Consider the following 72,089-nt stretch of genomic DNA (forward strand, 5'->3'; position numbering starts at 1 on the left):
GACATGATGCCATTTGGGTAATTATTGACCGGCTCACCAAATCTTCCCACTTCTTAGCCATCAAGATGACCGACCCCTTGGACAAGTTAGCAAGAATGTATATCCAGAAAATAGTCAGGTTACATGGAATGTCAATAACAGTAGTATCCGACAAGGACCCTAGGTTCACTTTTTGGTTCTGGTCTAGTTTTCAACAAGACATGAAAACGAAACTATCCCTTAGTACTGCATTCCACCTTTAGTACCGCATTCAATCCTCAGACCGATGGAAAATCAGAAAGGACGATCCGCACACTAGAGGATATGCTCTGAGCTTGTGTTCTTGACTTCGGGGGCCATTTGGATGATCATTTATTCTGAATAGAGTTTGCCTATAATAACAGCTACCAAGCAAGTATCGGCATGACTCTATATGAGGCGTTACATGGCCACCCATGCAGATTGTCGATCTGTTGGAAAGAGGTGGGTGATAAGAAATTATTCGGCCCAAATCTTTTGGAGGAGACTACAGCCAAAATAGTTAAGATCAAAAAGAACATCCAGACAGCTCAGAGCAGGCAGAAGAGTTATGTGGACATCCGAAGGAGGGATTTGGAATTTGAAAAAGGTGATTGAATGTTCCTTAAGATCACTAATTTCAAGAGAATCAGTATGTTTGGCAAGAGGGAAAAACTAAATTCTAGGTTTATTAGGCCATTTGAAATCTTAGACAGAATTGGTACCACCGCCTACAGACTAGCACTATCTTCAGAACTATCCAGTGTCCATAATGTGTTTCATGTGTTCATGCTACGCAAGTACAACTCGGACCTCTCTCACGTCTTGGCCCACGAGCCCCTTTCACTATAGGAGGATCTGTCCTATGAGGAGGTACTGGTGGGTATTGTGAACCGAAAGAGCAAAGTACTCCGCAACCAAAAAATTCCCTTCGTTAAGGTCCTATGCCAGAATCACACACACAGAGAGACCACATGGGAGCTAGAATCAGACTTCAGAGCCTAGTATCCCCAACTGTTTGATTAAGTGAGAGAGAGATAAATTTGAGAGACCAATTTCTTTTAAGGGGGGGAGACTTGTAATACCCGGGCCCGAAATTTGGCCCAAGATTAATTTTAAAATTAAAAAAAATATATAAAAATATAAATTTTAAATTTATAAATATTTATTTAATGTAAAATTAGGAAAAAATAGGTGGAGGCTGAAATTGAAAATAATTTTGAAAAAAATTGGTAAAAATTTGGGTTCGGGTGTATTTTAAAAAGAAAAATTGAAAACTGGGAGTCAAAATACAATTAAAAAAAATTGTGCCACGTAGGATTGCCCAGTCAGCAGTTCCGACGAATCAGAGTGGGTCGCGTGGCAAGGCTCGCTGACTCGGTGCCACGCAGGAGACCACGTTGGCAATCCACATGCCCGCGATCGGACAGCCCGGATACATTCCCGCGTGCGTTGACAGTCCGGATCTGCTCCCTCCTCATACGCGATTGGACGGTCACGATTAAATGTGATTAATAATTCATATTCGTTCCCTCTTTATACGTAATTGTACTGTCCAGATCAAATCGCGATAAACGGTCCAGATTCATTTTTTCTTTAAATGCGATTGGACGATTGAGATTAAACGCAATGAATGGTTCAGATTTAAGGGAGACGGTATAAATATCTCACTTCACATCGAATCCAAACTCTAGCCGCCAGCCCCAGGCAGGAGAAGAAGAACCAGTCGCCAGAGAAGGAAGCCGACCGCCACCTGTCGCCGCGCTGGAGCCACCTCTAATTGCCAAAAAAGCTAAAAATTCTCCTATTCGCTTGAAATTTGATTTTGAATACCCTCATGCCAAATCAGAGCAAAAAGAACAACGGATAAGCCAAAAATCATGGGTAAAGCCTGACGGCCTTGCCACAAGAAAAACCATAATCGCCTTCGATGAACCCCTTTCTGTTTTCTGTTTCGTGCAATTTTTCCACCATTGTGTTCATCATTCTGTTTTCTACAGGTTGACCGAAGAAAAATGCCTAACTACAAAGGTGAGCTAGCAGAGCTACTGTACTAGAAAATCCCACCATCGGTAAGTTTTTGTTTTTCGACTTCTTTGGGCCAACCGAGACTCCTTAACGTATTTTCTCACAGGGATAGGTATAAAACAGACAGAAATTGGCAGAACCTAGCCAAAAAGGGCCAGTCCGAGCTAAACCACTTCCGTGGGCGGCGGTACCATCACTGGAGCACGATGGTGCTGCCTTGTCAAATTTTTAAAATTGGCCGAAAAAGGTTTTTAAAATTGACTTTGGATTTTTTGGGGTATTTTTAGGTATGTGAAGCATGTTTTTACCTCTGCAGGAAAATTTAGGATACCAAGGGACTGCCAGTAGGTGTAGCTGAAAGTTTAGTATTTCGGACACTAATTCGAGTAAGAATCCATCACCTTATTCCCTGTTATGGAATTGAAGTTTAATTATCAATAATACGGTATTTTGCGTAATTTAAAAAACTTTGAGAATTAATTATAGGTTACTAATGGAGGCAGAACCGGTTATTTATTATTGTTGTCCTGTTTAACTGATTGTTTGATTTTACAGCTTTAAATGCATGATAATATACTAGAATAGGTAAAATAATTCAGCTTTGTTTCCTTAATGCATGTATTGTTTATCTTGTATTGATTTACGGTTAAATTATGAAACTGAAAATTAAATGTAAACAGAAAATTAATTGGTTAAGTGAATGAATAAATAATAGCTTTACTAGATATCTTGGGAGATGGTGGACAGACCGAATACATAGAAAATCCTACCGTGAACGTCGCCTCATACCGGATGGGGTATCGAGGATTGGTATTTTTGGCGCACATACCAGACAGAATATTGAGGGATGGTATTTTTGGTGCTCATACCGAACGGGAGTATGGGGACGGCCGGTTAGTTGACAAGGTTGGATGTTGGTTCACGCGTAGTGGGACATCCTTATGGACCCCCATGGATACCAGTAGGCAAATAAAAAAGAAAAGTTGTTATTCTTGCTTACTTAAATATGAGATTATGATGTTGTTGAGCTATTGTCTCTATAGGTCAATTTTGAAAATCTCACAACAGTAAGTATGCAATAAATGGTTTTACTTATGATAAATGAATTTACTTAAATTAATAGCTTCATTGGTTGTTTTTTATGATTTTTACCAACCTTCAGTTTTTGTATCAGTGAGTAGTATGATATTCTTACTGGGGTAGCACAGCTCACCCCTTCATTAACTATTTCAAATCAAGAGGACCAAGATCCAGATCCCGATTAACAAGGGGGTTGTGAATAGTTCACCACCCAGACTCTTTCAAAAGCTAGTGAAAGTTGTCCTACGATGCTCAATTGTTTACTTTTTGTTTATTTCTTTGATTTTCGTTTGTTATTTTAGAAGGGACATTCTCGTAGCCCTATTGGGTATTTTAAACTATTGTGTAAGGAATGTAAATCTTAACTCTATTGTTCCGCTTTCGCATTCAATTAATGTTTTTATTTCTTTTTAAGTTCCGGGCTGCTACATCTGGGGGCATGGAAAGAGTGAGTTTCATATGCTTAGTAAAGAAAACAGTATTTAGATAACATCGTAATATTTAAAAGATAATAATTATATCATAAACACTTACCATTAAGTCATGTCGGAGTCCTATCCTACCTTATAAAAATAATTTATTTGTTAAGGAAACATCATGTCATAGTCACATCAATAAAAAACAAACAACATACTTGACAATAGAAAAAATCAAATAAATTATGAAATACTCAGATTTTCATATCATGCTTTGCGAAATCATTCTGAATTTCGTCTCTGAGGGTAACTACAAATTTCCAACTACCCATATGGAATGACCAGATCATATACAAATAACGACAATTTACTTAGGCATATTTTCGGCTGGCCAAACCATGGTACAATCTATGACCATGGCCATACCGAACATAGTGGTCCTATAAGATATTCTGTAGTCATGATAGTACTTAGCCAAAGGTGACCTCTAATAGATATTTACGTCACCGCTCTCGTCAGAGGGTACATCGTCATCCACAGGGAGTGGTCCTCTCACATATTTTAAGATCAGATCAGGGAAGGAAATTAGATACCCCTCAAAGATAAAAAGCCTAACGATACACTTGATGCATTATGCATGTCAATACAGATACATACTTTGGACCTTTCAGGCTTCATTTTATTTTTATTTTTATTTTTATTTTCCATATAACCTTACCGGTTTCATATTATTTTATTTACATGCAAATTATCAAGTACCTATAAATTACATAGCATGCTTGAAATCAAGAACAATTGATTTTATTAAAAATTACTGAACATAGAACATGCATATCACACAAAATCACATATTCATTATTTTAATTTTCTAGAAATACTCATTAAGACATTTAAAGAAATACCAGATTTCTTACCAAAATCTCGAAATTTATCCTACACTGTTGTTCTCCTCCTCCTCTCATTCTCTCTTTAGATAATTTCCTCTTTCTCTCTCTGAACTCTTGGAAGATGGAAGAACGGAAATGATGAGAAAATGGGAAGAAGGGCCCCTATTTATAGAAAATAGAGGTCGTCGAATTTGCATCAAGTGTAGAAATCTAGTGAAGAGAGAGTGTTGAAAATAAAAGAGATGCTTAATTTGACGCGACACAAAAAATGGAGGAGAATTTTCCTCCACTGACGGCAACACACCCCATGCAGTGGCACGCTGCCCAAGGTGGGTGATGGCACACTACTTGAGGCGACAGTGTGCCTAACCCACCTGGTGCGCGCTGCAGGCCTAGCCTGTAGGCATCGGGCTACCCTAGCACATGCAAGAGCTAGCCTGCACATATGTCTGCTGCGCAGATGGCACGCTTATAGGGTGCGGCGCCAGCCCTGTCCGCTCGTGATGTGACGCGTGCAGATGGGCCTGTCAGCGTGTGACAAGACGCGCGTGCAGGTCTGACCCCGTGCCTCGCTCTCTCCTGCGTGCACAGTACGCTATGCCCGCGTGGACAATCCTTCTCCCGCGGGTGTTTTCCTACGAGATTTTTCCTCATTTTTCTGTTTTCTCCTGAAAATTGTTTGTTTTTTAAAATAATAAATAAAAATAAAATAAAATAAAATATTAAAATCAGTATAATTTACTAATTATGATATAAAGCTATGAAATAAATAGGATTTTTCAAATACAATTTATCACAGTGGTGAGTAGGGTGTTGCAATGTCGTAGTTTAGCAAGCTGTAAATGTGTTGTTGGTTTAGCAAACTGCAAATTGCTGTGATAAATAAAATAAATTGGTCATTCCACATGGGTAGTCGGAAATCCGTATTGCCTTGAGTAGATGGAAGTTGGAACGACTTCGCTCAAAGAAATAAAATGAAAGACAGTGCATATCATGATTTGTTTAATTTTTTTAATTTTCAGCATGATCGATTCGATTGACATGATATGACTATGACGCGATAGATTTGATGTTTTCTTTAATCAAATAAATTGTTTTTATAATTTAATAAAGAACCTTGACATGAATTTTGATGGTAAGTAATGATGGTACTTTTAATTACCTTTAAAATCTTATGATATTATTTAAATACTACTTTTGTTACTGAGTATATAGAACTCACCATTTTCATGCCCCCACCAGATAAGGAAGATGGTGAGGAACCGTTTGCTGACCTACCCCTTAAAGTCTTTGAGGACCCTGTGGATCCATAAACTTTTATGAGTGCATGACTTGTCCTGCACTCTAATGAGTCCATTTACATAATGATAGAAGTTGCATTCTTTTGTATTTTGTCGCCACTTCTAGCCTCAGTTTTATATGTAATTGGAAACTCATATATTTTGTAAGGAATTTGTAATTAATTGTTCCGCTGCATACATTTATCTACTATACACTTGTAATCTATTTCTAAGTCTAGCACACTTATGCCTTAATTAGTATTTGGGATGTCACAAATGTTATCGGAGTAGTTATGCGGAACAATCCCTTACAACTAAGGTTGTAGGTAGGCAAAAACCCTTCTAAGATACTTAGGAAATATGTCATCTTTCAAAAACTAGACTACCAACTCGTGTCTTCCTTTTCTTTTGTAGGAATGACGTGAGGAAGACCTTCTGTATAGCACGCTAAAAAACCTAAGGCCCAAGATCATCTGACTAGGGTCGAGTTTACCGAACTCTTCTAAGGCATCAAGGGTCTAACCGTAGCTGTAGAATAAAACCAAGCCAACCCTTGCCAACATCCTCCTGCCCCTGAATACCGACCAGCTAAAATATCTATCTCCTACAACATAGCAGAATCTAGGAAACTTAACCCACCCTATTTTGAAGGAGGCCCCGACCCCTTAGTAGTTAAAGCCTGGATCTTGTAAATAGAGAAACTTTTCTTTGTCTTAAACCAAACTGAGGAGTAAAAAGTCCCCCTAGCAGCCTTCATGTTAACCAGTGAAGCCGAACATTAATGGCGACTTAAAAAAGAAGTCCTATCTACCCTTACCATTTGGGAGGTTTTTATGGACACATTATTTGAGAATTTTTTCTCAGTCTATGTCTTAGAGAAGGAGGAAGAATTTCAGAACCTTCACTAGGGAATCTTGATGGTTGTCTAATATGCATTCCAATTTATCCAGCTATCTAGGTTTGCCCCATTAGTGGTCACCCTTGAGAGTCGCAAAGATAGAAAATTTCTGAAAGGCTTTTGTACTGATATCTACGACCGAGTTGTGATGTTGAGACCTAGCTTATCTATCGAGGTGTTAGAACATGCCTAGTTGGTCGAATACCTTATCTCGGCCAAGCACCAAGGCATCGCCCGAGTTCGTACTTAACAACAATAACACCAATCCCAACAACCCAAAAGAAGACTACCTGACCCAGTTACCAGCCATCCTAATAAACGACCTTGAATTGTCCCTCTCCCTACTTTATCTCCACCTACTGAACAAACTGCCCGACCTTCCCAACCATACCAGCATTGTGGTCGCTTGCATGGTAATCAACCTTGTCGGCGTTTGAACAACGCCTGCTATAAATGCGAAAACACTCAGCATTTTATGAAAGACTGCCCCCAGCGATCGAAGGATATGGCTAGACTAGTAGCCCAGGGTCGTGTGTATCACTTTGATGAACTCGGTGCCCTCACCACTCCTATCCTCATATAGGGTATGCTTTTTATCCATAATATTTCTACTAAAGCTCTAATTTATACAGGTGCTACCCACTCTTTCATTTCTTGTTCATTTACTTGTAAATTACATATTAGGCCTGAACCTTTAGGTGAAGTGTTAGCAATAGAAACTCCCTCTAAGGGTTTATTAGAAGCTCATTGTATATATAAAAATTGTAAAATAAAAGTTTTGGAAGTAGAATTATTAGTACACCTAATAATTTTAGATTTTTTAGGATTTGATATTATTTTAAGAATGGATTGGTTAGAAAAATATAAGGCAATTATTAACTGTGAAAGTAAGGTTGTAACCTTACGGTCACCAAAAATGAAATAAAAATCTAGTTTTGTTATTTCCTAACCTTTGAATAAATAGGAATATGGATGCTGATCCTGCTATATACACCATTCCTACTATTTGTAATTTCTCGAAGATCTACTTGGTCTGCCTCTTCCACAGAAGATAGAGTTTTCTATTGACTTGCTTCTTGGAACACAACCTATCTCAAAACATGCCTATCGCATGAGCCGTACTGAGCTCACAAAATTAGAAAACTAGCTTTTTGAACTTTTTGGTAAAAAGTTCATCCGCCCCACTCATTCCCCTTGGGGTGCCTCATTATTTCTTATAAAGAAGAAGGATGGCTCCCTCCGATTGTGCATATTACAAAGAACTCAACCGGGTAACAATGAAGAGTAAGTACCTTTTTACCTCGTATCGATGACCTCTTTAATTAGTTACAAGGAGTTCTAGTCTTTTTAAAGATCGATGTCAGATCAGGATACTACCAGTTGCGGGTCAAAGAAGAAGATATTCTGAAAACTGCCTTTCGATGCTGATATGGTTTGTATCAGTTCAAGATTATGTCTTTCGGACTAACTAATACCGCTACTACTTTTATGGATCTTATGAATAGGATTTTTTGATATGCACTGGCTCAGTACGTCATCATATTCATTGATGATATCCTGGTATATTCTAAGAGCCCGAAAGAACATGCAGTTCATTTATCTCATGTATTGGAGACCCTTCGTCGGAACTAGCTGCATACTAAGTTTAGCAAGTGCTCTTTTGATTGGATTGAGTCTCCTTCCTTCGCTATGTAATTTTGGACAAAGAAGTTTTTGTGGATCCATCTAAAGTTGAGTAAGTGATTAACTTGAACCAGCCAACCAATGTAGCTGAGATGCGTAGTTTCCTTGGTTTAGCAAATTATTACCAGTGATTCATCGATGGATTCTTCAAGATTACTGCTTCGTTGACCCGTCTCACCAGGAAAGTTGAACCTATTGTTTGGGACTATGAATGTGGTGAAAGTTTTACTGAATCAAAGTATCATCTCATCTCTACTCAGGTGTTGATCCTCTCCGATAATCTGAATGATTTTAGGTTTACTGTGATACATCTCACGTAGGTTTGGGTTGTGTTTTGATACAGTACAATCGGGTGGTTGCTTATGAATTCAGACAATTAAAACCCCATGATCACAACTACCCTACTCATGACTTGGAGTTTGTGGCCATAATCTTTGCCTTGAAGATATGGCACCATTATTTGTATAGTCAGATATTTGAAATTTATACTGACAACAAAAGTTTGAAATACATATTTTTATAGAGGGAACTAAACATGAGACAGAGACGTTGGATAGACCTCCTAAAAGGCTACGACTGTAAGATCATCTACCACCCCACTAGAGGTAATGTAGTTACAGATGTGCTGAGTTGGAAGGAGTCCACTTTGTTAGCCCAAACCATGGCCTCCAGTTGGAAATTAGTTGATACTATACAGGCATTTCGCCTTAACCACTATGGTAGTGATGTCTATCTAGCCCAGATCTGAGATTTACCTGATCTTTTCAAGAAAAGTTGGAAAACCCAGTCCACCAATCCAAAAATCACTAAAAATTTAAGTTTACTTTTGATGAGTTTCTTGATTTTAGGCCCACAAATGACAGATTGTGCAGATTCTGGGATCGTATTTGGGTCCCTATCACCATCAGGACGGATGTTCTCAAGGCTGCTCATGCCTTCAAACTGTCCATCCATCCCGGTAGTACCAAGATGTACCAGGACCTGAAGCATCAATACTGGTGGTCTGAAATGAAGAAGGACATTATTGACTATGTCTCCTGATGCATTACTTGCTAATGAGTTAAGATAGAATATCAGAGACCCGACAGTTTGTTGCAATACCTCCTTATTCCAGAATAGAAGTGGGAGCATGTGACCATGGACTTTGTCACCGATCTACCTAGGACCTATTCTGGTTGCAATATAATATAGATCATTATTGACAGATTGATCAAGACAACCCATTTCCTATTAATTAGAGCCACATATTTCATTAGCATATTAGCCTTTTTATATGTCGTTGAAATTGTTCGACTCCACCACGTCCCTTTATCCATTGTATCCAATAGAGATCCTTGGTTTACCTCCCATTTTTGGGATAAATTTCAAGAAGAACTTAGTTCAAAATTGTACTTCAGCACTATTTATCATCTCTAGTTCGATGAACAATTTAAACATACTATTTAAACACTAAAAGGCATGTTGCGCATTTGCGTCTTTGACTTTGGTAATAACTGGTATGAGTATCTTCCCCTGTGTGAATTTACTTATAATAATAATTATCATTCCAGTATCGACATAGCTCCATATGAAGCCCTGTATGGTAGGCCTTGCCATTCTCCCACTTGTTGGAATGAAGTTAGGAACCAGTGATGTTTAGAACCTGATTACATCCAAGAGACTATGAAGAAAGTTGTTATCATTTGAATGAACTTAGCCACCACTCAGAGTCGCTAGAAAAGTTACGCCAATAACCATAAAAGACCCTTGGAGTTTGCTATCGGCGATCAAGTCTTCCTTAAGATCTTCCCTTACAAGAAAAAATGCGATTCGGTAAGAAAAAAAAGCTTAGCCCCCATTATGTGGGACATTTTTAAATCATGGAACATATTGAACCCATGGCGTATCGCCTTACTCTACCCCGGGAACTTGCAGGTCTATATGATGTCTTTCATGTCTCCATACACAAAAGGTATCATTCTGACCTTTTTCAGATCATTACTCACCAAGAGATGCAAGTTCAAGCTGATATGACGTATGAGGAGCTTCTCACAAAAATCCTTGATTAGATTGACAAGATCTTGCGCAACAAAAGAATTCCTATGGTGAAGGTGTAGTGGCAACACTACGCTTAGGAAGAGGCAACGTGGGAATTGGTGAACAAGATGAGAGAAAAATTTATAGATCTATTCATGACAAATTTGGGGGATCAAATTTTTAAAGTGAGGGGAATATAACACCCCGAAAACTTTCATGCTTAATTTATAATGTGAACCCCTATTTATTCGGGTTCTAAGGCCATTTGAAACTTCTTAATATTTTGTATTTTTAATTTTTTGGGATGAATATTGTATTTCATATTTTAATTTTGTATTTTATTTGGTTAAATAATTCTTGAAATTTATTATTTTATTTTATCATGGAAAAATTATATTTTCTTTATTATTTAAATAGAAAATACTGCCCCCTTAGGTGCTTTGCACCGCTGGTTGGGTGGTAAGTCGCCACCGGCTTGGGTGGCGTGCTGCCGTCCCTTGGCAACGTCCCACTGATGTTTGGGTGGTGTGCCTCTGATTTTTGTGCTGCTGTCACATCACGTTGTCTATCCGTCAATCGTCACATCTTACCTTTCCCATTGTCTTTCTCTCTCCTCACCAGATTTTGCTACTTGACGCAAATCCAACGATCCTCATTTTCTATAAATCGGGACTCTCCCTTCACCATTTCCTCATCACTTCCATTTTCATTCTTCTATCCCCCAAGAGCTTTAGAGAGAGAGGGAGAGGAGGAGAAGAAGAAAAGGCGCAGAAAAAAATCAAGATTTCGATAAAGAATTTAATATTTACTTTTAAACATCGTAAAGATCATTTCTAAATAAAATTAATAAAGCTAAATTAATGATCGTATAGTTAAATTTTATGCCTAAATGAAGTAATTTTTCCTATTAATGCATGTTTTATGATCGTAAATGAACTTATTAATTTGCATTTGTAACTTAAATGATTTAATGCTTGAAATAAATATTGATATGTGATGCAATTGATGGAGAAAAAATGATTAAGCATGAAATAATATATAACATAAGAAATATGTATTAGTATTGGTTTGCATAATACATAAAATATCTCGTTGGGCTTTTTATCTCTGAGGAATTTTTGTTTCTCTCCCATCTGATCTGAAAAAACGTGAGATGATCGCTCCCTATGGATGATGGCGTACCTTCTGACGAAGTACGATTGTGGCCATAGTTAACATGTAAGACCAATGTGGTTGGCGCAGTCGTGGTCATAGATCGTGTCATGGTTTGCCAAATCATAAATGTGTTGTTGGTTTCACAAGCCACAAATTACTATGATAAAGGAAATCAATTAGTCATTCCACATGGGTAGTCAGGAATCCATATTGCCCTCAGTGGATGGAAGTCAGAATGACTTTGCACGAAGAAATAAAATGAAACATAATGCACATCATGATTTATTTGATTTTCTCTATTTTCAGCATAATCCATCCGATTGATATGATATTACTATGACATGATGGATTTGATATTTTTTTAATAAAATAAATTATTTTCATAATTTAATAAAGAACCCTGACATGACTCTTGATAGTAAGTAATGATGGTACTTTTACTTACCTTTAAAATCTTATGATATTATTTAAATATTATTTTTCTTACTGAGTATATAGAACTCACCCCTTTCTATGCCTCCCTCTATATGAGGAAGATAGTGAGGAACCGATCGCTGACTTACCCCTTGAAGTCTTTCAGGATCCCGTGGATCCATAACTTTTATGAGTGCATGACTTGTCCCGCACTCTGATGAGTCCATTTACATAATGATAGAAGTGGCCCTCTTTTGTATTTTGTCATTTTATATCTTGTTGTCATTTATAGCCTCAGTTATATATGTAATTGAGAACTCATATATTTTGTAAGAAATTTGTAATTAATTGTTCTGTTGCATATATTTATTTACTATGCGTGCATAATCATTTTTGTATCTGGCACCCTTATGCCTTAACTAGCATTTAGGATGTCACAAATTTATAGAGCCAAATCAAAAATTTCATGTTTAGTTTTCATAAGGTGAGTTTTATTCCAGTTGTGGACTCTACATAATTTTATAACCTCATGATATAAATTATGTTATATGTTGTCCAATAAATGAATAGCTTCTGTTATGTTCTTATTTTAAGCTTTTATGTTGCATTTTTTGGTTCAGTTGTGTTTGGGGCGTGGTTTTTCGTTGGAGAACGGCAAACTATCACAATATCTATCATATTTTAGAAAATAATTATTTTAATTGTTGAAAGTTTCCTATTCTATTTTAAATTTATTTTCCTATGTAATTTTGTAATTACTTTAGGAAATTATTCTTCTTATTATCCACAAGGCTTATACTATAATAGGCCATCAATTTACAGTTCTGTTGATTGAAGTTCGAGAATAATAAAATTATAAAGTTTTAGCTTTTAACTAGTGAGATTTTCTTCAACTTTCTTGTTGAATGGAGAATTGATGTTTACTTATTAAGGTAACTTGTGATATTTTTATTAATATCTTGTTTTGAATTGATTTTAACTTATTAAGATCTTCTTTATGACAATATAATCTGTAACAGCCCCGGAAATTCAAAAGAAAATACATATAATAATCTGAGTGAGGAAGCGAAATAAAATATTAAGGTTAACATCCCTTACACAATAACTTAAAAGTACTAAACAACATCACGGAATAAGTTCTCGAAAATAAATATGAAAAATGAGAAAAATAAAGAAAACTATAAAGCATCTAGCATCTACTTGCCGTCTTCTTGTGGATCGGGTTCGAGAACCAAGTCATCCTGATCTGAAATGGTTAAATAAGGAATGAGCTACACTAGCCCAGTAAGGACATCACACTATATCACCGTCACAGAAGTAAAGGTTAATAGAAAACCAAAAATAACCAATGGAGCACAAGTTTTAAAATAATACATTTATTTAAAATAAAACCATTTACCCTTTTTCTTACCATTGGAGAACCTGTGAAAACAACCTATAAAAACAATAACATTATACAGATCACAATTTCATGCATAATCAGTAACATAAAACATATCATGAATCCATATTCATTAACAATAACTGATTATCACCGTTTCTCGTTTTTACCAGCCTACTAGTATTCATGGGGATCCATAGGGGTGTCTTTGCTACACGTGAACCCTTTTCATTAACAATCTTAATTCCATGACCGTCTCCATACCCCGTCCGGTATGAGCGCCAAGACATTAAACCTCAATACCCCATCAGGTCTGAGGGTGAAGTGGGTCGTCCCTATACCCTGTCCAGTATGAGCACCAAATGACTAAGTCTCCATACCCCGTCCGGTATGAGACGATGTTCATGGTAGGGTTCCCTATGAACCCGGTCCGTCCACCATCTCCTAGGATATCTAGTGAGGCTGTCACCTTATCTGTTTTTCCTTAATCTCCGTTACCAAGTTGAACATAATCACATAAACAAAAAACATGCACCCGATAATACAATCAAATTGTAAATTCTAAAATCACACAGTGGTCAAGTAAGACAGTAATACATGCATTTAAAACTATAGAATAGATAAATCAGATACCATAATACATTTAAACAGTAAAATAAACCAAACAGGAATCGATAAAGAATAATGTCCGGTTCGGGCTCCATTAGCAACCTTAATTAATTATGCATATCTATTAATTTATACAAAATACAGTATTATCATTTATTCAAACTTCAATTCCATGATAGAAAATAAGGTGAAGGGTTCTTACTTGATTCGACGATGAAAACTAGATTGTTACTACGCCTACGGGCGATCCCTAGGTTCCCTGTATTTTTTTTCGGGAACTAAAACGCGCTTCCGGTATCTATACATGTCCTAAATAACCCAAAAATCAGGCCCAGGGCCTACTCGGCCAATTTTGGAATTCCAGCACGGCGGCTCTGGCGTGCTCTAGCGACGGCACCGCCGCCCACATCTACGATCCACCTCAGTACTGTTTTCAGCCGAATTAAGCCAAACTTGCATCGGTTCCTATGAGAAAATACACTTAGGGCCCTCGGTAGGCCGAAAAAACGTAGAAAATCAAAACTCACTAGCAGTGGGGCTCTCCGGTGCGGCGGCTCCTCCGGCTCACGTTGCGGTTGGGTGTTTTGCTCCGGTCAACCTGTAGAGGAGGAAACGATGATCACAACAGTGGAAAAATCACATCGAACGGGAATTAGGAAGGGCCTCATCGGAGGCAAAAATCGAAACTCTCTGCGACGGCGCCACTAAGCTTCGGCAGTATTTTTCGGCCAATTGGCTGGTTCGTTTACTCTGATTTGGTCATGGGTGGATTTGAAATAATATTTTGAGCAAAGGGTACAATTTTTACCTCGTTTGGCGGTCAAAAATTACTCTGGTAGGGCAGCGGGTGGCGGCAGTCGGCTCCCCGACAGTTGGGCTGTCTTCTCCGGGGAGGGGCTCTAGCAGCTAGGGTTAGGGTTTGGGTGTAGATGGGGTTATTTATACCCATCCGCTTTTGATCTGGGTCGTCCATCATTTTTAATCTGGACCGTCTGATCACGATTAAATTAAGAGTGAATCTGGACCGTTCATCGCGATTCAATCTGGACCGTCCGTGCGCGATGCAATCTGGGCAATCTGTTCGCATTTTTTATTTGGGCCGTCGATGTGTGTGGGAATGGATCTCAGCCGTTCGATCGCGTGCACGTGGATCACCCATGAGGCTCCCTCCTGCGTGGCCTCCCATCTTAGCATCTCTACCACCTAGCGCATTCTTGTTGGTCGGGGCTGCTGACCGGGCAGCTGACATGGTGTAACTTTTCTAAATTATGTTTTAACCTCCGGTTTCTAATTTATTCTTCAAAAATACCTCCAGAATCCAAATTTTATCCCTTTTTCACCAAATTGTTTTCAATTTCACCCCCCTCTATTTTCCTCCATTTTTACACAAAATAAATTAAAAAATTAATTTTATTAATTTTAAATTTTATTGTATTTTGGGTTGTTACAACTCTCCCCCTTAAAAGAAATTTAGTTCCTCAAATTTGTCTCTCACTCTCAATTGAACAGCTGGGGATACTAGCCTTCCTTGGTGTGTGGTTCTACCATATGACCTTTACAAAGGATATTTCTTGGTTGCGGAGTAATATGCTCTTTCGATCAGTAATGTCGACTGGTACTTTCTCGTAGGATAAGTCCTCCTGGAGTGGGAGAGGTTTGTGGACCAAGACATGAGAGGGGTCCGGATTGTACTTGCGTAGCATGGACACATGAAACACATTGTGGACCTTAGAAAGTTCTAGAGATAGTGCTAGTCTGTAGGCGGCGGTACCAATCCTGTCTAAGACTTTAAATGGTCCTATAAATCGGGGTTTCAGTTTTCCCCTCCTGCCGAACTTACTAATTCTCTTGAAAGGAGTGACCTTAAAGAACACCCATCACCTTTCTCAAATGCTAAATCTCTCCTCCAATTGTCCGCATAACTCTTCTACCTGCTCTGAGCCGTTTGAATGTTCTTCCTGATCTTAATTATTTTAGATGTAGTCTCCTCTACCAACTCCAGGCTGAACAATTTTCTATCGCCCACTTCTTCTCAACAAATCGGCGATCTGCATGGGCGCCTATATAACGCCTCATACGGAGCTATGCCAATACTCACTTGGTAGCTGTTGCTGTAGGCAAACTCTATCAGGGGTAGATGGTCGTCTCAATGGCCCCCGAAGTCAAGGACACAAGCTCGGAGCATATTCTCAAGTGTACGGATTATCCTTTCTGACTGTCCATTAGTCTGAGGGTGGAAGGCAGTACTAAGGGACAGCTTTGTTCCCATGGCTTACTGAAAGCTACTCCAAAACCGAGAAGTGAACTTGAGGTCCCTGTCGGACACCACTGTCACTGGGACTCCATGCAATCTGACTATTTTTCAGATATATGTTCTTACCAATTTGTCCAAGGGATCGACCATCCTAATGGCCAAGAAGTGGAAAGACTTGATAAACCGGTCAACAATTACCCAGATGACATCATGTCCTGAGCGTGCCTTAGGTAACCCTGTCACGAAGTCCATGGTGATATGTTCCCACTTCCATTCTAGGATCAGTAATGGCTGAAGTAACCCGCTTGGGCGCTAATGTTCTGCCTTGACCTGCTGACATACTAGGCACTTAGACACAACGTCAACTATATCTCTTTTCATCCCGTTCTACCAAAATTGGGAACGCATACTTTGGTACATTTTTGTGCTTCCGGGATGCATGGCAAACCTTGAGCTATGGGCCTCTATCATGATGTCTCTCTTTAACTCACTGTCCCCTGAAACACACACCCTGTCCTGGAATCGGAGTAACCCATCGGCAGAAACTCAGAATTCTAAGCTAACTCCCTGTTCTGCATCATTCTTGAGGGCTACTAGGGCGGGATCAGCTGATTGAGTTTTCCTTATTCTCTGGATTAACTCAGGCTGAACAGTTAGATGACCCAATCATGTGATTCTCCTGAAGCCGAACCTGTTGTGTGGCCCCAATCTGCGTGCATTCTGAAACCATCAAATGGGCTAATATACCTGCACTTTTTCTACTGAGTGTATCGGCTACCACGTTGCCCTTACCCGGATGATACAAGATGTCACAACCATAGTACTTAAGAAGTTCTATCCCCATTCTCTAACGCATGTTGAGATCCTTTTGAGTGAATATGTGTTTCAACTCTTATGATCGATATAGATCTGAAAGGTCTCTCCATATAAATAATAGTGCCAAGTCTTCAAGGCGTGTATGATTGCGGCAAACTCTAAGTCATGGGTGAGATAGTTTTTCTCATGACTCTTTAACTGTCTGGACCCATAGGCTATGACCTTCCCATGCTACATTAAAACACAACCCAGACCTAGATAGGAGGCATCACTGTAAATTGTATATCTCCCCGATCCACTCGGTAAGGCCAGCACAGGTGCAGTAGTCAGCCGCTTCTTTAGTTCTGAAAAACTTCTTTCACAGTCGTCATTCCACTCAAACTTGACATTCTTCTTTGTGAGTCGGGTCAGGGGAGTAACTAGACTAGAAAATTATTCAACAAACCTGCGGTAATAGCCCACAATTCCCAGAAAGCTACGGATCTCTTTAACTGATGTCAATTTCTCCTAGCCGAGCACCGCTTCAACCTTTTTAGGGTTCACTGATACTCCATCCTTTGATATGATGTGTCCCAAGAAGGTGGTCTGCTCAAGCCAAAATCTACATTTACTCAACTTTGCATACATTTTCTTTCCTCTGAGAACCTGCAAAACCTGAGCTAGATGGTTTGCATGTTCCTCTTTGCTTTTTGAATAAACTAGGATGTCATCGATAAACACGATAACAAATTGATCCAAGAATTTTTTGAAGACCCTGTTCATCAGATCCATGAATTTGGTTGGGGAGTTGGTTAGCTCAAATGGCATGACCAGGAACTCATAGTATCCATACTTGGTTCGAAAAGTTGTCTTGGGGATGTCTTCTGTCCTAATCTTCACCTACTGGTAACCTGAATGCAGGTCTATTTTGGAGAAGACCTGTGCACCCTACAACTGATCGAAAAGGTCGCCAATCCTAGGAATGGGATATTTGTTCTTGATTGTGACTCTGTTTAGACTTCTATAGTCGATACATAACCTCGAAGTCCCACATCTTTTTTCTTGCAAATGTGACTACAGTACTCAAAGGAGAGGCACGGTGTCGGATGGACCCATTGTCCGGTTGCTTATTGACCCATTTCCTCAACTCTTCCATTTCTATATAACTCCTTCAATAAGGAAAAACTAAGATAGACTACGTGCCAGACTGAAAACCTATGGTGAATTCGACTTCCTTATCTACTGGTAGTATAAAAAATTCATCCGAAGACATATCTAGGAGGTCTTGGACTACTGGGGTCTCGTGGATATAAATTTCTCTATTATATTTGCCTAGTTAGAGGAAACAATCGAGAAAAAGGATTATGCAGTAAGGAAATTACAATGAGGGGATAATATTTAAAACTTTTATTAGCTTGTAAATGACTCTTTGTTAGTAGGCTTAAATACAATTTTTCTTGCGAGAATAATCCACGGTGGCATGATACGTCACTAACCAGTTTATCCTTGGAAATACAACGGGGTCCCCCATTCCAACCTCTATCAGGCCCATCATGGTTGAAACTAAGTCTCGTGGAAGAGGGGCTAGATTGTGTTAGGGGTGGACCGAATGCCCCTGTGGTGGTAATGGATGACACAGGAGAGGCACCAGATTATATTGTGGTGGTGCTGGGTGATGCGGTTGGGGCACTGGACCATATTGTGAGATGTCGGATGATACGCCGGAGGTGCAGGGTTGCATCGAGGTAGTATTAAATCCTCTCGAAACGACCTGTCTCGGGTTGCCCTATTCAATAAGGGGCCTCATCACCTCGTGTCTCCGTACATTATGTTTCACAAAGAATGGTTGAGTGATAATTTATTATTTTCGATGCTTCCTAAGGGTTTTGTGTAAGGGACGGGTCCGAGGAACGCGACTCTGATACCAACTGTTACAGTCCTAGAAATTCAAAAGGAAATACATATAATAATCTAAGTGCGGAAGCGAAATAAAAGATTAAGGTTAACATCCCTTACACAATAACTTAAAAGTACTAAACAACATCACGGAATAAGTTCTCGAAAATAAATATGAAAAATGAGAAAAATAAAGGAAACTATAAAGCATCTAGCATCTACTTGCCGTCTTCTTGTGGATCGGGTTCGGGAACCAAGTCCTCCTGATCTGAAATGGTTAAATAAGGAATGAGCTATACTAGCCCAGTAAGGACATCACACTATATCACCGTCACAGAAGTAAAGGTTGATAGAAAACCAAAAATAACCAATAGAGCACAAGTTTTAAAATAATACATTTATTTAAAATAAAACCATTTACCATTTTTCTTACCATTGGATAACCAGTGAAAACAACCTATAAAAACAATAACATCATACAGATCACAATTTCATGCATAATCAGTAACATAAAATATATCATGAATCCATATTCATTAACAATAACTGATTATCACCGTTTCTCGTTTTCACCAGCCTACTAGTATTCATGGGGATCCATAAGGGTGTCTTTGCTACACGTGAACCATTTTCATTAACAATCTTAATTCCAGGACCGTCCCCATACCCCGTTCGGTATGAGCGTCAAGATATTAAACCTCAATACCCCATCCGGTATAAGGGTGAAGCGGGCCGTCCCCATACCCTGTCCGGTATAAGCACCAAATGACTAAGTCTCTATACCCCGTCCGGTATAAGACGACGTTCATGGTAGGGTTCCCTATGAACCCGGTCCGTCCACCATCTCCCAGGATATCTAGTGAGGCTGTCACCTTATCTGTTTTTCCTTAGTCTCCGTTACCAAGTTGAACATAATCACATAAACAAAAAACTTGCACCTGATAATACAATCAAATCGTAAATTTCAAAATCACACAGTGGTCAAGTAAGACAGTAATACATGCATTTAAAACTATAGAATAGATAAATCAGATACCATAATGCATTTAAACTGTAAAATAAACCAAACAGGAATCTATAGAGAATAATGTCCAGTTCGGGCTCCATTAGCAACCTTAATTAATTATGCATATCTATTAATTTACACAAAATACAGTATTATCATTTATTCAAAATACAGATTTTGTACAAAATCTGCCACCTGACGCGTTCTGGTTGGTCGGGACTGCTGACCGAGCAGCTGACATGGTGTAACTTTTCTAAATTACGTTTTGACCATCGGTTTCCGATTTCTTCTTCAAAAATACCCCCATAACCCAAATTTTTATCCTTTTTTCACCAAATTGTTTTCAATTTCACCCTCTATTTTCCTCCATTTTTACACAAAATAAATTAAAAAATTACTTTTATTAATTTTAAATTTTATTGTATTTTGGGGTGTTACATAATCAATTCATTTATTCCTATTATCTTAGTTTCATTCCCTATTGAGTGGGGGTCAAGTAGAGAAGGTTTATTCAAGGTTTTGAGTTTCTAGTTACTAATGTATCTATGGAGTTTTCAATCACATTAGTTGATCCTGGGTTCCACACTATTATATATAGATTTTTGAATCTATTGTTGATCCTCGGCTTTACATCAAAGTATCTCAATCCTTTGGTTGTAATAAGTTCAATTCAAATCAATAAAATTTCAAGTTTTTTTCAACCTTTAAATTTTGGCTATTGTGAGTGCTCTTAGGAAGTTTTCTTTAATCGTCTCATTAAGTGGAGAATTAGTTTAACTTATCAATGTAACTCTTATGGCGTTTTATCAATTATTATTCTTTTCCCATTTACCTTAATTTGCAATCATATATTGATTGGTGGTTAAATAATGAGAGTTTATTTAGGAACTAAGTTTTTACATGCTAAATTTTTTATGTGGATTTTGGATTACACTTGTTGATACCAAGATTCACATCAATATGGTAGCTATAAGGTTTCATACTTCCATGAAGTCATTAAGATATGAAAATGCAAAGGAGTTAGTCTTTACTAGTTTCACATATGGATGCTCCACAAGAAAATTCAATTATAAAGTGTATACATCAACATCTTTTAAAGTTTGTCGGAGGTTTTATTTCTAATCAAGTGTTCCTCTTATTAAAATGACTACATTCTTATTGTAACATTATCTCGTTAACAGGACTACTTTTAATTTCCTCAATAACTGTTTTCCTTATGAGTAATTGTACAAGCACAATGTTGACTACTTTTTCATAAGGGTTGTTTATTCTTCTAGTTTAGCTGCAAATAAAATAAATTTGATATTCAGTCTTGGCAAGTTTTTATTTCATGAACATATATTTCTTTTTAATTGTTTAATTCATGATAACTTTGTTGTTAATTCAATTCCTAATTCGGTTCTTCTCAAGTTAATAAATAATTATATGATTGTACCAATGAATTCCTCAGTCCTTAATTCATCAGTCACCTTTAGTTCACCATCATCAAAGCATTCCCCTCAATTGCCACAGGATCCTATTTCTATTTTGACTCCACAAGGACTGTAAAATTTTAACATATCTTCAAGATTTACATTATAATTTTATTGTCCCGTTATAACTAGTCCATAGTCTTGTACTTCTTATAAGAAATTTTATCATATGCAAAGTTGTCCCCATAATTACAACACTTTTGTTTTAGTTGTCTCTATATTAGACAGTATTATATTAACCTTGGAGAATCTTATGGCTAGTGAATTACAAGTTATGAAGGCCAACAAAGGTTAAAGAGTTATCTATGTTCTCCCTGTAAAACATGTTATTGGTTGGTGTTGGGTTTATAAAATTAAATGTAAATGTCATAGATCCATTAAATGCTACAAAGCTCGTCTAATTGCTAAGAGTTATATTCAGCAAAAATGAGTTGATTTTATAGAAAAATTTTCTCCTATCGCAAGCTTATCACTTTTAAGCTTTTGTTGGCCTAAGTTACAAGCCAAAACTAGCACTTGGCTTAGCTAGATGTGAATAATGTGTTCTTAAATGGAGATTTACATGAAGAAGTCTATATGGAACTCTCTCTCAATCACAATAAACTGGGGGAGTACTCTCATATATTAGACCAACTAGTTTGTCATCTCCACATATCTATTTATAGTCTTAAAACAAGTATCTAGATGATGGTATGATAAATTTACTCAAACATTGCTTCAATTTGGCTTTACTCAATCAAAGTCAAAGTACTCATTTTTTATCAAAGGTGTTGCTTCTTCCTTTAATGCTTATTAATTTATGTAGATGACACTGGTACTGTTGGCCCTTCTCTTTGAAGGATTTCTTAAATGCTCATTTTAAGTTGAAGGACTTGTGATCACTTAACTGTTTTTCTTGATTTAGAAGTTGTTCGTTCCTCTACGAGTATTGTTTTATCTTAAAGGCAAAATACATTATAATTCTTAGACTATGTTGGGTTATTAACCTTAAAGTTTGTCTTGATTCCTATGGATCCCAAGATTCTATTAAATAGTTATGACATGATTTATTACCTTATCCTTCTTGATATAGAAAATTTGTTAGGAGGCTTTTGTATCTTAGTCTCTGTTGATCATACATCCCTTTGTTATTACAGACTTAGATATTTTATATCCCAACCTCGAACTCCTTAATTACAAGGAGTTCAACATCTACTTCACGTTTAAAAGTCATTATAAGACAAAAGCTATTTTCCATTCTCATAAGTCTCTTTAACTTAATGTCTTTACTGATGCTAATTGATTGGCTTGTTCAGACTTCAAAAAGTCTATTATTGACTTTTGCATATTTTTTAATAACTCTATCAAATCTTGAAAAACCAAGAAACAATTCACTATATCTTGATTACTTTTTGAAGTTGAGTATCGTGTTATACCTTCTTCCACTAGTAGTAAATTATTATGAAAAAAACGACTATTTTATGATTTTTATTTCTCTAGTTCGTCTCCTACTTTAATTTTCAGTAAAGCCAAGCTACTATCCGTATTGCTTCAAATCCAGTATTTTATAAATGAACTAAACATATTGAAATAATTGCTATTTTATATAAAAGCATACCAACGAGTAGATTATTAGATTATTATCTATTCATACCAACATCAGCTTGATGATAATATTACCATATTTATCTGTTTTATTTTGCTGTTTCCAATATTGTCCATGTAGCCAATTAAAATGTCCATGGCTATCTTAAAAGAAAGTGTTAGAGCCATTAAAAATATCCATGGGTATCTTAAGGGAAAATATTAGAGTATAAAGTGGTGTAAGTGTTATTTTATTTTTTACTTTGCCTCGGGGCTATGTATAAATATTCCTTTTTGTTAATCAAATTGCAGCTTTTATTATATACGTGATAGAGAATATATATATAAACACACACACATCAGCTTTCACAGGCTTGCACAAATCGAATTCAAATCAGAACAACAATAACCCTCTGACAGTTCATTTTGCGCCAAAAGTGTCTACTTATTTTAATGAAGATTAAGGGTTCCGTACCAAGTGGCAGCATAAAATGGCCGGCCACATGTGTAGAACATTTTACGGTGAAGCAAGTATTCTGATGAAGCTTTGCATAGCATATACATATACATATACAAGTATACACATGTATACACACATACTAATAGAAGCAAGGTCATTAATTAATTAGTTGATGGTATATATATGTGGGTCAAACCTACATAAGTAGCTTAACACCGCGACAAACCTTACCTATCTGCAATCAAAAGGAACACGGAAAAAGAGGTGTGCATCAAATCCTTCTCCTCACTATGTATATTCTCTTTATCTATACATATGTATATATTTACATATATATATATATATGTATATATATATACCTTACTTCGCTTTCTTCCCCACCCATACCATCACTCTTCTCTCTCAACTAATTCAACATAAAAATTAGTCATGCAAACCCACCACCAAACTTGTAACCCATATCATTATCATCATGATTCTGATCAATCCTACTCCCCGTCTAATCTACCATCTCTGCCAACTCTCTCATCTCATCAAATTCATGATCGTGTTTATAACTCTAACCACGACTGTCTCATCACTCTAAAAGGTCAAACCAACTCCTACATTTCCTCACTAGCTCTTTCAGGAAATCTCCTGTTTAGTGGATCCTCCGACAAAGAAATCAGATCATGGAGGCTTGACACTCTTGACTTTCAGATGAGTCAAACTTCAACTTATAATAATAATAATAATAACGCCATAGCTGTGCAGGGTGAAGGTGCAGTGAAATCTCTCGTAGTCTTGGCTGATAAACTTTTCAGTGCACATCAAGATCATAAAATCAGGGTATGGAAAATCAACGACCCAAAATTCTCTGATCATCATCATCATCGTGAAAAGAATTATACACATTTAGCAACTTTACCAACTTTACGCGACCGTGTTCTGAAACTCTTGATGCCCAACAACCAAGTTCAAATTCGAAGACACAAGAAATCCACCTGGGTGCATCACGTCGACACCGTTTCAGCTCTAGCTCTAGCTAAAGACGAGTCACATCTTTATTCAGTTTCCTGGGATCGTACACTCAAAATCTGGAGAACAACCGATTTCAAATGCATCGAATCGGTTAGAAACGCTCACGACGACGCCATAAACGCCGTCGTATTATCTCACCACGGCGATGTGTACACAGGTTCAGCCGACAAGAAAATCAAGGTGTGGAGAAAAAACCCAGAAGAGAAAAAGCATTTCCTAGTTGCTACTCTTGAAAAACACAAAGCAGCAGTTAATGCATTAGCTGTAAACAATGATAGATCATGTGTTTTGTACTCTGGTGCGAGTGATAAGTCAATATTGGTGTGGGAGAAGGATGGAGAAGATGATATGGTAGTAGTGGGAGTTCTAAAAGGGCATACAAAGGCCATACTTTGTTTGGCTGTTGTTTCGGATTTGGTGTGCAGTGGATCTGCAGATAAGACGGTGAGAATCTGGAGAGGTGGTGATAGAAATTATAGCTGTTTGAGTGTTCTAGAAGGTCATAGAGGAGCTGTAAAGTGCTTAACGGCAGCGTTTTATCCGTTTAGTGGTAGTAATAGTCTCTGTAATACTAATTCGTGTATTGTTTACAGTGGAAGTCTCGACTGCGACATTAAGGTGTGGCGGATTGTCCTTCCTCTTCAATAGAACATCTTTGTTTTTTTTTTTTAAATTCTTAAATTGTGGTTTCCTAATATGTTTAATTAGGAAAGTAATTCTCAAACTCCAGCCATTAACTTTCCTTTTATATTCCTTTTATATTCCTATGTTTATATTGTAATTTTTATTATGCTAGTTTCTTCGGTTGGAGATGATAACGAGTAAGGTTCCGGACGTGTTTTAGCATACTCAAACAAGTCATGCTTTTACAAACATGAATCTGAACTAATTCTACACCAAGAATGAATTTAGAATTTTTTTTAAAAATAATTTTAAATCGTATTAGATTTATGTGTTATTCAATTCAAATACAATTTTACCATTTTATTTATATTGATATAAATATGAGCATGTTTAATATATATATATATATATTAAATCGAGTTTAGAAGAATTATTGATAAGTCAAATATAAACTTCTTCCATCCTAGTGCTAATGTTTTCCATCAACTCCAATCTAATTTGATGGAGACCCACTATCTAGTGAAAAAAGAAAAAATTATTGATTTAAATTTAAACATATCCTATTGTCACAAAATTTTTTTAAAAAATAAAGGTTTTAGTCAAGAGATTTGAAAAAATATATAAAATTACTTTGGGAGGAATGAAAAATTAAGTACCAAATTCTAAAGTAATTCCTTTTTATTTATGGTAAATAATTTCTTTAGTTTATCCATAATTAATTACTTCATATGCTAACGACTAAATGTATAATTAAATTCTGTAACATCAATCCAAATATATATATTCAACTAAATCTTGAATACTCAATTAAATATTACCAGAGAAGATCTTGAGAAAGAAGTAAGGCATATTTAAATCATACTAACATTCTCATATAAAATATATATTATATAGATATAATACTAACAATTGGGAGACAAAGCAGGAAGAGAGATTATTAAAAAGAGTATTTTTAGTGTATGGGATTTGTTGTATATCTCGTAAAGTTTATTCCTAGTTTCTTGAAAGGAAAAATTATGTGTCACGGAAACTAAAGTTGTTTACTTTATATAAGAATTGGTTATATTTGGGAAGAGCATTAAGATTATGTATTACGTACCATTAAAAGTTTACACTCAATTGTCACATCCAAATTTTTTATAATCCCCAAAATTTCCACCATCTCTATTATATAATCAAGTTGTATTAATTAGAAAAAAAATAATAATAATAACTGTACGTATTCAATCTTACTAAATAAAAAATTAAACCATCAATTATATTTTCATCACATATTTAGCTTTTTTTTTTTTGAATCATATATTTTTTTTATTAAATTTGAAGTTATGATTAATGTATATATATTATATTACTAATAAATTTTATAAATTTTTATTTAAATAATAAAAAAATTAAACAAAATAATAGTGAAACTAGCTTAACTATGTCCGTATTCCTTTTTTTTTATTTTTTTTATTTTCTAATACATCCAAATTTTAATTAAAATAAATAGATATTACAACCCAAGATGATTATGAACGAAGATTTACTCCACATGTTCTTAATTGTATGTTATAAGCTGCTAAGAGGAAAAGAGAAAAACTATAAAAATTACTCTTTTTTTTTTTTTTTTTTTGTATTATAAGGTGTGAACTTAGAAATCTAACAAAGATTATACTTTTATTTTTTAATTAAATGGTCTTACAGATAATAAGAAATCAGAGCAAGTATATTTATATCTTAATATCTAAGTAGTGATCTTATGGAAGCTTCCAAGAAACAAGAGAAAAAGAAAAAAGATAGTATGCACTAAGGTGACAGAATGATATCATAGAGATGAAGCTTAAAAGATGCTTTATTAGGTGTTAAATAATTTGACCTTGTTAACTAATTACAAGTGGAACCAAGTTAGGTAAAAGTCATTTTATCCAAACCAAGGGTAATCTAATTACCTAATTATTCATCATTATTTCTAGAAGATGCTCCTTTATTTTCATGCAAAGAACATGAAAATCACTAAGAAAAATAGCTTAAAGATTAAGCTAATTATATTTCAAAATAATCGTCTTGTTTCATGACTTTGGAAAAATTTTCTCTATCATATTGTATAAAAATTCTATATCTTCCTTGAGGTGATCATTCTCTTTCATGTCTTAAAAGGAAAATTTTCTCTCTCTATTATATTCTCAAAAAGTTTATATCTTGCATGTGAAAAGATGAGTACCAAAGGAATGTTTACATATTTTTTAAATTAAAATGTGAAATGCACGAGAAATAGCCTACTTTGTTCAATAATAAAATAAAAGAAATATGAAATATGAATAAAATATAGAAAGAAATAATTCATCTCCTTCAATGCCCAAATTAAAATGTGAATTCCTGTGTGTGAAAGTGTACCTGATACAGGTTTGGTAAAGCCATTATTATACCAAGAAAAATTGGTAGGAATAGTAATATGTTAGGTTCGGACAAATTTTATAGAACCTGAATTTACAAATCATAAACTAGTTCAAAAAATTACTATGTATTAAGAATTGATGTAAATTTTGGATTCAAACTATACTTCCCATCCAATCCCCCACCATACATGAGAATTGTTAATCATTTTAATACTTTCATTAATATTTTAATGTAAATTCATTATTTATAAACTAATTTTTATTTTTGCAGAAAAAAAATAGCTTCATATTCTAGTAACTCATCATGAAATATTTTTAGTGAAATATTAATGCCTTATAATAGGACTCATCTAAAAGACAACAATACAATAAAAGTAAGAAATAAGAATTACAATAAAGGTAAGAAAAACAACTCTCAAACATCAAATGTTTAGGCTTCATATTCTACCTTTTTTTAAAAGAAAAAAAAAGTGAGATATTTTATTAAATAACACTTACTACACAAAGCTTGTATAGACAAATAAAACAAAATTTAAAGAGTAAGCCAACACAGAGCCCTAATATAAGATTTTAAAAAAACTCAGTTATCCAAAGCTATAAAGAACAAAAATTACAACAGTAAAGACAAAAAGAAAAGTTGTAGTCGATCGTCATCTCCAAACAAACTCTTCAATAGTATGATAAAAAAAACAACATTTGAAGTCGTAACTTGATCACAAAAAATAAAACTTTAGCACATTGATTTGACTTAGAAAAAGGAGTTTATTAGACCAACCCAAGAGAAAAATATCAAGCTATCAATGGTAGTAGAAATATCTAGCAACAAAATCTATTAATAAATTTGTAATAAAATCTATCAATAAATTTGTGATATCATCCCTTTAGCACCACCTTTTATGGAGAAACAATCAGCCACCATGAGTGAAAGAATGAAAGAAAAAATATAATAATGTGATTTAATCATAAGAAGAAAATAATAAATATCTAATGCAAGAATAAATGAATGAGAAAAAGACCTATGAGATTTTGATGAATACAATAGTGGTCGTGAAGGTACAACCCAATAATCGAGAAAGACTCGATGAAGAGGACTCGAGTTGTAGGGACACGACTAGGGTTATGATATAAACACAGTCACATAATTAATAGTTATTTGAGATTGAAGTATGGGAGGTTGACTACTTTTATATAAGCAAGCAGTCGAGCAGATGTAGCTCGTTGAGGTCGAGGTATAGAAGGAGGACTCTAGCCATTAGGGTTAGGTTAAAAACTTAAAATGGGTGGGTAATTCCTTCTTAAGTGTATATATTTTTTTTTCATTTTTTAACTAGAAACTTATAATCATATTATAAATTTAGTACTAGGTTTAGGTTTGGGTGAGTTTTTATGTTAAACACAAACCTGATTCACCTTGTTACTACTAACGGAAAAACACAAACTAATTCAGCCTATCACTATTCCATTTTCCTTATTTGAAAGAATTGCTTCATATTTAAGGGTCACAATTTTTTGTATCCCTAAAAATTAATGACAAAAAGCTTTATCTGAAACACAACCATGATTAGTGACTAATGCATTTTGCTTATGTGTATGTGTATGCATGCGATAAAGAGCAATTATATCAGTGTTTTAAAGTAATGGATAAATTTGAAAGAGGGCATTCAAAAGTATTGAAACACATGATGGATTTAGGAACCACTTTGATTTAGGTGATTAGAGTTTGGCCTAAATTTTAGGATAACCTAAAAGAGGTGTTTTTAGGTTGAATTGATTTTTTTTTTAAACTTTTAAGTAATTATTTAGTTTTCTTTATATGTATTTTTTGTGGTAACATAAAGGAGTTTTCTTATGTGAATATTTAATTAATCAATATGTATAAAATGTATGAATAATAGTGAAAACCTCACTTTTTAGTTACGTTCTTAAGAATGACAGTGATGATATGAAAAAGTAATGATAAAGTATTTAACTTAGTAAGCAAATCCTCATGTATGTGAAATGTGAACTAAAATGAGATATCAAGTTATATTGGACAATATATGGAAGATAAACTAAAGATGTTTTGTCATACAACTTGTGTCTACACCTTCTTTCTCAAGTCAATGGCTTGAGTTTCTATTACTTTCTTCAATCTCTTATAACCTGCTAGTTGTTTTTAATTTCTAGCTCACTAACCATTTGTGTATGTTCAACATAAACTCTTAAATGGTTGTTAGTGTCTAGCTCACTAAATAGGGTTGTATTCTCAACACAAAAGCTCTTAAATAGTTTACCTAAACCTCTCTTGTAGTACCCTAAAAATGTGAAAAAAAAAGAATACATTTTCTTTCAAAAAGAATTTATTTATAAGTGAAAAGCACACTTAGAGCTCAATAAAGGTTTAAGGAAAAATATTTCCTTTTAATTCTTAAAAAATATCTAAAATTTGTTAGGAAAAGTATTTATATCTGGTAAAGTCAAAAATAGCCATCATAGTTAAAATTAGATCCAGTACTTTAAAAAGCTACATAACTATTGCCTAAAAATGTAGGATTTTTCATATGACGTGATTATATAGCTCACAAATTTGACACACTTTAAGAAAATAATCTTTTTAAAAGCAGTGAGTTTTGACTTAATTTGCTGAAATCACTTTTTGTGACAACTTTGACATTAATAAAGATAGTTTGACATGAAAATTCTATGATTTATGATGTGATATGAAGACAACATATCTCTAGTCATACCTAACATTAAAGTGTCCTCTCTATGTGATTTGAGGAGTATTCTACTTAATCACCTTCTATGACAAATCAACCACTTAAGACAATATTATGTGTGTTTAAGGAAGTGATTCTTATAATCACATCTCCTGACATATAAATAAATACTTCTTTAGATAAATTTATTTTCTTAAAGTTTCTTTTGCATATAAATCCTATAAAAAAATAATTTAAAAACTATTTTTAACGGGTTATCTCTTTAAAAAATAATGAAAATATTATTTTCAAGAACAATAAAATTTTTAAAGAGATTTTCATGAGTAAAACAAAATTTAAGAAAAATATTCTTGAGCATTCAACCATAGATACCCAATTTATCTAGAAGATAAATAAATCTAAAAGAAATTTATGCTTGGTTTTCAATTTACCCCTTTTCTTGTTGATGCCCTTGTAGTCTTTCATAATTTAATCACTTTTTTGAGTTATGCATTGCAACACTAACTCAAAAACTTAATTGACATTGTTAGTACAAAAATAAGTTTATATTATTCATCAAAATCAATTCAACAATATCTCCTTTTTTATTGATTAATAAGTTTAAGATATCTCCCCCTTAATAAGTATTCCTTATTCCTTTTACTTTTCTTTTAATGGTATGTGTAATTACTCAAGTTTATAAATATTTTATAAAGTATTTTCTTTATATTTTTTAATGAGAAAAATATTATAGAATCGAACATTTTTTTTACATTTTTTAATAAGAAAAAGTTATAGAATTAAGTGTTTTCATTATGGTTTTAATAAGAAAAAACGTTATAAAATTGAATTATTCATTAATTTCACATTATTTACGTTTTTTATAGAAAAAAAATCTATAAATAGAAGCAACATTTGTTGGTCCTTAAGCACAAAATCTCCTTCAGTACATTGCTCCATCGTGTGAATTTCTTGAGTGCTTAGAAGAATTCAACACAAAGAAAAAAAGCAAGCTAGCTGTTCAAACAAAACAATGGCGAGAGGTATTTATCGATCTTTTTCTTCTGCTAACCTTAATTTATTTTGTCATTTAAATATGTTAAAATATTAGATGACTAACATTTAATATTAAAGCTAGTTATAATCTCGGCCTTGTTTGTGTTTGAATGTTTTACAAAATTTTTCATAAAATATGAAATGAAGTTATTGTTGTTCCTTGAGGTTAAAAATGACATGTTGTTTTTCATGGAGATGAAAAAAACTACACGTTTTATTGTGCAAGGAACCCAAATTCAACATTCAAATGACACATCATTTTGGCCTAAGGCTGTTCCAAACAGCATGTCATTTTTTATGGCAATTTTATTTTTCAAAAAAGGAGACAATTTTGGAAAAAACTTTTGGTGTTATTTGTTGGTATTTCTTAAATTTAAAATTTTATAAAAATTTCACAAATTATGTTATCTTGTGTAAATTTTCATTAAAGTATGATCTTAATTTAAGTAATTTTAATTTTGTTAATATTTGAGTTTATGTGCTTAAATTTTGTATTTATTGTATGTATTTATTTCTATGCACACAATTTTAGGAAAAATATTTAAGTGCATAAAAGAAAATAATTTTATTTATGATATCGCATAATGTATTTAACAAATAATTTTGAATAAAATTCATGAACAGTGATCAATATAAGTTTGACTAATTAAGGATTAATCACAGTACATTTAATTAGATAGAATTATATTATACTTTAGATCATATAAAAGAGTACAAATTCCATAATGAATTAGTGATTAGATTTTGATTTAATGTTTAATGACCCCCATAATCGTATTTAATTAGAGAGTAGTACAATAGCTTTAATTAAATAAAATATGAATTATGTTTAGGATTACATAAGATAATTATAGACATTATTGTGATCAATTATACTTAATATAATAAATTTATTCTACAAGAAATTAATTATATTTTGCATAATTGATTAGGATAAAATATTAGATAATTTTCCATAATCTATTTACAGGAATTATGGAGCAGAATTTAATAGTTTTATCATAAGGAATTTGATAAAACATCAAATGTAATGCCCAATTTTAAGTTAATATAAATTAAATTAATTTATGCAGTTTTTAATTTTTATTTATTTTAATTTAATGTAAAAATGAAAGAAATTTAATGGAGAATGAAATTGAAAACAATTTTGAGAAAAATGAGTGAATATTTAGGTTCTTGAGGTATTTTTGAAAGAAAAATAAAAAAATGGGATCAAAATACAATTTAGAAAACTTGTGCCATGTAGAATGCCCGGTCAGTAGCTCCGACGAACCAGAATGCGTCGCGTGGTAACAGACACTGACACGGTGCCACGCGGGAGGCCACACGAGTGATCCGCATGCCCGTGATCGAACGACCCAAATCCGTTCCCGCGCGCACGGACGGTGTGGATGTGTCCCCTTCCCAAACACGATCGGACGATCAAATTTAAACAAGATCAGACAGTCCAGATTAGATCGCGATGAATGGTGTAGATTCACTCCCTATTTAATTACGATCGGACGGTCCAGATCAAACGCGATGGATGATTCATATTAAATGGGGACGTATATAAATAACCCTCTTCACACCAAACCCTAACCCTAGCCGCCAAACACCCTCGTCGGAGAAGAAGACCCAGCCGTTGGGAAAGAGAGCCGCTGCCACCCGCTGCCGTACCAGAGCTACTTCTGACTGTCAAAAAAGGTAAAAAAAAAATTTTTTGCTCGAAATTCAATTTCAAACACCCCCATGACCAAATTGGAGCAAAAGACTGTCCGATTGTCCCGAAACTGCGGCCAAAGCCCGAGGGCGCCACTGCGGAGAATTTCACAAAACGCCTCGATGAGGCCCTTTCCAATTCCCATTTGGCGTAATTATTTCACTATTGTGATCACCGTTTCCTTTTCTACAGGTTGACCAGAGTAAAACACCCAATCGCAACGTGAGTTAGAGGAGCCGCCGCATCGGAGAGCCCCACCACCGGTGAATTTTGGGTTTTTGTATTTTTTGGGCCAACCGAGGTCCTTTAACATGTTTTCTCGCAGGGGTTGATGGAAAATCGGCCGCATTCGACCGAAAACGACCAAAAACAGCCGACCCGAGGCGGACCACCGCCGCGAGTAGTAGCTCCGTCTCCGGAGCACGGTGAAACTACCGTGCCGGAATTCTGAAATTGGCAAAAATTGGGTCCTGATCCTGATTTTTGGTTTTTTTTGGGATATTTGTAGGTATTTATAGTGCGTTTTAATTTTCGAAGAAAAATTTAGAGAATCTGAGGACCACCAATAGGCGCAATCAACAAGTTTCGCTTTTCGAACATCGAATTGAGTAAGAATCCCTCATCCTATTGTCTGTTATAAAATTGAAGTCTAAATAAATAATAATACGATATTTTGTACAATTTAAAAAATATTCATAATTAATTACAAGTTACTAATGAAGCCAGAACTGGAAATTATCTATTGTTGATTTTGTTGAATTATTTTACAGTTAATTGCATGATAGTATTTCATTTATCGATTTTACAGTTTTGAATGCATGTATTGTTTGATTTATGTGATTACTATTGAATTTGAAAATGGAGACTAAAGAAAAACGAAAAATTGTGCGATTAAGTGAATGGATGAAACGACAGCCTTACTGGATATACTGAGAGATGGTTGATGAACCAAGAACAATAGAGAACCCTACCGTGAACGTTGTCTCATACTGGACGAGATATCGAGACTTGGTAATTTGACACTCATACCGGAAGGGGTATAGGGATGACCCGTTTCATCGTCATACCGGACGGGGTATTGAGATTTAGTAATTTGGCACTCATATCGAACGGGGTATGGAGATGGCCTGTTAATTGAAAATGTTAAAGGAAATGGTTCACGCATAGCAGGGATATCCCTATGAACCCCCATGGATACCAACAGGCTGATGGAAAGGGGCAGTTGTTGTTTGATTTATTGAATATAGATTTATAATTTATGCATGTTACTGATTGCATATGAAATCATGATAAGGGCTGTGTTATTATCTCTATAGGTTGTTTTTATAAATCTTATTGCAGTATGTGGACGGTAAATAGTTTTATTATTAATAAATGTATTTGTTTAATTAAATGCTCTATTAGTTGTTTTAATTTTCTACTAACCTTCATTTCTGTGTCGATGAGTAGCGTGATATTCTTACTAGGCTAATGTAGCTCATTCCTTATTTAACCATTTCAGATTAAGAGGACCAGGATCCAGAGCCCGATTCGCAAGAGAGCTACGAGTAGGATGCCAATTTCATTTTATTTTCTGTTTATTTCCTTAATTTTTTGTATTTCCTTCAAACGGGTAATTCCTGTAGCACTATATGGTACTTTAAGTCGTGTGTAAGGAATGTAAACCCTAATTATTCATTTCACTTCCGCACTTAGGTTATTATTTATTTCTTTTAAATTTCTGGGGTCGTTACAGTTGGTATCAGAGCCGCGTTCCTCGGACCTATTCCTTACACAAATCCTTAGGAGACACCAAAAATAATGAATTGTCAGTCAACCATTCCTTGTGAAATGCATGTACAGTAGATGAGAAGAGAAAGACTCCCACTAAATCGAGCAATCCGGGAGGGTTAGCTTAGAGAGGATGTTGATCGGTTATTTGAGATGGTGGAGAGACTCATTGCTACCCAACAAGCCTGGGAGGAAATGAGGGAGCTACTTGACCCTCCCCCGCTGCCATATGTTGAGCCACCCTTGTAGCGCGAGCCACCTCAATATGACCCTGATCCTCCATAGTACCACCTGACACCACTACAGTATGATCTAATGCCCCAGCCATCACATCACCCAGCATCACCACAGTATAATTCGGTGCCTCCACCGTATCATCAAGTACCACTGCAGGGTCGTCCAGTCCATCCTCAGCACAATCTAGTCGTTCATCTACGAGACTTAACTCCTCTCATGATGGACCCAAGCTACATAGAAAGATATTAAAGACTAAATCCATCTATTTTTGCAGGGGGATCCTCCTTTGAAGAGGCCGAGTTCTGGTTAGCTGAGACAAAGAAGGCCTTCAAGACCCTCAGGGTGATTCCCAAACAGAAGGTCATTCTTACTACCTACATGCTAGTGAGAGAAGCAGACGGATGGTGGCAACTCAAGCAGACCACTTTGCCCTTACTAGTCACTTGGGAACAGTTCCTGACGGCCTTTCATGCAGAGTACCTCCTAGAGCATCTCTGATATATGAAGGAGATGGAGTCTGCACACTTGATCTAGGGGGACATGACTGTATCAGAATATGCTCGCAAGTTCCTAGAGTTGGGGTGATATTCTCCTGAGAGCATGATAGATGAAAGTAGGAAGGTTAGAAGGTTTGAGTGGGGTCTCAGTCCTAAGATCAGACAACAATTGTTTGTGCTTGAGCTCAGTACTTATTTGGTTATTCTGGCCAAGGCACAGTTAACAGAGAATAGCCTTCGCACCTTCCCTCAAGCAGTAGGGACCCTCAGGTCCTCAGCCCATACTGCAGACCAGCGCCTACTGTACCTATTCAACAGAACAAGAGACCTAGGCCGATGACTTAGGCTCTCCCTCAGGTTCCAGCAGCAGGACGTAGTAAGATCTGTCAGCATTGTGGTAAGGATCATGGAGACCGACCCTACTATCGCCTCAACAACACCTGCCACATATGTGATAGCACCCAACATTATGCAAGGGAGTGTCCGAGGAACCAGAATCAGGCCAGACCTCCTATCCAAGATAGAGCTTACAATCTCACTCAGCAGGATGCAAAAGCCAACCTAGACGTGGTACAGGATATGTATACTATCTGTAATAATCTTGCTCATGTCTTGATTGATACTGGTGCATCATATTCATTTGTTTTACATGTGTTTGCATCAAAATTATATGTATTACCTGAAAAACTTAATTCTGTATTGTTTGTGTCTACTCCTGAGAGTAGGACACTACTAGGAGAGGTTGTATACAAGGCCTGTGTCATAGATATAGCAGATAAAAAATTGAGTGTGGACCTAATAGAAATTGACACGGGGAACTTTGATATAATTTTAAGAATGAACTAGCTAGCGGCGTATCAAGCCACTCTAGATTGTTTTAGCAAGAAGGTTGTATTCAACCCTCCTAATGATGAGTCATTTACAAATTAATAAAATCGTTCAACATTTGTTCCCTCATGGCAAAGTTTCTTATTATGAAGTACTTTAACCCAGCTGTTTTCTCTAACTAGAAAAGCCCAAGAAAGAAATTTGTATTCAAGAGATTCCAGTAGTACGAGACTTTCTAGATATGTTTCCGGATGAACTACTTAGACTGCCAGTGGACAGAAAAGTCGAATTCACCATAGACTTTCAACCAAGCACCCAGCCTATTTTGGTTGCTTGTTACAGTATGAGCCGCATTGAGATGGAGGAACTGAGGAAATAGATCACTGAATTGCAGGACTGTGGATTCATCCAACATAGTGTGTCCCCTTGGGGTGTCGGAGTCACATTTGCAAGAAAGGAAGATGAGATGTTGAGGTTATATATTGATTACAGAGGTTTGAACAGGGTCACAATCAAGAGCAAGTATCCCCTCCCTAGGATCGATGACCTCTTTGTCAGTTGCAGGGTGCCCAGGTCTTCTCCAAGATAGACCTACGTTCAGGTTACCATCAGGTAAAAATCAGGGCAGAAGACATCCCTATGACAGCCTTTCGAACCAGGTACGGGTACTATGAGTTCTTGATCATGTCATTTGGACTAACCAAATGCCATCTTCATGAACTTGATGAACAGGATTTTCAGACAATTCTTAGATCATTTTGTCAATGTGTTCATCGATGATATCTTAGTCTATTCAAAAAGCAGAGAGAAACACACTCACCATCTGACTCAGGTTTTGCAGGTTCTCAGGGAAAAAAAGCTGTATGCAAAGTTGAGTAAGTGTGGATTTTGGCTTGAGTAGACTACTTTCTTAGACACATCATATCAAAGGATGGAGTGTCAGTGAACTCCGAAAAAGTTGAAGCAATGCTCGGATGGGAAAAATTGATCTCGGTTAAGGAGATTCGTAGCTTTCTAGGATAGCAGGTTATTACCGCAGGTTTATGGAAGGGTTTTCTAGTCTAGTTGCCCCTCTGACTCGGCTCACAAAGAAGAATGTCAAGTTTTAGTGGAACAAGGACAGTGAGAGAAGCTTTTTAGAACTGAAGAGACGGTTAACTATCGCACCTGTGTTGGCTTTGCCGAGCGGATTGGGTGAATATACAGTCTACAGTGACGCTTTCTACCTAGGGTTGAGTTGTGTTTTAATGCAGCATGGGAAGGTCATAGTCTATGGGTCCAGGCAGTTGAAGAGTCATGAGAAAAATTACCCTACCCATGACTTAGAACTTGCTGTAATTATCCATACCTTGAAGATTTGGCACCATTATTTGTATAAGGAGACATTTTAGATCTATACCGATCATAAGAGCTTGAAACACATATTCACTCAAAAGAATCTCAACATACATCAGAGAAGGTGGATAGAACTCCTCAAAGACTATGATTGTGACATCATGTATCACCCGTGTAAGGGCAATGTGGTAGCCGACGAACTTAATAGGAAAATCGCAAGTACTTTAGCTCATTTAATGGTTTTAAAATACAAGCAGATAGAGCTGCACAACAAGTACGGCTTCAAGATCTGAAGAGAGTCATATATTTGGGCTACCTGACTGTTCAGCCGGAGTTAATCCAAAGAATAAAAGAAGTTCAATCTGCCGATTCCACCCTAGCAGTCCTCAAGAAATATGCAGAACAGGGGGTTAACTCAGAATTCTGAGCATCTGTCGATAGGTTGCTCAGATTTCAGGACAGAGTGTGTGTTCCAGGTGACAGTGAGTTAAAAAGGGACATCATGACGGAGGCTCATAGCTCAAAGTTTTCCATGCATCCCAGAAGCACTAAGATGTATCAAAGTGTGCGATCCCAATTTTGGTGGAACGGGATGAAAAGAGATATAGCTGACTTTGTTTCCAAGTGTTTGGTATGTCAGCAGGTCAAGGCAGAGCATCAATGCCCAGGTGAGCTACTTCAGCCATTACCAATTCCAGAGTGGAAGTGGGAATATATCACTATGGATTTTGTGACAGGATTGCCAACGGCACGTTCAGGACATGATGTCGTTTGGGTAATTGTTGACTGGCTTACCAAGTCTTCCCACTTCTTAGTGATCAAGATGATTGATCCCTTGAACAAGTTGGCAAGAATGTACATCCAGGAGATAGTCAGATTACATAGAGTGCCAATGACATAATTTTCTGACAGGAACCCCAGGTTCACTTTTCGGTTCTGGTCTAGCTTCCAGCAAGCCATGGGAATGAAGCTGTCTCTTAGTACTGTATTCCATCCTCAGACTGATGGACAGTCGGAAAGAACGATCCGCACACTTGAGAATATGCTCCGAGCTTACGTTCTTGACTTTGGGAGCCATTGGGATGACCATCTACCCCTGATAGAGTTCGTCTACAATAACAGTTACCAAATAAGTATTGGCATAGCTCCGTATGAGGCATTGTATAGCCACCCATGCAAATCGCCAATCTATTGGGAAGAAGTAGGTGATAAAAAAACTGTTCGGCCCAGACTTTGTAGAGGAGACTACAACCAAAATAGTTAAAATCAAAAAGAATATTCAGATGGCTCAGAGCAAGCAGAAGAGTTATGCAGACACCCAGAGGAAGGATTTAGAATTTGAGAAAGGCGATCGAGTGTTCCTTAAGGTCACTCATTTTAAGAAAATCAGTAGGTTTGATAAGAGGGGGAAACTAAATCTCCGATTTATTGGGCCATTCGAGATCTTAGACAGAATTGGTATATAGACTAGCCCTGCCTCCAAAACTTTTCAGGGTTCAGAATGTGTTTCATGTGTCCATGATACGCAAGTATAACCCAGACCTCTCTCATATCTTGGCCTACGAGCCTCTTTCACTCCAGGAGGATCTGTCATGCGAAGAAGTACTTGTCGGCATTGTGGACCGAAAGAGCAGATTACTCCGTAATCGGAAAATTTCCTTTGTTAAGGTTATATGGCAAAATCACACACCGAGAGAGGTCACATGGTAGTTAGAATCAGACTTCAGAGCCCAATATCCTCAGCTGTTTGATTGTGAGTGAGAGAGACAAATTTAAAGGACCAAACTTCTTTTAAGGGGGGTGGAGTTGTAATGCCCAATTTTAAGTTAATGTAAATTAAATTAATTTATGCAAATTTTTAATTTTTTTATTTTAATTTAATGTAAAAATGAAGGAAATTTGATGGAGGATGAAATTGAAAACGACTTTAGAAAAAAGGGGTAAAAATTTGAGTTCTGAGGGTATTTTTAAAAGAAAAATTAAAAAACGGGGGTCAACATACAATTTAAAAAACTTGTGCCATGTAGGATGCCCAGTCAGTAGCCCCGACAAATCAGAATTCGTCACGTGGCAACGGACACTGACACAGTGCCACGCGAGAGGCCACGTAAGCGATCTGCATGCCCACGATCGAACAGCCCAGATCTGTTCTCACGCGTATGGATGGTCTGGATGCGTCCCATCCCCAAACGTGATCGGACGGTCAGATTTAAACGAGATCGGACATCTTAGATTATATCACGATAAACGGTCCAGATTCACTCCCTATTTAATCGCGATTGGACGGTCCAGATCAAATGCGATGAACGGCCCAAATTAAATGGGGATGGATATAAATAGCCCTCTTCACACCAAAGTCTAACCCTAGCTGCCAGACACCCTCGCTGGAGAAGAAGACCCAACCGTCGGGAAGGAGAGCCGCTGCCACGCCGGAGCTACTTCCAACCTCCAAAAAAGGTAAAAATTTCTCCCTTTGCTCAAAATTTAATTTTCAACACCTACATGACAAAATCGGAGCAAAAGTACCGGCCGATTGGCCGAAAATTGCGGGCAAAGTTCGGCCGTGCAATTTCACAAAATGCCTCCGATGAGCCCCTTCTCGATTCCCGTTCGGTGTAATTTTTTCACCATTGTAATCATCGTTTCCTTCTCTACAGGTTTACCAGAGCAAAATACCCTATTGCAACGTGAGCCAGAGGAGGTGCTGCACCGGAGAGCCGCACCGCTGGTGAGTTTCAGTTTTTTATATTTTTTCGGCCAACAGAGGACCTTAATGTGTTTTCTCACAGGAGTTGATGTGAAATCGGCCAAATTTGGCCAAAAATGGCCAAAAACCGTCGATCCAAGGTGGATGGTCACCGCGAGCGGCGGTGCCGTCGTCGGAGCATGGCGAAGTCGTCGTGCCAAAATTCTGGAATTGGCCAAAATTGGGTCTTGAGACTGATTGTGAATTTTTTGGGATATTTGTAGGTACTTATAGTGCATTTTAATTCCCAAATAAAAATTCAATGAATCTGGAAATCGTCGGTAGGCGCAGTCAATAAGTTTCGCTTTTCGGGCATCGAATTGAGTAAGAATCCATCACCCTATTTTTTGTTATGGAATTGAAGTCTAAATAAATAATAATTTGGTATTTTGTATAATTTAAAAAATATTCATAATTAATTACGGGTTACTAATGGAGCCAGAATTGAAAATTATCTATTGTTGATTATGTCAAATTATTTTACAGTTAATTGCATGATAGTCTTTCATTGATCGATTTTATAGTTTTGAATGCATATATTGTTTGATTTATGTGATAACTATTGAAGTGGAAAATGGAGACTAAAGAAAAATAGAAAATTGTGTGATTAAGTGAATGGATGAAATGGCAACCTTATTGGATATCCTGAGAGATGGTGGACGGACATGGTACAATAGGGAACCATACCGTGAACGTTGTCTCATACCGGATGGGGTATCGAGACTTGATAATTTGGCACTCATGCCGGACGGGGTATGGGAACGGCCTGTTAATTGGGAATGTTAAAAGAAAGGATTCACGCGTAGCAGGGATATCCCTATGAACCTCCATGAATACCAGCAGGCTGAAGGAAATGCGCAGTTGTTGTTTGATTTATAGAATATGGATTTATAATGTGTGTATGTTACTGATTGCATATGAAATCATAATAAGGGGTATGTTATTATCTCTATAGGTTGTTTTTATAAATCTTGCTGCGGTAAGTAGACGGTAAATGATTTTATTAAAATAAATACATTTGTTTAATTAAGTGCTCCATTAGTTGTTTTGATTTTCTACCAACCTTCATTTCTATGTCGGTGAGTAGCGTAATATTCTTATTGGGATAGTGTAGCTCATTCCTTATTTAACCATTTTAGATCAAGAAGAACAGGATCCAGAGCCCGATCCGTAAGAGGGCTGCAAGTAGGATGCCAATTTCATTTTATTTTCCGTTTATTCCTTAATTTTTTATATTTTCTTCAGACAAGTAATTCCCATAGAACTCTTTGGTACTTTAAGTTATGTGTAAGGAATGTAAACCCTAACTAATCATTTCACTTCCGCACTTAGGTTATTATTTATTTCCTTTGACTTTCCGGGGTCTTTACATCAAATTATTTATGAAATGAAATTGATAATTCTACCATAAAGTATGAATCTAACTAAATTAAATATTTAGCCCACAAATAATTTTTATGTCATTAGATTCATTATTTATATGATTTGCATTTGTAAATAATAATTTTTGTTAATTAGCCTCAATTAATGATAAGTATGTATGTTTGCAGTCATGCAATCTGTGATTTTTCTAACATTAAAATCGATATTCTCGAATTAAATGGTGACATGGAATACTTGAGACCAGAATTTGGCTTAGAATCAATTTTGACATTTATAAAAATAATTAAAAAATAATTTTTATATTATTTTAATTTAATTTTATTAAATTATTTGAAAAAAATAGGTTAGGGATGTAATTGAAAGCAATTTTAGAAAAAAAATGGGTGAAAATTTAAGTTTTGGAGTTTTTTTAAAAAAAATTAAAAACAAAGGGTCAAAATGTAAAAAAATAAATTTGGCCACGTGGGACGATCCAGTCAGCAGTCTCGACGAACCGAAGCACGCTGCATGGCAAAACACGCTGACGTCGGTGTCACGCGGGAGGCCACGCGGGCAATCTGCGTGCCTAGCAATCCGACGGCTCAGGTTCGATCTCGCGTGCGTGAACGACTCAAATTTGTTCTCTCCTTAGACGTGATCAGACAGACAAGATCAATCGCGATGAATGGCCTAGATTCGCCCATACAATCGACCTAAATAGGTAACGATTAGATGACTCTTCTCGCTCCACGTCAATGCAGATGGACGACTCAGATCGACGAGGGGTGAGTATATAAATATCTTGTCGCAAGGTAACCCCAACCCTAATCACCCTACCCTCGTTAGAGAAGAAGGACCAGCTGCTGGAGAAGGAGATTGACCCCCGACCACCGCTACACCGGAGCTACCGCTGAGTGCCAAAAAAGGTAAAATTCTCCCTACCCACTCGAAATTTGATTCTGAGTCTCCCCATGACCATATCAGAGCAAAAGTGGCAGCGAGTGAGCCAGAAACCATGGGCAAAGCCCAGCAGAGCCGTCGTAGCCGAAACCATAAACCCCTTCCGATGAGCCCCTTCTCATTTCTCGTTTCATGTGATTTTCTGACCATTGTGTTCACCGTCCTTTTATGCGCAAGTTACCTGAAGAAGAAACCCCAATTGAAAAGGAGAACTGGCAAAGCCATCGCATTTGGAGACCCTCACCGATAGGTTCAGTTTTTTTATGATTTTCGACCAATCAAGGCCCTTTAACATGTTTTTTCCACAAGGTTACGTGTAAAACTAGCCAAAACTGTCCAAAATTGGCCAAAATTTACTAGGCCGAGGCGAATCGCCACCGTGGGCAGTGGAGCTGATGCCGAAGCACGGTGGCGGCGCCGTGCTGAAACCCTAAAATTGGTCGAAAAGGATTTTTGACACCAATTTTTTGCAGTATTTTTAGTTGCATGATGAGTATTTTGGATTCCTGCATGATTTAGAAAACTCGAGACCCGTTAAGAGACATACTAGACAATGCAGCGTCTCGAAACATTGATCCAGTTAAGGATCCCTCACCTTATTCCCTATTACCGTAAATGAAGGCTTAATAATTGATAATTATGTGTTTTGTAAAAATTAAAAAAACGCTAACAATAATTACATATCACTAGTGGAGTTAGAGAACTGGTTAGTGTATGTTTGCCCTAAGCTCGTATGTGTTGCCTATTTATTTTCTTCTACTATCTAAATTGGTTATTATTCCCCCGTATGATTTAGATTATCACATTTAATCATTTTTTCGTTATTGATTGCCTGATTGTAATTCTTATCTAATTGACTGAGTTGAAAATAAAGGCCCTGAGTACGGTTTTTGGTTATTAAGGTATGAAGTTGTATTGTTTGCATAAATGTAGTTTTATTAATATGTAAATATGATATGAGAGGTTGGTATGTGCTTGGTGTTTGTTTTGTTGATGAAGGTCTTTATGTGAAAGGCTTACTGGGTATCCTAGGAAAGGGTGGATGGTACATAGGGAACCCTACTGTGAACATTGCTCAGTTGGACGTGGCTAGGAAGTCTCATACCAAAAAGGTTTAGGAGATATGGTTCACTCTCATACCAAACGGGGTATCGAGGCGATGGAATATTTGGTGCCCATCACCAGACGAGGTATGGAGATGACCGGTTAATTGATAAAATTGGATATTTGGTTCACGCGTAGGGGGACATCCCCAGGGGTACCAGTAAGCAGGTAAGAAAGGAAAATTGTCCTTTTTGTTAACTTGTGCGTGAAATTGAAAAGTTATACAAATATTGGTCTTCATAAGTTTATTTTGGAAAACTCATTACGGTAAGTATAAAATGAACAGTTTTCTTCATGATAAATGAATTTACTTAAATTGAGGGCTCCATTAGTTGTTTTGTAATTTTTACCAACCTTTATTTTCCATATCAGTGATTAGCGTAATATTTTTATTGGGCTAGTGTAGCATACCCCTCTATTAACCATTTCAGATCAAGAAGACTAGGATCCAAGTACCGATGAGCAAGAATGTTGTGAGTAGTCTATCTCCCGGACTCCCTTCAAGTACTAGTGGAGGTTAACCCCTAGAACATTTATCTATTTGTTTTAAATAATTTATTTGCTTCTTTTATGAACCACGTAGAAGGGAAATTCCCGTAACCTTATTGGGCAATTCAAATTATTTTGTAAAGAATATAAACCCTAATGTTATTATTCACTTCCGCATTTAAATTATAAATTCATTTCCTTTAAGATTTCGGGCCTTTACAGTTGGTATCAAAGTCGCATTCCTCGGAACCATTCCTTCCAAAAAGATTTAAAACATTTAAATATATCCCGACTCTTAACCCTTCATTTTTAAAAATAGGTACAAGGACATGAAGAGAGGATAGCACCCACTGAACATGGCAGCCTAAGGTGAGTTACTTTGGGAGGATGTCGATTGGTTCTTCGAGATGTTAGAGAGAACTCATCTCTCCCTTGCAGGCCAGGGAAAAGAGGAGGGAGCTGTCTGACCCTCCACCACTGCCACAGTATGAGCCACTCCTACAACGAGAGGATCTAGTGCCATCTTGATACAACCTTGCCTCTCAACCGTATCATCCGACACTGCCACAGTACAATCTAGTGCCCCACCATATAACCATGTGTAGTGATAAGGTCACTCGTTCCCTCCCCAACATAATCCAATTCCTTTTCAATAGGACTTGCCAGCACCACAGTAAGGACCATGGGGACCGACCGTGTTATCGCCTCAACAACACCTGTCACATCTGCGGAAGTGCCCAGCACTATGCGAGAGAGTGTCTGCGGAATCAAAAATCAGGTTGGACCTCTAGTCTAGGGAATAGTTTATACCCTCACCCAGCAAGATACTAAAGCCAACTCGAATGTGATGTAGGGTAAGTGTAAGAAAAAAATTTGCATTCAAGAGATTTCTATGATATGAGATTCTCCATACATGTTCCCTAATAAAAGATCAGGACTGTTGGTAGATAGGAAAATTGAGTTTACCGTAGATCTTCAGCCTGACACCCAACTTATCTCGATTACCCCTTACTGCATGAGTCATATTGAGATGGAGGAGCTGAGGAAATAGATTATTGAATTACAGGACAGTGGGTTCATCTGACATAGTGTGTCTCCTTAGGGTGCTGGAGTCACATTTGCAAGGAAAGGGGATGAGATGTTAAGATTATGTATCGACTACAGGGGATTGAACAAAGTCATGATTAAGAACAAGTACTCCCTTCCCAGGATTGATGACCTGTTTGACTAGTTACAGAGTGTTTATGTCTTCTCCAAAATAGACTTGCGTTTGGGTTACCATCAGGTAAGGATCAAGATAGAGGACATTTCCAAGACAACTTTTAGAACCAAGTACAGATACTATGAATTCCTAGTCATGCCATTTGGACTAATCAACGCACCAGCCATTTTTATGGACTTGATGAACAAAGATTTCAAACAATTCCTAGATCAATTCATCATTGTGTTCATCAATGATATCTTGGTCTATTCAAAGAACAAAGAGGAACACATTCACCACCTAACTCAGGTTTTGTAGGTTTTCAGGGTGAAGAAATTATATACAAAATTGAGTAAGTGTGATTTCTGGCTTGAGAAAACTACCTTCCTAGGGCACATCATATCAAGGATGGAGTATCAGTGAACCCCAAAAAAATTGAAGCAGTGCTTGGTTGGGAGAAATTAACCTTGGTAAAGGAGATCTGTAACTTTCTAAGAATGACAGGTTATTATCGTAGGCCTGTGGAAGGATCTTCTAACCTAGCCGTTCTTTTGACTTGGCTCACAAAGAAGAATGTTAAGTTTTAATAGAACGAGGATTGCGAAATGAGATTTATGAAACTCAAGAAGCAGTTGACTACTGCACCCATGTTGGCTTTACTGAGTAGGACAGGAGAATATATAAAGTATATTGATGCCTCCTACATGGGATATAGCTATGTTTTGATGCAGCATGGGAAGGTCATAGCCTATGGATTCAGGCAGTTGAAGAGTCATGAGAAAAATTACCCCACCCACAACTTAGAACTTGCTGCCATTATCTAAGCCTTGAAGACCTAGTGTCACTACCTGTATAGGGAGAATTTTGATATTTATATTGACCATAAGAGTTTGAAGCACATATTCACTCAGAAAGATCTCAAAATGCATCAGAGGCGTTGGATAGAGCTCCTCAAGGACTACGATTGTAATATTTTGTATCATTAGAGCAAGGGCAACGTAGTAGCCAACGCGCTTAGCAAAAAACTTGTTGGTATGTTAGCTTTCCTAATGGTTTTTGAGTGCAGGGTAATAAGGGCCGCATAATAGATACGAATTCAGGACTTGAAAAGAGTTACATACTTGACCCACCTGATTGTCCAATCTGAATTGATCTAGAGAACAAAAAAAGCTTAAGTAACCGATTCCACCATATCAGCTCTCAAGAAGGATGCAGAATAGGGAGTAAATCCAGAATTTTGAGTTTCTACCAATGGGTTGCTCAGGTTTTAGGACAGGGTGTGTGTTACAGGTGATAGTGAACTGAAAATAGATATCATGATAGAGTCTTATAGCTCAAGATTCGTCACACGTCTTGGAAGTACTAAAATGTATCAAAGTATGCGACTTCGGCTTTGGTGGAGTGGGATGATAAGAGAGATAGCTGACTTTGTCTCCAAGCGCCTGGTACATCAACAGGTTAAGGTTGAGCATCAATGCCCAGGCAAATTACTTCAGCCATTATCGATGCCGGAGTGGAAGTGAGAACATATCACAATGGACTTCGTGACAGGATTGCCTAAGGCACGCTCGGAACATGATGCGATCAGGGTAATTATCGACCGGCTCACCAAGTTCTCTCACTTCTTGACTATCAAGATGACCGACCCCTTGAACAAGTTAGCAAGAATGTATATTTCGAAGATAGTTAGGTTATATAGAGTTCTAGTGACAATGGTATCCGACAGAGAGCCCAGGTTCACTTCTTAGTTTTGATATAGTTTTCAACAAGCCATGGGAACGAAACTGCCCCTTAGTACAGCATTCCACCCTGAAACTGATGGACAATCAGAGAGGACAATTCGCATATTAGAGGATATGCTCGAGCTTGTGTTCTAGACTTCGGGGGCCATTGGGATAATCACCTACCTTTGATAGAGCTCGCCTACAATAACAGCTACCAAGCAATTATTGACATGGCCCCGTACGAGGCATTATATGCCCGCCCCTACAGATCACTGATCTACTGGGAAGATGTGAGTGATAGAAAATTGTTCGGCCTAGATCTTATAAATGAGACTACAGCTAAGATAGTTAAGATCAGGAAGAACATCCAAATAGCTCAGAGCAGGTAGAAGAGTTATGCGGACACCTAGATGAGGATTTAGAATTTGAGAAAGGTGATCGAGTGTTTCTCAAGGTCACTACTTTCAGAAGAATCACTAGGTTTCGCAAGATGGGAAAATTAAATCTCTGGTTCATTGGGCCATTTGAGATCTTAAACAGGATTGATACGACTACTTATAGACTGGTACTATCTCCAGAGTTATCCAGGATTAAAAATGTGTTTCATGTATCCATGCTACACAAATATAATTCGGACCCCTCACACATCTTGTCCCACGAGCTCCCTTCACTTCAGGAGGATCTATCTTATGAGGAGGAACTAGTGGGCATTGTATACGAAAAAGTAGAGTACTCTACAATAGAGAAATTTCCTTCGTCAAGGTCCTATGACAGAATCACATACAGAAAGAGGTCACATGGGAACTAGAATCGGATTTCAGAGCCCAGTATCCACAACTATTCAACTAAGTAAAAGGGTAACAAATTTGAGGGACCAAATTTTTTCTTAAGAGGGGAGAGTTGTAATACTCGAGCTTGAAATTTAGCCCAAGATCAATTTTGGCATTTATAAAAATAATTAAAAAATTATTTTTAAACTAATTTAATTTAATTTTATTAAATTATTTGAGAAAAATAGGTTAGGGACATAATTGAAAGTAATTTTGGAGAAATGGGTGAAAATTTGAGTTCGAGTGATATTTTTAAAAGAAAAATTAGAAATAAAGGGTCAAAATGTAAAAAGAAAAAATTCGACCATGTGGGACGGTCCAGTCAGTAGCCCCGACAAACCGGAGCACGTTGCGTGGCAAAACACACTGACGTCCGTGCCATGCGGGAGGCCACGCGGGCGATTCAAGTGCTTAGCGATATGATGGCCTAGGTTCGATTCTCTGCGCGTGAACGGCTCAGATTCATTTTTTCCTTATGCGGGATCATACATATGAGATCAATCACGATAAACAGTCCAGATTCACCCACGCAATTAGACTAAACAGGCAACGATCGGATGACTCTCCTGGCTCCACGTTGATGCGGATGGATGGCCCAGATCAACGCGGGGTGAGTATATAAACATCACATCGTAGGGGAACCCCAACCCTAGCTTCCTGCCCTCGCCGAAGAAGAAGGACCAGTCGCCGGAGAAGGAGACCGACCTACGGCCGCTGCCGCACCGGAGCCACCACCGATCGGTAAATAAGGTAAAATTCTCCCCTACCCTCTTGAAATTCGATTTCGAGTCTGCCTATGGCCATATAAGAGAAAACGAGCAATGGGTGAACCAGAAACCACGGGCAAAGCTGGCAGAGCCACCGCGGCCGAAATCCTAAACCCCCTTTGATGAGCCCCATCATTTTTCCTGTTTCATGTGATTTTTCAACCATTGTGTTCACCATCCTTTTCTGTGAACGTTAGCCAAAGAAGAAACCCCAGCTGTGAAGGAGAACCGGCAAAGCCGCCATATTTAGAGACCCCACAACCGGTAGGTTAGATTTTTTTGTGATTTTTGGCCAAACAAGGCATCCTAACGTGTTTTTTCCGTAGTGATATACGTAAAACTAGCCAAAACTGGCCAAAATTGGCCAGGCCGAGGTGAACCATTGTTGTGGGCGGCGGAGCCGGCGCTGAAGCACGACGGTGCTGCAGTGCTAGAACCCTAAAATTTGTCAAAAAGGGTTTTTAACACTAATTTAGGGTTTTTTTGGGGTATGTTTAGTTGCATGATGAGTATGTTAGATTCTTATAGGAAAATTCAGGAAATTCGGGATCCGTTAAGAGGCATAGTAAACAGTGTGACGTTTCAAAACATCGATCTGGGTAAGCATCGCTCACCCTATTCCCTGTTACAATAAATGGAGGCTTAATAATTTATAATTGTGTTTTTTATAAAACTAAAAAACCCGAATAATAATTACATTTAACTAGTGGAGCTAGAAAACTTGTCAGTGTACGTTTGCCCTAACCTCGTCTGTGTTGCCTATTTATTTTTCTATACTGCCTAAATTTCTTGTTATTCCACTGTATGATTTAAATTATCACATTTAATCACTTTTTTGTTATTTATTGCCTCATTGTAATTCTTATCTGATTGACTGAGTTGAAAATAAAGGCTATGAATACATTTCTTGGTTATTAAGGTATAAAGTTGTATTATTTACATAAATGCCGTTTAATTAATATGTGAATATGATATGAGAGGTTGGTACGCATTTGGTGTTTATTTTGTTGATGGAGATCTTTTGTGAAAGGCTTACTAGGTTTCACGGAAAAGGGCAGACAGGCTCGGTACATAGAGAAACCTACTGTGAATATTATCTCAGTCGGACGAGGCTAGGAAGTCTTATATCAGAAGGGTTTTGGAGATATAGTTCATCCTCATACCAGACAGGATATTGAGGCGATGGAATGTTTGGTACCCATCACCCAATGGGAGATGGGAATGATTGGTTAATTGATAAAATTGGATATTTAGCTCACATGTAGGGAGACATCTCTATGGACCCCCAGGGGTACTAGTAAGCAGGTAAAAAAGGAAAATTGTCCTTTTTTGTTGACTTATGCGTGAAATTGAAAAGTTGTATGGATATTGGTCTTTATTGATTGATTTTTAGAAAACTCATAACAGTAAGTATGGAAAAAATGGTTTTCTTCATGACAAATGAATTTACTTAAATTAAGGGCTCCATTAGTTATTTTGTGATTTTTGCCAACCTTTATTTTTTGTATCAGTGATTAGAGTGATATTTTTCTTGGGTTTGTGTAACTCACTGTTCTATTAACCATTAAGATTAAGAGAACCAGGATCCAGATCCCGATAAGGAAGAAGGTTGTGAGTAGTCTACCTCCCGGACTCCCTTCAAGTACTAGTGGAGGTTAACCATTAGGATATTTATCTATTTGCTTTAAATCATTTATTTGCTTCTTGTATGAACCATGTACTTGAAGGGAATAGATGGTTCCCAAATATAAGATTTGGAAGGAAAGAATTCTCCTTCACTTAGGGTAAATGGATATCGATTATGCTATTAAGAAAGACGAACCAACAATTTCTGAAACCAACACTCAAGTTAAACTTGTTCTTTATGAGCAGTGGGAGCGGTCTAACTGCCTCAGTGTGATGCTCATGAAGACAAAAATTCATGCTGGTATTCGTGGTTCTGTTGAACAATATATTGATGTCAAGGAACTATTGAAGGCAATTGATGAACAAGCTGGTACTAAATGATGTGTTATGGATGAGGACTCATCTATTTTATTGCACCAAAGATTAGGGCATATCTCCGTTGATAAAACTAAAAGATTAGTAAAAGATGAAATACTTGAAACATTGGATTTTACTAATTTTGGCACTTGTGTGGACTGCATTAAGGGAAAGCAGACCAACAAATCAAATAAAGGTGCCAAGAGGAGCTCAAGTATATTGGAAATCATATATTCATATATATATTGTCCATATATGGACACATATGGCCATAAATACTTCATCACCTTTATAGATCACTACTCATGATAAATATATCTCTATATGCTTCGTAATAAAGGCAAAGCCTTAGATACCTTTAAAGTTTTCAAGGTTGAAGTAGAGAAATAATGCGATAAACAAATTAAGATAGTGAGGACTGATAGAGGTGGAGAGTAGTATGATAGATATATTGAAGATGGACAAGCACCTAGTCCATTTGTGAAGTTTCTTAAAGAAAATGTAATAGTTGCTCAATACATTATGCCTGGTTCTCCGTATAAGAATGGGGTAGCTGAAAGAAGGAACTGAACTTTAATGGACATGGTGTATAGTATACTTAGTTGCTTTAAGCTATTTAATTCATTGTTGATCGAAGCTCTTAAAACAGCAGTGTATATATTAAATCAAGTTCCAACCAAGACTATCCTAAAGACATCATTGAGTTATTCTAGGGTTGGAAACCGATTTTGTAACATATACACATATGAGGATGTCCATCTGAAGTAAGAGTTTACAATCCTAAAGAAAAAAACTAGACCCAATTTGCGGAACTTAGGATCAACTAACGGATCAAAAACTCTACATATAACATCAGTATTTAGAATAATAAAAATGCTCAACAAATCCTCCCTACTTAACCCAATATGCAACAACCCGCATTTTACACCACGTCAATATGACCAAGTATTCATTCATCTATTAATGTTGGTGGGTAATATTTTAACGTCTACAAGAGTTTTTCCATTTCAATAAAACCTCATCGCAAGTAAAACACCGATAATGGGTCCATTATTTTGCTCATCTACCATCTCTTAATGTATCCTCATAATTATTCATGCCTCACAACCTTAACAGCAGCCGGTTCCCTCTATTACAATAGAAAAACTCACCTAAAAATATAGAACTACAACAAAATAGAAAAAGATTCAACTAGTTATCCCTCCGCCATAACTATGCATCTATTAATTCTATACGCAGTCCGGCTCATGGTTAGGATTTGAAAGGTCTTTAATCGGTTTCTTTTAATTGTTTCTATAATATAATAAAAGAATGAGGTATACAGCTCAAGAAAATCAATTCAAACTAAAACCAATAGAATAGAAATAAATGTGAATAAACTCTCCATTTTCCTCAATTTCTCTATAAACAATCATTTCCCAGACACTTGTTATTTTTTATCTCGTACAAGCCTTTTCTCAATAGGTTCTCTTTAATCCAAGAAAATTTTCCAACAGTGATTCCTAGCTTTCTCTCAAATCGTTCCCCTTCCCTAGTTTTATTTTTCTCTTTCCCAAATTACTCTCTTTCTCTCATTTTCTCAGCTTGGACAACTCTCTGTTTTCTCTCTATTTTTTATACATCATTCAACTTTTATTACTTCTAGATTGGTTTTACAACCTCAATATTCACTCTTTTCCTATATCTCCTTATTCTTTTTTTAATTGTTTCCCTCATCATCAGCCCCTTTTTATTTGCACTTCCTAGTAACAACCTGACGTACTGCTATCTTATTATGTCTCACCCCAACAGGTCTATTCCCTCTCTATACCTCTCTATTTTTCCTTTTTTTTATTTGGTTCCCCATATTTTCTCCCCTTACTGTCTCACTCATCTTCAGACACTCTCTCTTCAGCATTGTTTTAAATGTCTAGCAGGGCTGTTCACTCACTCTGTCTCACTAATATGGGTCTGCCCTCTCTCAAATGTTCCCCTCACACAATTTCTTCTTTCACCTGAAACTATCCCAATTCTTTCAATTGTCCCAAGTCCACATTTTATATATATACATAATTTTTTTTTTCAGTTTTACCTATGTATATATACCATATTTCATCTAAAATCATATTACCTAGTTCCACCGTACACACAGGTCATCCACACTAGTTCACAATTATAAAATATAGTAGCAGTTAATAAACATTCACATTAATTATTTCTATTCTTCATCATACACACACACACACACACACAAACAGACAACACATTAACACAACACTTACTCGGTGCGTTACTCTTGCATATCATCGCATAATTATACCAGAATTCATTATTCCATAGGCCCAAAGTCATCCATTCTCAAACACGTACATGCCGCCAGAGTGGCGGATCTTAATACATTTGTTTATAGGATATTGATTTAAGTTATATTGTTTCATCTCTCTTTTTGCTCCGTTTCTTTCTATTTCACCATAGTGTCTCTTCTTTGTTTGTCCCTCTTCTCCTCCCTTTCTCTTCAGTTCCTCTAGCTCTATTGTAATTCGGTTATCGCCCAAACCTATCATCGACCATATATCTCTTATTTCAACTTCTCTGTAAGCCGTTAATCACATCAAGTATTTATTTATTTCTGTAAGTGTATTTAGCCTCATCTTGCTCTCTTGTGAGTTTTTCTATTGATTATACCACTCTGCATATCTCAAGAATGATCTACCCCTAAATCTCCAAATTAAGACAACATCGAAAACCATGATTGATCCACCTAGATTTATCCCCACTTAATACTATTCATACTGTAGAACTTCTTCACTCCTCCACCAAATCGAATACTCCTACATTCTTCCATCATTTCCCTTAATTTTTTATTGTGTTGCTACCTTGGAAACATTCTACTTCATAACCTCACAAACACAAATAATGCATTTAAGAAACATGCAAAGAATTCAAATTGAACGTTCTAGGAAATTTATTAACATCCATCTATTGGTTCGGGTTCCAAGAGTGAATTGATCTTACCTCCTCATTCCTGCGGTGTGACCACAACACGATGGTGAACATCCCTTTTCGTTTGCCCTTCGTTGGCCTTGTTGATGGTAGCTTTATCCCCTCTTCCTCTAGTACCCATAACAAATCGTGCACAATTTTCATTCTCCACTCTTAATTGCAGCTAGGTTTCCCTCTTCTTTTTCTTTTCTCTTTTTTTTTGAAATGGTTGAGAAGATGAAGTTTTTATAGGGGTTGTCGGGATCGTTTAATATCAGGAATAGATCTGGGTTGTTGGCTTCCTTACTTCATTTCAATTCCCAGATTTCCCTTTTCTTTTTAAAATCTTTACCTCTTAACCCCCACTATATTTCCATATTATCTCTCTTCTTTCAAAGCCTTTGCAATTTGGTCTTTTCTTTTAACTTTTTGTAATTTTTAAAAATTTATTTCCACTAAATCTTTACAAAGGTTCCCCTTGGGTCACCATTCATCTTCGGGACATTACATAATAATTTGCCTGGAATTATAAACTAAGGTAATTAGGATAGTTTGAATTGATTAAAAAAACTACAAGTATGAACTTGATAAGTTAGAAATCAATTCAATAGAAAATTGATAAAACGCCACAAGAACTTACCTTGATAATTTGAATCAACTCTCACTCAATAAGAAGAAAAACGTCACTAATTGACTAAAACTTTGTAATTTTATTGAATAAAACTTGAATTATTACAATTATGAGTTGAACACTTATTTATAATGTAAGCCATATGCATTACAAAGGAAATAAATCTACTAAATTAATTGTAAAAATTACATAGGAAATTAATTATAGACTTGAATAAGAAAATAAGTAAAATTAAGATAATTACAACTAAAATAGGATAGATATGATCTCCCTATAAAAAACCATTTTAAATGAAAAATATCTAATTAATTGTGGATACCTTTCTTTAGAGGTTGGAGATTTAGCTTCCTCATTTCTTGAAAGATTTATTAATTTAAAAAGATCTTGTAATTTAAAGAAAATCTCTTGAAGATCTTTTAATTTAATGAAGATCTTTGGATTCCTTAGATAAGTAAATCCATCCATGATCTTGTGATAAATATTTAGAATCCTTCCATGATCTCCCTTAATTTTTTTTTCAATATGTGAATATTCTCTTTTAGGAAGATATGATCTTGGTTTAAAAACTTGGAAATATATGATTTTGATTCTCTCTTGATGGATTTCCATAATTCCTTGATTTTGGTTTCATTTTTACCATTTCAGAAAGATATGGAGAGGAAAATGAAACTTTCCTTCTTGAGAGAAAAGTATCTTTTAAGTGAGAAAAAATCTCTCATGAGTGGGGAGAGATTTCCCATGAGCTTTTAACTTCTTTAGGGGCTGCTTCCTTTTTTGACTTGGTTGGTTGCTTGAATAGTTCAAGCCATCCGTGCTCACATCACCCGAGGACCATTAATGGGTATTTCATTGGATATGCTAAAAGGTTAAAATGATATAGATTCTATTGTCCATCTCACATCACTAGTATTGTGGAAATGCAAAGTTTCTTGAGAATGACTTAATGAGTAGGAGCGATCAATTTCAGAACATAGTTTCTATGAGAGATCAACCTTCCACTTCGGGAGATTGATTGATTATCATACAGAACACCCCTAAAGAACAAACGGGAGTTGAGCAACCAATCATTGAAGTTCCATAAAATGTTGACAATATTCCAGTATATCAAATTATTGAAGGGATACTAGAAAACCTTGAACAACCAGTTGAACAAAATCCTCAAGAACCTATTGTTGCAATGTTAAAGAGATTTATAAGAGAGAGAAAGTTAGTAATTTCTAGTGATTCGGTTATGTATCTATGAGATTTTCACTATAATATTGGAGCAGAAAATGATCCTAAGTCTTTTTCACAGGCCATGAGTTGTAGAGAGTTAAAATTGTGGTTCAAGATTCCATGAAGACTAGCGAGGCATGGGATCTTGTTGAGTTGCTTGATGGTATAAAAGTCACTAGCTACAAATGGGTCTTCAAAACAAAAAAAAGGACTCATTACCTAATATTAAAATATACAAGACACGTCTTATTGCAAAGAGATTCACTCAAAAGGAAGGAAGTGACTACATGGAGACTTTTTCTCCTGTATCGAAATGAGATTCTTTATGAATTATATTAGCACTAGTAGCTCATTTTAACTTAGATCTTAATAAATGGATGTGAAAACAGTGTTCTTCAATGGTGATATAGAAGAAGAGGTTTACATGAAATAAGAAGAAGGATTCTCCTTTAGTGATCTTGAGCACTTAGTGTACAAGCGTAAGAAATCCATATATAGATCGAAACAAGCCTCTCATAAGTGGAATTTGAAATTCCATGATGTTATTTCTTCATTTGGTTTTATAAAGAACATTGTGGATCAGTGTATAATGCAAAAGAACAGTGAAAGCAAAATTTGTTTCCTTGTCTTATATGTGGATGGTATTCTACTTGCAAATAATGATAAAGGAATGTTGTGTGGGGTGAAACAATTTCTCTCTAAAAATTTTGATATGAAAGATATGAGTGATGCGTCCTTTGTTATAGGTATTAAGATTCATAGAGACAGAAATTGATATGTGCTAGATCTGTTTCAAGAAACCTATATTAACAAAATTTTAAAGAGGTTTTGAATGAAAGATAGTTCACTGAATATAACTCCCACTGCGAAGGGTTACAGGTTCAATTTGAACTAATACCTAAAGAACGATCTAAATAGGGAACAAATGAAGAACACTCCATATGCTTCTATTGTTGGAAGCCTAATGTATGCTCAGGTTTGCATAAGACCTGACATTGTATTCATTGTAAGAATGTTAGCAAGATATCAGAGTAATCCAGGTATTGACCATTGTAGAGCTACAAAGAAAGTTTTGAGATATCTTCAAAGAATAAAGGATTACATGCATAAGTATATACGAACTGATAACTTAGAGGTGATTGGCTACTCTAATTCGGACTTTGCTGGTTGCATAAATTTACGAAAGTCAACATCATGATATATTTTTATGTTTTTCAGTAGAGTTATATCGTAGAGGATCTAAGCAGACCTCGACTATAACTTCCACTATGGATGCTAAGTTCCTTTCGTGTTTTAAGGCTACCTCACACGGAGTATGGTTAAAGAGTTGCATTTGTGGGGTTTAGAATCATTGATTTAATTTGTAGGTCATTGAGGATATATTGTGACAATTCAAATGCTGTTTTTATGGCTAAAAACAACAAAAAATAGTAGTCAAAGTAAACACATCGACATTAAATATTTAGCCATAAAAAACATGTTGTAGATAAGAAAGTGATCATAGAACACGTTAGAGCTGAATTGATGGTAGTTGGATCCTTTGACTAAAGGCATGCCACCACTGAAATTTAAGGATCATGTGATTAGTATTGGACTTGGTTCCATTGTGTAAATTTTGTTATAAGAACAAATGTTAATGAAACTCTATTTGTTTGTGATGTTTCTCACTTTGGTATTCTTGTGTAAACATTTATTTGTTTATTTTGAGAAATATCGTTAAAGTTTAGACCTAAGATAAACATAAGATTTATTCATTAAATAATAATGCACAAAATTAAAGAAGTAAAATGCATAGTGATACATGGAAGATAGAACTAGATTTTTAGAGGACTTATCGCCATGATTCATATATTTTTTTCTTTTCTTAAGAGAAAGGATTCATAAAATTTGAGAATTATTGATGAGATATATGGATCAAGTAGGAGAATATGAGTTATTTTGCCTTTAATAGTTCATGTAATAACTCAAATCCACAATCATTTATAAAGTATTCTCATTACTTTTTTTAATGAGAAAAAATTACAAAATTAAGTATTTCTTTTACGTTTTTGAACGAGAAAAATATTGTAGAATTAAGTATTTCTGTTACAGTTTTAATGAAAAAATTGTTATAAAATTGAATTGCTCATTAATTGTGCATTATTTATGTTTTTTATGAAAAAAAAATTTATAAATAAAAGTAGCATTTGTTTGGTCCCTAAGCACAAAATCTCCTTTAGTATATTGCTCCATCATGTGAGGTTCTTGAATGTTTAGAAGAATCCAACACAGAGAGGAAAAACAAGCTAACTATTCGAACTAAGCAACGACGAGAGGTATTAATCGATTTTTTGCTTTTGTTAATATTCATTTGTCATTTAAATATGTTGAAACATTTAGATTACTAACATTCCTTACATATATAAGCAATATTTTTATCCATCATTCAATCAAGTATCTCAAAAATAAATTCAAAATTAATTTAAATCAACGAGATAACTTTCAATTCAAACCTTTCAAGGATTTAAAAAAAAAAGAATATTTGCATTTAAGGTTCTTATTCCCCTAAGAGTTCAATCTTTTCTCTTGGGATTGTTCGCCACGTTAAGATTCTCTTTTTATCATCAATCAAAAAATGTAGAAAAAAAGAATGATCCTTCCCTTTTTTATATATGTTAGGAATCAAAGGATAAGTAATAACATACACAATATGAGAAATTTATGTACTAGTCAAATAATTCAAAGAACAAATCCTCAAACATATTTGAATTAAATAAAGTAAGAAAAAAGAAAGCATAAGCATAATGTAGCAAAATGATCATGATATTAAGAGTGATTGGGAGATAAACAATAGATCCGAGATGCACAAGTAGTCTTCCAAACATTATAGGAACATTTTAGTCTCAACCAAACATTATGAGTCAATATATATACCAAATTATTGCACTATATATATCTTAGTAGCATTGAAAGAAAATCTATAATATGGACCTATGTGCTTGAATGGTGATTGAGGGCCTTCACCTTTACAATCAGTTTATTATTTTATCCAATTATGCACAAAGTAAAGATTCTAGTACGGATTATGACGAAATTAGAGGTTGTAAAGGTACTGAAGGTACTTAAGCAGGTGTTGATTGTGATGCGTTTGGAGGTTGTATGCTTGCAATTGTTGGCCTTAATCTCTTAAAACTTGACAAAGGTGATAAAGGTGTCATTGTCTTAAGAACTATATGATCATAGATGTAGATAACTGAGATCTCAAAGACATTTTTTTTGTTGAGGACACATGGATTCAAGTTTTGTTAGGCAATTAGGGAAACGAGAGAACTATATGAAAGTAGGGCAAGTTTGGACTTGATTTCCTTCATTCTCTTAAAAATAAAATGAGGTCGGTTCACCTGTTTCCCTGTTATCATATGTCACATAATTAAGGTCTCCATAATGGATATTCAGGTAATGGCACCATAACTCGATTCTTTAATTTAGGAAATTTTGGGTGGAATTATAAGGCTTCTATATGATTAAAGTTACATACTGTAATTAGCCATGTACTAGCTTCGTAAATAGCTGCTCCTTTGTAGGGAACTTATATTTATTGAGCAAGCCTTTCACAAGTCACCAAGATTAGTGTTATGCCTATTATGGTCTAGGTTTTTCCTGAGGTATCAATATTCATGTTTGTGTATAATAAATGAACAATTCGAGGATATACTTTATGGGTACTAGCCAAAAAGAAATTCCACCTTTTATGCTTACGTAATTTGGCCAGTTGAAACTCAAGTACATTAAAAATGTGACAAGTCTAGTAGTTTGTATAACAAGATGGTGGAAGTAAGAAGTTCATTTATTTATCTATCCTTAGCAGCTGATGATTTAAATTTTATATTGTTAATATGCTCATAGAGATGTTCAAGAGTGATTTTGTGTGATCTTACATCAGGTGATTGTGATGGAAAGGCCTGACAAAGATGGAGAGTTACTGTGATCTTGAGGTAAATGAGGCATCTCCTATGGGAATGGTTCTGCAAATGGTAGAGGGTCTTATAAAGAGGAAGCTACCGAAGTCATGGGGCTTAAGGGTGGAGGAAGGTAAGATTTGAATTTGGGTGGTTATGAATGTGTTTTAGGTGGTGGAGAAAGGAGTTTAAGGCTTGGAGTATGTGAAAGCAAATAAAAATTGTAGGGAGGCGAAATGACTAAAGTGGACACTTTTTGAAGTTGTCTTTATGTAAGTAATTCCTTTTAAGTGACCCATACTACTAGAATAGAGATAGAGGAAGATCGAGCCATGGTTTGATGTGAAGGAGAATAAATCATTTAATGTGAAGATATGTGATGAGAGAGGAAAGAAAGGAAACATTTTGAAAGTAGTGAACTAGTTCTGAAACTGGTGGCTAAAGATGTAATTTAGGTGGCACTGAGAAGGGGGAATAATATGAGCCGAAAAGAGAGAGAGGTGATGGATTTGGAAACAATAGAGAATTAAAAACTTTGTAGTTTTAACATTTAGGATTTTGGAATTCAAATTAGTTATTAAAATGTCACTCCAACTTCTAATTTTTAAGCGCATTGAATGTGATCAGTATAAATTAAGGTACTTGGTATGATTATTGTGATTATATTCTCTAGCACATCGCATATTTTGAACAAATAATAATCTAATCATATTATCTAATGTCATTCAAATAATCACATCTCTTAACACATTATATGTCTTAATATGATAATATACCTTGTGACATATTTTCTAATGTGATTCAAATAATCCCATCTCTTACCACATACAAACAACTCAAGATATAATTTGATGTGATTTTAGGAATCATATAATTTAGCTCATCACATGTTCTGCACTTATTTAAGGAACACATTTTCCAGCGCATCTTCTTAGGTAATTTGAGGAATCACACTATTTGGCACATCTATTTGAATTATACATTCTTAGTTATCCTTTGATCATAGAGAATCTCACTACATTTAGAGGCTTAATAAAAGTATCATTAAGTTGAGACTTTATATGGTTAAATTCGAGCCTTATATCTCTATTTTATACATGATCCATTATAAAGTGGCGCATTATCTCAATCTTTATAGTTTTAGAGTGTTATATGAGTTATTTAAGTTAATAGCACTATTGTTATCAAATTTAATGGGAATGATATCAATTTTAATCCCAACATTTGAAACTTGTTGTTTGATCCATAAAATTTGAGTATCACAATTTTTAGCAGCAATATATTTGCCCTTTGCAGTTGACAAGGTAATCAGATTTTTTTTTTTAATTAAAAAACTAAAAAACAAACATATTTGTAAAGTATTAACATGTCCAAGTAGTATTTTTTCTGTTACTTTTATAAACCAAATTTGACATTGGAATAACTATTTAACCCTAGAGAACTTATTATTGAATACCATATGCTAAGTGATTGAGTATCCTTGAGTACTTGAATATTCTTTTGACGACATACAAATATGATTATTTTGGATTTTGTTTGAAAATAAAAGTATATCTATAGACTATACATATTATTAGGTTTACTTGTTATATGATAAAGTAAAAATCACATAATGTATTTGTAAAACTTGCTATCAATAATTTTTTTATTTTTATCTTCATAAATTTTAATTGATGTGCTTATATGAGGTAGAGATTGGTTTTATATTTTCTACGTAATATTTCTTTACAAGATCTTCAATATATTTACTTTGGTTTATAAACATCACTTTTTTATTTTGATTTGTAGGCTCAGGAAAGAATGTGGTTCCCCCACTGACATAGGAGGGACTTGGAATGATCGTAATACTCCAAGAACCTCACACCACGTATGATCAGGAGACTTTACCACCTAACTAATCCTCCTTACTTGGATTCTACAACCACATATGTGACATCCCAAGTACTAATTAAGACATTGGTGTCATATATAGATTTAGAATAACGAGTGAATGATAAAATTTATACATCAGAACAAAATCATTACAAATCCCTTACAAATATATATGAGTTCCAATACATACATATACTGAGGCTAGAAGTGGCTGCAAAATATAAAACAAAACATAAAAGCCACTTCTTTCACTATGCTATTGGACTCATCAGAGTGCGGTAACAGTCATGCACTCAGAGTTGTGGATCCACGGGATCCTCATAAACTTCCAAGGGTAGGTCAGCCTATGGTTCCTCACCTTTTTCCTCATTTGGAGGTGGCATGGAAAGAGTGAGTTCTATATACTCAGTAACAAAAATAGCATTAATTTGACATCGTAAGATTTCAAAAGTTAAATATTTTATCTTACCATTTAACTTTCTCGTTTACCTATCTCATATTATGGAAAACCGCTTATTTGTTAAGAAAATGATACATTAACACATAAAATCAAATCATACATCATGCCAGAAAATAGAGAAAATGAAATAAATCATGAAATGCTCAGATTTTCATATTATGCTTCGCAAAGTCATTACAACTTCCATCTCTTATGGCAGATACAGATTTCTAACTATCAAAGTGAAATGACTAGATCAGATACAGATATGATAATTTGCTTAAGCCCAATTTCAGCTGCCTAAAACATGGTATGATCTATGACCACAGCCGTACCATCCATAGTGGCCCTAACAGATATCTACAGTCATGATATTACTTAGCCACAGGTGACCCTTACCGATAATGCGGCACCACTCTCGTTAGAGTGTATGTCGTTATCCACTACGAGTAGTCCTCTTACATCCTTCCAGACTAGATAGGGGGGGAGAAATAGATACCCCGAAGGGCAAGAAAAACAGATACCCCTTAGAGATAAAAAGTCTAACGAAACACTTGATGTAATATACATGTCAATACAGATACACTTCGGACCATATAGGCTTTATTCCACTTTTTTCTTTTTCTTTTCTTTTATACTTTTATTGTTACTGATTACATATTATATTTATTACATACAAATTCATCAAGTGTTTGCAATTTACATAGCATGCTTGAAAACAAGAACAATTCGACTCATCTGAACACAAAGGCTTTCTAGGGACTGGCCTGCAGGCACACAGGCCTCTTGTCACTCGCATAGGGGCTAGCCTGTGGGTGCGCAGGGCCTAGGCACGTTGGGCACCGTACGGGCAGGCCTTAAGCGTATAGGGCCTATCTGTGCAAGCCTGCTGCACGGACGGTGCACACACAGTGTGTGGCACCTGTCCGCGAGTGAGGTGACGCGCACCGGTCTTAACCCCACACTGTGCATGCGGAGGGGACATACGCGCTGTGCGGATGTCCCGTGCATGGGTGTGCGTGCGTGCGGAGGAGACGTGCGTGCTGTGCGAACATACCATGGCCACTGTTTCGTATGCACATGTGCACAGTCCCCAGGCACCCGTGCGATCAACCAAACACCTTGCAGGATTTTTCTTACAAGATTGTTTTTCCGATTCTCTATTTTTCGATTTTTTTCTTAATTTTTATTTTCAATTAAATGAGTTAGAATAAAATTATTTAAAATAAAATTGAAGTAAAAGTTAAATAAATAAAAATTAACAAAATTACAAATCACGATAAATACTAAGTCGTGTAAATTAATTATGTTTAAAGTGACTAAAGGAGCGAATAAATAGAGTTTTCAAATCATTTTAGCGCAATGATGGGCGCTGTGTTATATCCCTCCTATCTTAAAAGTATTTGGTCCCCAAATTTATCTTGAATAAGTTCAGATCCTTTTTTCTCATTTCATCCTCCGACTCTCACGTTGCTTCTTCCGGGGTATGATACTTTCATCGTACTTTCACAATGGGAATCGTCTTGTTACGTAAGACCTTATCGGTCCACCCAAGAATCTCCAAAGGAACTTCTTCATAGGTCATATCAGCTTGTACCTGCACCTGAGTGCCAGGAATAACTTGAGAAGGATCAGAAGGTACCTTTTGAGCATCAAAACATGAAAGACATCATGCAGACCCACAAACTCTTGGGATAGAGTGAGGCGATATGCCACGGGTCCCATGCGCTCGATGATTAAAAAAGGCCCCACATAACGAGGGCTCAACTTCTCTCTCTTCCCAAACTGCATCTTGCCTTTGTAGGGGTAGACTTTTAAGAAAACTTGATCTCCCACGTCAAACTCCAAGGGTCACCTACGATTATCGGCGTAACTCTTTTGGCACCTCTGGGCAGTTGCCAAATTCTTTTGGATGAATGCAACCTTCTCAATGGTCTCCTGAATGAAGTCTGGTCCTAAGTGGCGCTAGTTCACGACTTCACTCCAGCAAGTAGGGGAACAACATGGCCTTCTATACAATGTTTTATACAGGGCCATACTGATGCTGGAATGATAACTGTTATTATAAGCAAATTCACAAAGAGGAAGATACTCATACCAGTTATCACCAAAGTCGAGAACACAAACACGCAACATATCTTCTAATGTCTGAATCATGCGTTCTGACTGACCATCCGTCTGGGGATGATAAGTGGTGCGAAAATACCCCAAAGCTTCTTGAAAGTTGTCCCAAAATTAAGAAGTAAACTGAGAGTCGCGGTCGGACATAATGGATGAGGGAACTCCATGAAGTCAAACAATCTCATCAATAAATAAACGGGCTAACTTACTGGTGGAGTCCGTGGTTCGAATAGGCAGGAAATGGGCAGTCTTGGTCAGCCTATCCACGATGACCCAAATGGCATTTCGATCAGAACAAGTCCTGGGTGATCTGATGATAAAGTCCATAGTCATGTGCTCCCATTTCCATTCGAGAATCGGAAGACCCTGTAGCAAGCCACCAAGTCTCTGATGTTCTACCTTTATCTGTTGATAAGTGAGGCATCGTGAGATGTAGTCAACTATATCCTTCTTCATTCCTGCCCACCAATATTATCGTTTCAAGTCTCGGTACATTTTGGTACTCCCGGGATGAATGGATAACTTAGAAGCATGGGTGGTCTTGAGTACATTTGTATGTACAGTAATGGGGACCCACATTTGGTTTCAAAATCTGAACAGTCCATCATCAGAGATCCTGAAATCAGGAGATTCATTAGAAGCTAACTGACCTAGAATCTTGATGAGTTCCAGGTCTGTGGCCTATGTTTTCCAAATCTTCATAAAGAGATTTGGTGTGGCTTAGATCTGGGCAAGATAGGTGCCCTTACCATAATAGCTAAGGCAGAGCGATTGTATAGTTTCCATCATCTTCTAATGGAGGACATGGTTTGAGGCAGCACAACATTCTCTCTCCTGGGGAGATAAATGATCTGGCAATTGTAATCCTTTAAAAGATCCATCCAGTATCTTTGCCTCATGTTTAACTCTTATTAAGAAAAGATGTACTTGAGACTCTTATGGTCAGTGTAGATTTCAAAGGTCTGACTATACAGGTAATGTCGCCATATCTTCAGGCCAAAGATAATGGTTGCTAACTCTAGGTCGTGGGTAGGGTAGTTTTGTTCATTAACTTTGAGCTGTCGGGATCCAAAGACGATTACTCTATCATGCTGCATCAAGACACACCCCAAACCAATATGAGATGCATGGTAGTAAACTTGGAATCTCCCAACATCGTCAGAGATGATTAACAGAGGAGCAGAGATGAGACAACACTTTAGTTCCATGAAGCTTTCACTACACTCATAATTCCAAACAAAGAGTACACCCTTTCAAGTGAGTTGAGTCATAGGGGCAGCAATCTTGGCGAATCTGTCAATGAATTTTTGGTAGTAGTCTGTTAAGCCAAGAAAACTACATACCTCGACCACATTGGTGGGCAAAATCCAGCTAATCACCGATTCTACCTTGGATGGGTCTACAGAAACTCGATCCAATAAAAAGAAGCACTTGCTTAGTTTCGTATACAGTTGATTTTGGTGGAGAATCTCCAACACTTCAGTTAAATGTATAGTGTGTTCCTCACAGCTTTTGGAATACACTAGAATGTCATCAATAAAAATGATGATGTACTGATATAGTGTGTGTTGGAAAACTCTGTTTATTAGGTCTATGAAGGCTGTTACAGCATTGGTCAATCTGAATGGCATTACCTTGAACTCGTACAAACCATACCTACACTGAAAAGCAATTTTTGGAATATCTTCTTCTTTAACTCTCAACTGGTGATACCCAGTCCTAAGATCGATCTTAGAGAAGACTGAGGCTCCTTGCAGTTGATTGAAGAGATCTTCGATTCGGGGTAAGGGGTACTTGCTTTTAACTGTCACTCAGTTAAGTTCCTTGTAGTCCATATAGAGTCGGAGGGTACCATCCTTTTTCTTTATGAACGACACCGGAGCGCCCCAAGGGGAATGGCTAGGGCGAATGAATTTCTGGGTGATAAGGTTAGAAAGTTGATGTTCCAGCTCTGTTAGCTCAATGTGACTCAAGCGATACGTGGGTTTCAAGATCGGTTCGATTCTAGGGAACAATTCAATCAAGAACTCTACCTCACATGGGGGAGGTAGACTAGGAAGTTCGATGGGAAAGACATCTGAAAAATTGCAAAGAATTGGTATGAAACACAGTAGGATCAGCGCCCATATTCTTGTTCATTTAATTGTTAGAAAAATGATAACAACAACTTTTATTTCTTTTTCAGGGATCGTAAGATTACAATTTTACTTTAATAATCTATTATAGCTCTATACTTTTCCAACCAGTCTATTCCTAATATTACATCAAATCTTACAAAATCTAATGGTATCAAGTTTACACATACGTCTATCCCTGACATTTTTATCCTACAGTCCTTATATACATAATGATTTTCTAGTAGTCTTTTAAAGGGAGTTTTCACTACTAGTATTTTTCCTGAAGCTTTTGGTCTAAACTTTAGGTTACAAAAAAATGCATAGGAAATAAAAGAGTGAGTTGCACCAGTATCGATCAAAGCCTTGACAAAAGTATTATAAATAGAAAGTATACCCTGGATGAGGACAAGAGCAAGAAGGATATCAGATTCATTTAAGTGGTACACTTGACCTTGTGCTACGGGTTGGACTACATCCTTTGGTCGCTGAGGGAAGTATTTTATAAGGTGATGGGTGTTTTCGCACCAATAGCAGGCATTATTGATATGAAGACAAGGCAGGTCACCATGCAAGTGACCACAATGCTGACAGGATTGGTAGTTCGTGCAGGTAGAGTTGTAGGGGGGCAGGGCAAGAGGAAGGGCAACTCTGATTCGTTTGTCTAGAGGGTTACTTATTGGGTCAAGCAATCTTCTTCTAAGCTGTTGGATTGTTGTTAGGCATGGACTTCGACAACGCATTGGTGTTTGGCCGAGATAAGATTTTTGACCAACTGGGCATATTCAAGTACCTCTGCATACGAGATGGGTCTCAGCATTGCAACCCGGTCATAAATGTCGACATGAAAACCTTTGAGAAACTTTCTTGCTTTTTGGCTTTTGCAGGTGACCATCAAAGGGGCAAACCTAGACAGTTTAACAAAACGGGCTACATATTATGCTACAGACAGGCTTCCTTGGCGGAGGTCCTGAAATTCCTCCTCTTTCTTTTTCCAAACATAGGTAGGGAAGAAGTTATCTAAGAAAGCATCCATGAAAACTTCCCAGGTAGTAGGGTTAGGCAAGACTTCTTTCTTAAATCGCCATTAGTGTTCGGCTTCACCGTTTAACATAAAAGTTACAAGAGGGACTTTTTTTCCTCGGTCAGGTCTAGAACAAAGAAGAGCTTCTCTATTTATAGGATCCAGACTTCGGTTATTAAAGGATCAAGGCCATCTTTAAAGTGTGGGGGGTTATGTTTCCTAAACTCCGCTATATTGTGGGAGATAGACCGATCTGTGTTTCGAAATTCAGGGGCAAGGGGTGGATAAGGGTTTGCTTGGTTCTGTCCAATGGCTACAGTTAATCTTTGGATGGCTAGGAAAAGTTCTGCAAATTCAACCCTGATTGGACAATACGGGGCTTCAGGTCATTCAGTACGCTTTACTGATGATCTTCCTCGCGTCATTCCTACAAAAGAAAGAAAGACACAAGTTAGACGTTTAATCTTTGAAAATATGACTTATTTCTTTCCTAGGTACTCTAAAATGTAGCTTAGGCCTCAGTGCAAGGGATTTGATCCGCGAAATTCTACTTAGATACCATTTGTGACATTTCAAGTGCTAATTAACGCAAATGAGTATCAGATACAAATTCAGAATAACGAGTGCATGATAAAATTTATGCAGCATAACAAAATCATTACAAATCTCTTACAAATATATATGAGTTCCAATACATATATATATACTGAGGCCAGAAGTGGCTGAAAAATACAAAACTAAACATAGGAGCCACTTATTTCACTATATTATTGGACTTAGCAGAGTGCCAGAACTGTCATGCACTTAGATTTGTGAATCCACGGGATCCTTATAGACTTCCAAGGGTAGGTCAGCCTGCAGTTCCTCAGTTTCTTCCTCATTTGAGAGGGGCATGGAAAGAGTGAGTTTCATATGCTCAGTAAGAAAAACAGTATTAAATCAATATCATAAGATTTTGAAAGTTAAATATTTTATCTTACCATTTAACTTCCTCATTTACCTATCTCATATTATGGAAAACTATTTATTTGTTAAGAAAATGATACGTTAACACAGAAAATCAAATCATACATCATGCCAAATAATAGAGAAAATTAAATAAATCATGAAATGCTCATATTTTTATGTCATGCTTCGTGAAGTCATTACAACTTCCATCTCTAATGGTAGATTCATATTTCCAACTACCCAAGTGGAATGACTAGATCAGATACATACATGGCAATTTGCTCATGCCCATTTCCGGTTGGCCAAACTATAGTACGATCTATGATCACGGCTGTATCAGCCATAGTGGCCCTAATAGATATCAACAGTCACGTCATTACTTTGTCACAGGTGTATCCTACCGATAGTGCGACATCACTCTCATCAGAGGGTACGCCGTCATCCACTAGGAGCAGTTATCTTACGTCTTTCCAGACCAGAAAGGGGAGGAGAAAATAGATACCCTGAAGCACAAGGGGAACATATACCCCTTAGAGATAAAAAGCCTAACGAGATACTTAATAAAATATGCATGTCAATACAGATACACTTCGGACCATACAGGCTTCATTCCACTTTTCTCTTTTTCTTTTCTTTTATACTTTTATTGTTACTAATTACATATTATATTTATTACATATAAATTCATCAAGTGTCTGCAATTTACATAGCATGTTTGAAAACAAGAACAATTCAACTCATTTAAACACAGAAGCATACAAAATAAGCAAAATATCAATCATATTAAATTTATTTATCTAAAACTACTCCTTAAGACGTCAAAAGAAATACTAGATTTCTTACTGAAACTTTGATGTTTTCCCCTTCACCATTCTCATTTCTTTTTCTTCTTCTCTCGCTAGACTACTATCTTTTTCTCTCTCTGTCTCTAAACCTTTAAAAAATGGAAGAACGAAGGTGTGGAGAGGAAAGGAAGCGGGAGGGCAATTTATAGAGTTTTAAAACTGTCGAATTCATGCAAAGTGGCAAAGTTTGGTGAAGAGAGAGAAGAAAAAGATGTTTGGCATAAAAAACGAGGGAGGAAGGCCTCTTCCACTGGCTGCAGCGGTGATGGCGTGCTGCTCAAGACGACAACGATGCACTACACGATGTGGCAGTGCTTTGGCTGGCAGGCTGTAGGCTAGCCTGCAGGTGCACAAGCCTCCTGTCGTGCACGCAGGGGCTTGACTATGCGTGCACAGGGCCTTGGCGCGCTAGGCGCCATGCGCGTAGGCCTCAAGCATACATGGCCTATCCGTGCAAGCCTACAACACGAACGGTGTACGCACAGTGTGTGGTGCTTGTCTGCGTGCAAGGTGACACGCGGGCAGCCTGCCTCTGCATGATAGGAAGTGTGCAAGGCTAGACCCCGCGCCATGCGCGCGGATGAGACGTGCGCGATGTGGGCACATTCTATGTGTGCGCGCGTGTGGAGTGGACGTGCATGCTGTGTGCATGTCCCATGCGTGTAAGTGTGCGAAGGGGACATGCGCACTGTTAGCACGTCCTGTGGCCACTATGTGTGCATGCACACGCGCAAAGTGTCAAGCACCCATGCAGGCAACCAAACTCCTCGTTGGATTTTTTTCCTAATTCGCCGTTTTTCGAATTTTTCTCAATTTTTATTTTCAATTTAAATGAGTTAGAATAAAATTATTTAAAATAAAATAAAATAAAATTTTTTAAAATAAAATTTAAATAAGTAAATAAAAATCAACCAAAATTACGAATCACGATAAATATTAAATAACATAAATTTATTAAGTTTAAAGCGGTCAAAGGCTCGAATAAATTGAGTTTCCAAATTATTTTAGCACAATGATGAGTAGGGTGTTACAACTTATGTTGGATGCAAAAATAAGATAATCGGGAATAAGAAAAAGGAAAAGGAAGAACACTACAAAATACCTGATAAATCGATATTTGATTCCCCAGCTCAACAAGACTTTTAAAGCTCCTCAACTTTAAGCACTTAAAGAATTCTCACAAAATGAACAAAGTTAATGACGCAAGAGGATATGGGAAGGATCGAATCGACTCCTATAACCCACTCAATGTTATGCAATACCGAAACTTAAAAGCCTAGAAAACTACTCCCTTTAATTGAATCTAAAAGGACTATAAAAATAAAGACTAGAAAAATAGAATAAGGAAAAGAAAAATACTATGGACTTACCAATAAGTTGATCCCTGCTCCTTGGCTCAATAAGACTTCTGAGGACTCCTACTCCTCGAAGAACTTAAAGAAGCTAAATTAGTAAAAAATACTAACTGAAGAAAAGCCTCAACTTTCAAGAAATTCTCTCAAATTAATTATAATTAGTGTGTTTATAACTTATGAGCAAAGGTCTATTTATAGCCTTCCCCGGGATGATTCTAGATGATTACAATATCTTGAAAAAATTAATAAAATAATATCATAGATAAAATTTTATCTAATTCTAGGATAATTACATAATAAAATATTTATTTTATTCCATCTAAATACAAGATAATTAATTAAATAATCATACGAATATAATTTACATTAAAATAATAATTAAAATAAGATAAAACTTATTCCATGTGATTTTCATGTAAAACACATGGAGAAATTAATTTGGACATGTGGAAATTAATTTAAAAACATGGGAAATTACAAGTGAGGTCCAAAAGCCTTAAAAATAATAAAATATTAGTTAATTAAAAGGTGTAGGACGAGCGGGCCGGATTTGGGCAACTCGAATGGGTCGGACCAGCGAGTCTGTATGGGCTACGAAAAGCGGGCATGTGGGTTAAGCTACTGATTGCGCACTATGCCAGTTGGGCCAGTTTTGAGATCATCCTCATAGGGCACCCGCATTCGGCCCCTAAGGACTGCACGTGCACGAGTGTTTCCACACGTGATATATACGAGCACGCATGGGCATGCGCGTGTATGGGACGTGCGAATTAAGCCACATGCTCGATGCATGTGCAAGTCACCTCGTTTGTGCATTGACCTCCATGTCCATGCGACAAGGAATTTATCTACCTCCGATTTTCCTACGGGGTATAAGGTCACTTTGATTGGTTCATCATGCGACCTTGGAACACTAGTGGACATGGGGGCCAAGTATCATGTATGTGCATTGCGATACATGTGTACCCTACGGATACCCATACCCAAACTACATTTTGGCTCTTTTTTTTGGCTGAGTTTTTTAGGCCAAGTTGTTTCTCAGCCGTGAGGCCTGTTATCCTTCGAATTTCTGGCATTTTCTAGTGTCATTGTTTCCTAGGCTGGGACTTATGTTTGGTGGATTAAGTCTCACTATTTGATACTTGATTAGGGATAGAATAGCCTAGAGTACTATTACTTCACAAACATTTCTTTTCGTTTCCTGAAATGTCATTAGTATTAGCCCGTTTCTTGCATTCCACTGGTTTAAGTTTGTTTTTAGTGGGTATCGCGTCATCCCCCTTTGTTTAAGAGGATTAATCATCGAATCTGTAAAGATTATAAACTTTTCATCTAAGGTCAATGAGGACAAAGGATATACCAGAGAACATGTGGAGTGCTCGGGTTGTTCTTGAACAAAAAAACAACTTTTGACTTGGCCTAGACTGTTGTCTTTCTCTACCTGTCTTTTAACGAGCTCGTCATATGACTTTTTAATTTTCAGTTAGTCTTCATAAGCATTTTTGCTTGATAAAGGTGTTACAATATGGATGAGATTACCCATTCGAATAGAGTACTGATTTCTTTCACTGACATGGCATCTCGATCATATTACCATGGCCTGCCGAGCAGCAAGTGTCCTGTTTGCATGGGAACTACATCGCACAATATTTTATCCATATAGTCACCAATAGAAAATAGAACACATACCTACTGGGTGACATTGATCTCTTTATTACCATCCAATCAGTGTAATTTATAAGGGTTTGGGTATTGTTTGCAAGTCAACCCTACCCAAGGTACTAGCAACGTTAGTGCAGCTACCTCCATAAATTATCACACATAGACCTTTCTGTTGACCAGGCATCTAGAGTGAAAAATAGTTTCTCTTTAACTATTTCCTTTAGGTTTAACTTGTAGATTTAGTTCTTGTTGAGCCACAAACACATCTCCCTGTACTGGTTGAGCTATACTTTCTTCTCCTGTGTTCACTAGCAATAGATCTTCCTGCTTGTTATTACTTTCGTGGTCACTAGCGATATCTCCATCATTTTGGATAATCATGG

General features: G+C 36.5%; 1 protein-coding gene across 1 annotated transcript; it reads left to right on the forward strand.

Moving 5' to 3' along the window:
• The first annotated feature begins 23,228 nt into the window (after positions 1 to 23,228).
• Positions 23,229 to 25,052, forward strand: LOC110816833 (Transducin/WD40 repeat-like superfamily protein). The gene has a single exon (XM_022045160.2). The coding sequence runs from the start codon at positions 23,720 to 23,722 to the stop codon at positions 24,956 to 24,958; it is 1,239 nt and encodes a 412-aa protein (XP_021900852.2). The 5' UTR covers positions 23,229 to 23,719; the 3' UTR covers positions 24,959 to 25,052.
• The last annotated feature ends 47,037 nt before the right edge of the window (positions 25,053 to 72,089 follow it).

The sequence above is a fragment of the Carica papaya genome, chromosome 9 (genome assembly GCF_054855325.1).
Source record: "Carica papaya isolate Zhongbai chromosome 9, ASM5485532v1, whole genome shotgun sequence".
Classification (NCBI taxonomy): Eukaryota; Viridiplantae; Streptophyta; class Magnoliopsida; order Brassicales; family Caricaceae; genus Carica; species Carica papaya.

Bases quoted from the DNA above. Each gene is read 5' to 3' on its own strand.
- LOC110816833 (XM_022045160.2), top strand. From the start codon at position 23,720: ATGCAAACCCACCACCAAACTTGTAACCCATATCATTATCATCATGAT.